Raw genomic sequence first — 61,598 nt, forward strand, 5'->3', positions numbered from 1 at the left:
TCGGTTACCGGTTAAACCAAACCAGATGGTTGGGCTGGATTTCCAACTTTTTAGTTTTTTCCTTCAACATCTTGTTTTCTTATTCATTGAATATACTTGGGACCCCTATATTTTATCTATTTAAGTCTTTACGGATTATTAGAATTGTAAATTCACACCAAAACATTATTTATGACGGTTTTTAAATCCGAACATACCAATGAGCGTATTTGGCCCAATTATGAGAATATTTGTTAGAACATGTGATGGAAATCAAACAAAAGTATATGGATAGTAACAATAGAATATAAGCTTTTATGTTTTCATTCCAACCAGATTATTTTTTATTTTTTATTTTTTATTTTATTTTATTATTACTATTAGTATTTTATTTTATTTTTTATTTTTTTGAAAGGCAAACCAGATTAGTTAAGTTACATTTTCCGAAGTCCAAGAAAAGTTATAAAATTCGCTTTCTGAAGGGCCAGGCTTTATTTGAGCGCAACTAAATACCCAATCTAGCCCAACCCAAATCCAATATAGTTAAATGGTTTATTTAGGTGCTTAATTCTCAATATAACTCGAATGATTTTTCAAAAAAAAAAAAAAAAAAAAAAAAAAACCCTATAATTATGCTACCATGTAACACCCCAACCTATGACGACGGAAATAGATTGCTCAATACCTCATAATTGACTAAAAATTTAAATATTTTATTAATCAATTTAAAAATCATCCATACAAGAAAAACAAATTGTTCAAACAAAATAATTAGATCAACTTAAAATTATTCTAAGACCATCCGTAGTCACTTTTTGGGCCTTTTTTAACAAAACACCCCACCACGCCCCTGTTGTCGCCCCCGTGGGCGTTTTTATGCCCAAATTCAGTTGGAGCGTGCTTCATTAGGTTTGGCCAATCATCCTTCAACTTCCTTTTGTTTGTCCAATAAGAGTTTTTGATGGTTTTTTTATTTAATTTTATTACACCTATTTTAACACAATGCCCCACATCCCCACTACACCTATTTTAGAAAACGCCTCATAATGCCCCATTGCTAACTGGGATGCCACATGGCGCAAAACGCCCAAGGGTAAGGGTATTACCACTACACATGGTCTAAGTCCCAAAGCATCCTAGATGTGATATCCTGGTAATCATCATGCATTGTTTCTTTAAACATGTGGAAAATAAAGGGATCAACTTAGAAAAATTGATGAGCATACATAGGTTTGCTAAAATAAGTAAGTAAATAGCATGTCAAGTTTTATTTAGAACTGTCTTGTGAAAACAAGACTCAGGAACAAATGGGGCGCACAATCAAACCTTGTGACTGAAGGAACTGCGAAAAGTTAACCTTTATGGATGTTGTTGTTTCAATCATCCCTAGATCCATACGGGGATGGGGGTTTGTCAGACCTATAGTGCTATAATCTACTGAAGTGGGCTTGGCTGAAGTTAATGATTGTACTAAGTTATAAGCTCCTAAAGTTATGTTTATGACAAGAAGTGTAGAGATAAAAGGTTAAAATAAAAAATTGATAAGTTTAAGTAATATTTTTCACCCAAAAGTTTAAATGGAAAAGTACTATGTAAACTCACCTTAGCAAGCAATGGAACACACAACTGGTTGTATTGAATAAGTTGGAAGAATCCCCAAGTGTTACCCTATCATGTGCAAGTGATATGGTTTATTTGATAAGGAACTTAGCAATCGAGGCATATACTAGTATTACAAGAAGTTAGGGTTCTCGAGACTAATTTGGGAAAATAGCTAGGGTTTTGATTTTCTTAATTAATGGAATTGTATGAAAAATAGCTAACAATTATTTAGTAGAGCCAGTTATGAATACACATTATTAATTATTAAAATAATTAATAATATATGGTATGGTTTTTCTTTAAAAAAAATACAACGAATAACTACCTATGTATAATTATAGATTAGTTAAGTTTGTTTAAAAAGAAAAAAAAAATAATAGTAACAATTAACTGATGTGAAAGTTTATTAAATTGAGTATAGGGATTAAATGATATAAAAAAAATAAAAGGTTTATAAGTTAAAATAAATTCAATAGTTGTTAATCAAAATTTTATTAAAGTGGATTATATAATAAAATGAATATCATAATAAATTAGATTGTAAATAATTTGAATTCTAATTAATTGACATATAATAACTAGATTAATTAAAATGTATGAATTGTAAAGTTATATTAGTTAGCTGCATAAGCCAAATAGTTTAATAAATTAAAAACATAAAGGCAACACAAAAAAAATATAAGGGTGGTAACAAGGATCAAATCCAGGTCTATAGGATGACATACACGCGTATAAATCAACCGAGCTACCAGTCATCGGTGTTAGTCCAAAGGTTTTATATTTTTTCTTACCCACAGTTTCGTTTAACTCTATTTCCCCAAATTATTAGTTACGAGCCCTAGTGTCTGGTAATCCGAATTTATCACTTAAAAACTGTTATTATGATTAATTGTCTTAGGGTTTTAGATCAAAAGAGCAAAACGAAGAGAAAGCATATTAAAACTCACTGAGCGGAGTTTGTTATTGTTCTGACGAAGTTGAAGAGAAACACAGAGAGAAAATTTCGAGAAGCATTGGTTTGGGACCCGTTGGAAAGGTGTTGTAGCTTCTATATTTATACGCGGGTTGTGCTGATTAAGCGATAAGGATGAAGATGGGATTTTTGGGTGTTTTGGTTTATCGGATGAACATCAAGTCCAACAAATTGCGGGGTAAGGCTTTGGTCATAAATTGGAATTAGGTGGAGATAAGGTTTACCACAAAAAAAATCGGATGAAAACGTGCAGGTTCGGTGTTTCCGGAATGGCCGGAATACGGCCGGACTACTGATAATGCGGGATATAGACAGGGCAATGGGTTTTGATATTTAGAAGTTTAATGGTTTAACAAAATCGGTCCCTTTATTTCTAATAGAGTTAACTGTCATTTACGTCCATACGGTTTGTTCACTTTTGCCATTTCAGGCCAAATTTCAAAATTGCACCGTTTTCCTCCCTGACATTTTGGAAACATGTCATTTCAGTCCAATAAATAACCACAGTTAAAAAATCCAGTTAGCTTAGGGGTAAAATTTGTTTGTTTCTAAGCAGTTGGTCACAAGTTCAATCCCGGCCAGCAGCAATTTTGACTGTGATTACCCCTAAGCTAACTGAATTTTTTAACTGTGGTTATTTTTTTGGGCTGAAATGGCACGTTTCCAAAATGTTAGAGAGGAAAATGGTATAATTTTAAAATTTCACCTAAAATGGCAAAAGTGAACAAATCTTAGGGACGTAAATGACAGTTAACTCTTTCTAATATGATTAACAATAGTTTTTAATGTAAGCATGCATCTAGGATTGGTTAAAGTTTGGCTAATGCTTGAAACTAGTACCCTAAAATCCATGGGTTTTTATTCTTTATAAACTTTTAAACTTTATTTAAATTTCTTTTATAACTTTATATAAAAAAGGCTTACGTTTCTAAACTTTAATCTTGTTAAAAGTTTTATAAAAATATTAATTTGTTATTTAAACACCTTTATAATGATTATTTATTTAATGCTAAATTTTTTTATATACACTTATAACAAAATATAAATGTAATGACAAAGTAAAATAAAAACAAAATCGAAGCGTTAACTGATGAATGACCGAATATACGTACAATGGAAATTGAAATTATCGAATGTTACAACATACCATCTGTCGATACTACCATCGGTTGAGATTTGATTTGGATTATTTTTCTTACAGTTACTTGACTTGAAATATAATATTTATCGACAATTTAGTGTAAACAATCCTAAAGAGACAATCCTAAAAGATAATATAATATGTTATAAGGAAATCTTAGTTTTTGTTTTTGTTTTTGCCGTTGGAAAAATACTAAATGCTTGTGGTCCACGACTTTTGACAATTTGTCATATTTGAATTGAATGTCATACTATTAGCTACACTTTTTAATTAAATCTATAAATTATTTATTAAAAAAAGAGTGAATTGCAAGTTTTGTCCTTTATCTATATACCAGATTGCAGGCGGTGTCCTTTGTCTTTAAAATTGACAAGCTTTGTACTTATTGTTTCAAAATCTTGCATGGTATGTCCTTTGATCCTAATCCAGTTAATTTTAACAGTTAAGTAAAGGGTAATTTGGTCTTTTTACTTATTTATCTAGAAAACTATTTTGATAATTTTAATAATTAAAGCAAAAATGAAATATATATATTATATATACACACATCTCTCTTTCTCTAAAACGTACACACTCTGTCTACTATCTCTCCCCCTCTCTAGGGCAAACCCCCACCACCACCTGCCGCCACCAGCACCATCACCTGCTGCCACCCACTCCCACCCCCAAACCACCACCTAACCATCCCCACACCACCACTGTCGCACCACCCCAAAATTCTTGAACAAGTAGCGCTACTACCACTGTCACCCCAAACTTCAACCCTTTCCGATAGCTGGTGGTGGTGTTCAATTCTGATTCACTCTATTGATAATTTTCAAACAACCCATTTAGTAAATATTGTTTTCAAATAAGCTCTTTTTGGAGAAAAATAACTGGATTGTTTGCAACTCCTAAATTTTTTGGGATATGCAATTAGCAGCTTAAAAACAGATGGTTTGCTACCATTAACTATCAATGTGAAAGTCTCAGGGATAACTTTTTAATATACATCCATCCTAGCCAAATTAAATAGACATTTGTTTTTTTTTATACCAATGAGGGAGGGGGCAATATGAACTCATTATATAAGCTTTCCAGGGGACCTACCTTAAACATGGATCTTATCTCCATCCTAGGATCTGCTATGGCAACAGAAGACGAGGTGCACGAATCCATGATACAAGGTGAACCATGGAATCCGACGCTATCCAATGCCACAATTTACCTACTACACTTCGAAATTTAAATCCAAGTGCTTATACACCTCGAGTTGCCTCAATTGATCCTCTTCACGAAGATCAATTTAAACTCCAAAATTCTTGAACAGGTAGCACACCACCATTGCTGCACCCAAAACTTCAACCCTTTCGATGGATGGCGGTGGTGTTTTTCTTAGTTGGGGTTGAAATTGATCATTGAAAATTGTTTGATCAACGGTTGGAATTGTTTTTCTCATTTGGAATCATTGGATTTTTGTTGGATAAGATGAATTCTGGTGGATTTGCAGAGGGTGATTGTAGGTGGTGTGAGGGTGGGAGTAGGTGGTTGCAGTGTGTAGATATAATATATATAGTTTATTTTGCTTTAATTTTAAAATGGTTATAAATAAGTAAAAGGACCAAATTACCCTTCACTTAACAGTTAAGATTAACTGGGTTAGGCTCAAAGGACATACCATGCAAGATTTTGAAACAATAAGTACAAAGCTTGTCAATTTTAAAGACAAAGGACACCGCCTGCAATCTGGTATATAGATAAAGGACAAAACTTGCAATTCACTCTAAAAAAAAAAATATGGTACTTCCAAGAGGTGGTCATAGTACAAGAGGCATCACGTCAAACTGTCAAAGATTGTTGGTTCAAACTTTATGAGGGACGGGCGTTGGTTACTTTTAAAATATTACATGATATTTAGGCTTGTAAAATGGTCTATTGATGTTTTCTATGGAACATTTTTTCTGGAAAACTTAATTACTTTTTTCTAAACGCCGAAATTTATTTTAAAAAAACACTAGCAAGAAGCTAGAGCCAAAAGATATAAGAGATTATAGAAAATTGAAGGCATACCAGTTCGGCTAATCTATATTATACATTTTTGCTCGATTTCTAATCCAAAGAAAGCTTGTTGCTTTGATGTCCGCCATTATCTTCGCTATGTCCACCCTTTTGCTGCAAAAAATGGTCTCATTTCGCTACTTCCAGGTTCTCCAACAGGCTATTGGAATGATTGCGTGAACCATCTTCATCTTTGCCTCAAACCTGTTTGTATGCTTGTGGATTTGAAGGAGATCGGTGATTGTATGGGCGTAAATGGGAGGTATCGCAAGCCAATCGGAGATCATCTGCCAAACCACTGAGCACACATAACACGAGACGGATAAATGTTTCACATTTTCATTATCATCGCTGCATAATGGAAAAATTAATTACTTAATCTTAATTTTTTATGATCCCTTGTTTGGTGCACCTTCACATAGGCAAGCACACCATGGTCATGTCCAAAATACATTTTCCAAATTTTAAAACTTCCAAATAATAAACATGTATTAGCATGTCTGATGCATCATAACATTTTCCATTCAACAATAACATTGCAAGTTAAGCATATTGCATTACATGTTCCATACTTTCAAATATTGTTTGCAACTTTGCATTACCAAAGGGTGGTGGTCCATTAACAAAGGCAAAACCGTTAAACACCTTGGGAGTGAAAGGTATTGAGTTAACTCTTACAGACACTAGGAAATAAACAAAATTTGTCGTTTAAAAAAAATATTGTTTGCATTGCTCATTAAATGTGCATTTCACATGGTGGATGCCACCACCAAGTCACCAACTTCCCTTCCCTTCGATTCTCATAAGTCATAATTTCATTTACAAAAAAAAAAAAAAAACAGAACTCCAATAATGCAACTTGATTTGAAATTCCATTTGACCAATATGACTTTTGTCATCTTTCTTTATTTTTATACGAATTTCACTTTTAATTGGTACAAGTGACAACTTACTTCTTTTGATTTGATTTTTGAACATTTACTTGGTACATTGTGAAAAAAAATTTGTTAAAGTCCAAGTAGCCCTTTACCCTTGTTTGAAATACTTAATCATGTTTAATAGTTTCGATTATATCGTATAAAACTACATCCGATAATCGTGATCCATTCATCAAGAAATCAATGGATATCGATAAAGAAAATACACTCATAAATTTATTAGGATCTATTAAATGTATATATAATCGATAAAGAAAATACATTCATAAATTTATTAGGATCTATTAAATGCATATAATACGCTGAAGTAATTAATAACGGTGTCATGCTTCAAATGGTTTCAAACAAGGAAGATTGTTTGTTTGCATTATTTAAAGAACAACAATATATTAAAATTTTGATAATCGTGGTTTGAATTTAAATAAATATCTATAATTAAAGGTTTGAAATTTTTTTGAACGACAAGAAACGACACGTGTCAACCACCGTGACATCGGGCGTTGTGGCCAAGGTCGACTACTCGACCGCCGCCAGCCCCTTGGCTCTCCCAAATGCGCGGAAACCCGACCTTCACCCGCCTGAAGGCACGACAGTAGAATAATCGGTAAAATCTCGCCTCCCATCCAAAGACAACAACATATTAAAATTTTGATAATCGTGGTTTGAATTTTAATAAATATCTATAATTAAAGGTTTGAATTTTTTTTTGAACGACAAGAAACGACGTGTCAACCACTGTGACACCGGGCGTTGTGGCCAAGGTCGACTACTCGACCGCCGCCAGCCCCTTGGCTCTCCCAGATGCGCTGAAACCCGACCTTCACCCGCCTGAAGGCACGACAGTGGAATAATCGGTAAAATCTCGCCTCCCATCCAAAGACAAAGCGACGCTACACGTATTCGCCTTTCACCTGGATGCCGCAGAAAATAATGAGAAGAGTGAGAGTCAAACCTAGATCACAAGAAACACCAAATATTTCCCCAACCACTCCACCACTATCTTAGTGGCTAAATGCTTGAAATTAGATTGTATATTTTTTTCCTTCTTTTGGTAAGACTTCATTTGCACCTTCTGTTATGGGCTAGTTTCACGTCCCACATAGTCACAGATTGCAACTGTAGTGAGTGGAAGTGTGGGCCAGGTTTAAGCCCAATATAACTATACAACCCACATGGTGTCACGTGCCCCCTTACCTAAAAGTCCAAGATAAGTACGGATATTACGGTTTCCATGTGCATATCTGCCTGGCTAGATTGATAAGCTATATGATGTTGTACTTTCTGCTAACCCATTTGTACAATGCATTATCTGGATTCACACAATGGGCTTTTTGCGGTTGTGGTTCAGTGGATGGGATCTCATCATAATAATTTGAAAATTTGTGGTTGAATTATTGAGTCTATATTTATTTCTGGACATTTGGTTAAATCATAAATGTAACATAATTAACTCATGTTTAAACTCACCCTGTTTGGGACTATGTTTAAGGTCGACTTCTCGACCGTCATGAGACCATGCCCCCTATGCGCAGGAACCGGATGGAATCCGTAAACCCTCGCCTCTCGTCAGATTCTAACACGGGATTAGAGCCCCGATTCATCCCCTCACCCAAATATCCCTCAAAAATGACCCACACAGCAATCGAACATACGTCTCCACTAAAGATGACAGATCTTTTAACACTGACCAACATCTCAGGACAAATAGTACCTCAGTTTAATGTTTGTTCATTAAACATGCAATCACATGAACATAAATAAATTTGCATGGTTTCTTCGGTTAATGAGATCATATAAGTTCATGTGTAGACTCCAAGACATATTTGTATATATGTTTGACTACCATCAAGTGTTAAGATTATAGAAACCCGAGATATAAATACTTATAACCATAAAATTATAGCAAGTACTAGACCAAATCCTATAACATAATAAACCCCATATTCTACATGTGTGTATGGTGTACTAGACATGTACACAAAAAAATAAAAAAATAATAAATAACGGTTTTAGAATCGAAACCAGAAAAAACCCGGTTAGGGCTCAACCCGACCCAACGATTATAGACCAGTTCTTCTTCGTGACATTTGTAACCGGTTAAAAACCGGTATTTTGGCCCAAACGGTTAGTGACAGTTTGGGTTCTTCTTATATCAAACGGGTTTATAAACCGAATTGGTTTCTTGAAAAACCGTTTTTTTTTTTTTTTTTTTTTTTTTTTTTTGCCATAATGGTTCATTAGCCTACAATTTTATTTCAAACATGATCTTCAATACTAGACAACCGGACTATCTCTTATAAGAAATCCATTCAGTTTATTATACATTTCTTTAACATTCTAGAATCAAATTATATCTGCATTTCATACTTGTAAATGTATAAATTTTAGTTATAAACATATATTTTATTGTGATTTAAAATAAGTGATACTTAATTTACAAAAAGTTGAAATGACTACCCCGGCCTCAACTACCTAGATGTTGACAATTTTACTTTAGAAACAAAAACAAAGGACTCTTAAAGGATTTAGTGTGAAATACAAAATGCCGACAGTGAAAGAGAAAAAAGAGTGTCGGTGCCACTAAATCTTGTGTACTATACACACCCTTTATTACTTGTCTCTTTTCCATCGTTATAAATGATTAGACTTGTGTCGTTTTGTCTTTGTGGTTTGTAGGGCAATTAATGTATTAATTTTCTTATGGAAAGTTAACCAAGATAATTACTTTTATACATGTTTATTTATAGTTAATTTTCCTGCCGTTCAACTGTTATTTATCTATAGAGTACCAAAATAAGTATAAGTATTTTGTAAATTTAATCTACCATATCTTTTATCATCTGAAATTTCTTGTAAGGGTATATGGGTACGGATTTGGTGATGATGCGAGGCACAAGTCCATGTAGGCTTTGGTTGATTAAATGTGGGGATGATCACGATAATGGTTCTCATCTCTTGAAGATATGTAAGGGGGGAGGGGGTGAGGAGGATGAAGGCGAACCATATCATACCGTGAGCCAAAGATAAAGATAAAGGGAATGGAAGGGGAACCATACCGAGTACCGACTATTGAGAACCCTAAAACATAAAACGTGTTTATTTTTTTGGAAACAACATATGCATTTACGTTTCGCTTGTGGTATGCGCATATAATGTATATAGGTGTGGGCGCTCGGGGGACAAAAGTGAAAGTGCACTAATTTTAATGTTATTTTACTAATTTCGTGAAAATAATGTTAAAAAAGAGAGGATGGTTAATCATGCATCATGTGGTGGCGTTGATAGGCGAAAGACAAGGGAGTACATGCACTAATTGGCCTTTGTCTTAATTGCCGAGTGTTAGGTGCCTTATGTCCAAGGTTTGATGCAAAACTACCATCGAGCCGGGGGTCTCACCGAAAGCAGCATCTCTATTCCTACGGGGTAGAGATAAGGTTGTCTACATCTTACCCTCTACCTTAGCTTTGCTATTGATGGATTTACTGAGTATGATGATGATGTACAAATTTTATTCATGTAATTCATGATTATATAGATACAATTTTAAAACAATATATGTATATATGTAAAAGAAAAGGTTTTATTCTTATAGTAGAAACACAATATTAACAAACTAATGAAGTTCACTTTCATAATAAACACAAGATCGTATATTAATTTCCGCACAACACAACATCATAGAGTTCGCTTTCATACTAAACACCATTTCATAGATAAATTTACATTATTTAGTGAGGTCTTTTCATAAAATCTACACGTAAACATCATTCATAATCATAAATTTATTTAGTGGTTTCAGTGGAGGGGTCTTCAACCGCGGAATTCCATATTTTTAAAGGTTTGAGACAAGTAGACCGGATGATGGCTTTGTTTTCATTTTGATGATGGAAGAAAACTAGGGGGAGTTGTGGTTGCGGCTATGGCAGTCCAAGTGGTTGTCGCACGAGGTGGTTGTCGGATGTTGTTGCAGGGTGGGTGATGGTGTTGTGGTTTTAGAGAGAGAATTATTTTTTTTTTCCACATTATTATCAACGTCATCAAAAATTAGCTGGGTTAGACATCAATTAGAAAAGGCTCCATTAAAGAAAATAGATAGAAAGTTAAGATTGTCCTCAAATATTTTTTAGCTGGAATTTCTATCCTTCAATATGTCAAATTTGAAATATTAAAATTTGATTTCTCTATTGTTAACAACCATAAAACGTCAATTAAGCATAAGAAGACCGGTTGAAAACTCCCATACAGTAGAACATATACATACACAATATATATAAATTTATAACAATCATAAATTTTTCAAACACCCATGAAAATATGAAAGTTACTGTATTTACACTTTCTAAAAGCAAGTCTATACATGCTATATCTTTTTTGGGAATCCTGAGATTATAATACGAGCTCATTGTTAAAGCTGAGATCAATTTAAAGGTCAAATAGCCAATGATCTCTAGATCAAGTGGTGGAGGGCTTGCATTTCTCTTGAGAGATGCAGGTTCGACTCTCACTTGGTGCAGAGTGAGGCACTGGTGGGCAATGATAGGAGACCCAGGGAAACCTGGGTTGGATCCTTGAGCCAAACGGGTTTTACCAGTAATTTCACCGTCGTGCCTACGGGCGGATGGGTTACCGGGTTTTCCCCGGAATTGGTGGTGGACTCGGGTTACTCTCGGAGTACTCCGTTTGTCCAGTGGGTGCCCCGAGAGTGCTCGGGATTGAGTTTGTTGGCCGTTCAAAAAAAAAATTTAAAGGTCAAATAAATTATTCTTTTAAAAAGATATCCACCTACATTGGTTACCCAATTACTATTATATGTTTGTTTTCATACTTTATATATTTATATTAATAGTGGTAATGTATAGGGTAAAGTTATACAAATTCTTCTAAATCTAAGAAAGATACAAAGACATAATGGATCAAGAAATATAATACAATGCCGATGGAAAAAAAAAACACAATTAATCGCAAAAAAGATACAATAACGGAAAAACACAATGCCAAATAAAGACACAACGATTTAAACAAAAATTCTTATATCTAAAGCAAAAAAACCTAAAATATAAGATTATAGAGTTCGATGAGACGTTCAGTACTGCCAGAAATAGTTTAATCAGAGTCTGTTTAATATTTTTCTAAGATTTTCTATTTTTAAGAGACTATGTAATTAAACTTTTCCTGTAACGTATAATATACTATATTGTTTTATAGAATATAGTACTATACTAAAATTTGACAGTATCGCTTGACTTACTTTTTAGGCTATACGGTATGGGGGTCGGCCCCGGCCCGTCGCGGGTCGGCGACGGTCCACACACCGTGCCGCCCCCTACCGTCTCCGTCTTCTCCGTCCGAAAAGGGACGTTGGCGACGACGCAAAGATGTGGGCCCCCCTATTAAAATATGACCGTTAATAATAAAAAAAAAATTAAATTTCTATTTTTTGAATAAAGCCAAACGGCTAGATTTTTAAAATATATAAATTAAACCCCCATTTTCACTATCAAACACCAAATTAACTTCCACAATTCACCATTTTCTCCTATAATTTTTACACTCTCTTCCACTACACTCTCAACCTTCTTCCACATAATTTTCATGGATCCGTTCAACAACCCCGATACTCCCAACACGCCTTCGAACAACCCGAATACTCCCACCAATCCGACCCAACCAAATGTTTTTTCGGTTCCGGGGTATTATCCAACGCTAGAACCGAACCAATTCTCCCAATTTTCATCGAACGCTTTTGCGTCATTCCAACAATCGCCCAACCAATTCACTCAAATCTCCCAAAATCAAGCTCTTCAACAAATGATGATGCGGGGTGCTTGGAACTTTCCACCCGTTCAACCTCAACCGATCCCCACACCCCCCGTTCAACCCCAACCGATCCCCACACCCCCCGTTCAATCCGAACCCGAAGATGATGTGGAGATTGTGCCCGAAACCCAACCGCCAAAAGGGAAAGGAAAACGAAACAAAGGGAAACAAGTAGCGGGTGATCAAGCGTCGAAACCGAAGGCGATTAAATGGACCCCAATCGAAGAAGAAGCATTAGCCAAGGCTTTCCTTGGCACTTCCGACAACCCGGTAAAAGGTTCGTATTTTTTTAAAGTTTACATCTTTTTAAATTTATAAAGTTTACATTTTAAGTTTTATAGTTTTTTTTTGGTTTAAATTTAATATTTTTTAAGTTTAGTTTTTAATTTTTTTTAATAACAGTAGGTTATTTTAAGTTTAGTTTTTAAGTTTTTAGTTTAGTTTTTAGTTTTTTAATTCTTCACAGTTAGTTTTTTAATTTTTAGTTTAGTTTTTAGTTTAGGTTTTTTAATTTTTTAATTCATAACAGTAAGTAATTTTTTTATTATTTTATATGTTTTGTTTATTTAATTTTATTTGTTCATTTTTATATAGGTAACAATCAACCGGGTGACGGGTTTTGGTCCAAAGTATTGACCAAGTTTCTCGCCATGATGGACCAAGGCCCGTATAGAGATATCGACTCGGTTTCCTCGAAGTGGCGAAAATTGAACTCGGCCATTAATCGGTTTTGCGAGGAGTATAACAAATTATATACAAGTGACCGTCGTAGCGGGTGGAACGACGAGGATGTGTTCAAAATGGCATTGCAAAAGTATAAGCAAAATCATGGTTCCAACTTTCCTCACGTTCGCGCGTGGATGGTTGTAAAAGACGACCCAAAATGGTCGCCCATTCCTAACGAGGTGGCGATGGCGAAACGCCAAAAAACATCGGAAACGGGTAGTTTAAGCGCCGGTGGGTCGGACGCGAGGTGTCACATTAACTTAAATGATGACGCCGACTATGACGAAGACGAGTATAACGTACGTGAACCCGACCGTCCACCGGGCCGAGACAAAACAAAAAAGGAGCGGGCCAAGGGAAAAGGAAAGGAAACGGTGGACCCGAACATGGTTGAGTTTATGGAACACCTAAAAGTGTACAACGACATATCGGCCCAAAAGTCGAAGACGAAGGAGCGGGCCGTCGAAGAAAAAAGCCGTGCATCGGACGAGAAGTTAAAAGAAAAGGTCCGATTGTCGAATGAGAAAATCCGAATCTCCGATGAAAAAATTCGGCTTAAGGAATGGGAAATAATGATGATTAATGTCGAGAACGAACCCGAGCCGAGACGTTCGATGTTGAAAAAACTACAAGACGACATCATGAAAAAGCATCAAATTATTTAACTTTATGTTTATTTTTATTAAGTCTTTTTTTTTAAGTTTATGTTTTTTTTTTAATATTTATGTAATGTGGGTTTAATATTAATGAAAATATTTTATTAGTATATTTGTCAAATGTTAAAAAAAAATAAAATAATAAAAAAAATAAAAAAAACATGGTGAGGACTATGACTAGGATCATCCTACCATGCCTTGTAGTTTTGGAGGATGGAGCATCTTAGTGAGGATTGTGACGTGTCGCCTACGTGACGGACCATCCTCCAAGGATGGTCCATCACCATACCATGTAGTCTTAGTATATCTTTTCAGTATATCTATGATTTCTTTTTCTTTTTGCTTTCCGTTGTTAATGCCAATAAACCTTACTTTTTGAGATATGTATTTTTTCTTTTCGCTTTCAATTGTTAATGCCAATAAACTCTTAAATAAATCAATAACTAAAGGGCCGATTTGCAATATTTTTCACTATTAAATTATATACTAACATTTATTTGTATATGGTCCAAAATTTTCATTTTCATAGAAACTGTTTTGTACACATTTCATTGTCAATAGATTATGATTCATCTAAAGAAAATCTTAATGTAGCCTAAAAATTACAAATTAAGGGTCCACCTAGATTAAAACGTAATCATTTTTTAAGTTGCATAAAGTGTAATTGTTCGCTAGTTAGTATCACATATCATTACCAGTGATTCACTAATAAAACACGATTCAGGACCGTAATTTCTTTTTTGGAACGACAACTTTCTTGTATTTTTTGCCACCGCACTCTCTAAATTGGACATATTGTCGATGTATATTGAATAACATATTGGTACGAAATTTATTGTAATCTACAAACCTATAATGCGTGAAGGACAAAGATACAACACATAAAGTGGGACGATGAATTTAATGTCTAAAGCTAAAACCTTATACCAAAATCTAAACATGAATTTTCAACTCTTATGTTCATGAAAAGATTGCTTTAAACTTTATTATCTTTAACACACAAATCAATAATTAAAGATGCAACATAAGTGTGCCACAACTAAAACAATTAGGAAAAATGCAATTTATTTAACCCCATTCAACCTATACTAGCATATATATACTAGTAATATAGTTTTCCATTTTTCTAGGGATTTATTTATTTATTTCTATAAATTGTATACGTTGAATGAGTTATGATTGCATGAGTGAAGTACCATGTGCCTTTGTATGTACTCTCAAAATTCAGTATTAATAATCCCATTCACCACTCATCTTTGACACACATTCTTTTCTTCTTTCTTTGTATATCTCAAGAGGGAAGAGAAGAAAAACATGAAGTTGCCAATCTTTCTTCTTCTCATTCTTGCTCTTCTTGCCCCTATCTCCACTACATCTTCACATGTACAAGATCCTGATCTTGTAGTAGAACATGTCCACAGGTACCCTAAGATAACCCACTTTCAACATTACACTTTTGTTATTGTTTTTATTTTTTTAAATGTATTTTATTAATTGTGAGAATCTGTTATCGGTAAACTCAAATGCTTATTATTGTCCCCCCCCCCCCCCCAAATCTTTTTAAAAAAAAGTAACATTCTTTTAAACAAAATGTAACTTATAAGTGTAACATATATATTCTATGTGGCAATGTAGGAGTATAAATGAATCTAGGAGGAATTTGGGATCTCTATCATGTGGGACCGGAAATCCAATCGACGATTGCTGGCGGTGTGACAAGAGTTGGGAAAAGAATCGCCAACGGCTAGCCGATTGTGCAATCGGGTTTGGAAAACACGCCATTGGTGGACGTGATGGTAAAATATACGTTGTCACCGACTCTAAAAATGATGATCCGGTTAACCCTAAACCGGGAACTTTAAGATACGGGGTGATCCAAAACGAACCGTTATGGATCATATTTGCACATGACATGACCATTCGACTCAAAGAAGAACTCTTGATGAACTCATTCAAGACCATCGATGGTCGTGGGGCCAATGTTCATATAGCCGGTGGACCATGCATCACCATACAATATGTGACAAACATCATCATACATGGTGTCAACATACATGATTGTAAGCAAGGGGGGAACACCGATGTTAGGGACTCACCGGACCATTATGGGTTCCGCACAATATCGGATGGTGATGGGATCTCCATCTTTGGTGGAAGTCATGTATGGGTGGATCATTGTTCATTGGCTAATTGTCATGATGGTTTAATTGATGCCATACATGGATCCACAGCCATAACCATATCCAATAACTACATGACACATCATGATAAGGTCATGTTATTGGGACATAGTGACACTTTACTTCAAGACAAGAATATGCAAGTCACAATTGCATTTAACCATTTTGGTGAAGGCCTTGTACAAAGGATGCCAAGGTATGTCTTACTAATTAATTATCTCCATATAATTGAAATTATTTTTATTAATATTTATATGATTAACTAAGTATATGATGTCCATTTATTGATATACATTTTTTTGGATAAATATAGATGTAGGCATGGGTATTTCCATGTGGTTAACAATGACTATACCCATTGGGAAATGTATGCAATTGGAGGAAGTGCTTCACCAACCATCAATAGTCAAGGGAATAGATTTCTAGCTCCCAATACATATGATAATAAAGAAGTGAGTATCAAAAAATTAAAAAAAAAACTTGTCATTTTAGTTGTTTATATTTATATATTTTTAGGTGACAAAACGAGAGGAGGCGTCAGAAAGCGAATGGAAAAACTGGAATTGGCGTTCAGAAGGCGACCTCATGTTAAACGGTGCCTATTTCACTCCATCAGGCGCAGGGGCGTCTAAAAGTTATGCACGAGCATCAAGCTTAAGTGCAAGACCATCTTCCATTGTGGGGTTTGTCACAGCTAACGCAGGTGTACTTCGCTGCACGAGGGGCTCTCGGTGCTAGTCTTAAGCCCCACGGGTCCTTTCGATTTGTTTCTAAGTTAACAAAAAAGCAATATTGTGTTGATAATATTATATAAAATTACTTACATAAGCAAACAAATTTTGCACCTCTTGTTAGCCTGTCTCTGTTTCCATGTAACAAATTGCCACTTAGGGAATTCAATTATGAACCCTAATTGAAACAGATGAATCAAGAGCTACAATTGTTATTGCTTGTTAAATTTCATCAATTATAACTGTGGTAATATTATCCTTGATTATTGTGGTAATATTATTCTTTATTTTTTTATGATACGTATTCTTACTTTACTTTACTAGTGTTTGAAAATGCATATGTTTGCTTATAAAAAAAAATAATAAATAAAAAAAAAAAAAACCAAATTTCTGCATAACATTCAACCCTAGATAATAGTAGTTAAAAAAGGAAAGAAATGGGAAAAAACAGAATGGGACCTTATAAAAATAATATAAACTACATAAAAACATCAAAATTATTCCCTATTGCTCACATGAAAATTGGATAATATGGTACAAACGGTAACCAATAATTGAAAAAAACAAACCACCGACTCATGACCGTACAACAAGAGAAGCAGAGAGTACAACCATTTTTAACCATATATATAAAGAGTAATACAAGTATACAACATTCAAAAGAAGCACACATTTACAACCATCCAATGCATGAAACAAAGATGCATTAAATTTCTTCATAAAAAACCCATCATTTTGGTAGACCTAAAAGTGTAACCAGTGACATTTGACAAGAGAAGAATTTACCTAGGGTAGTACAACACTAGAAGCACTAATGTACAACCATTTAATGCACTAACAAATGCATTTATTTCAGTCTTAAAGAACCCATGGTATTGGTAGACCTAATTCAACCGATGACAATTACATGAACAACAAATGATTTTAGTTTTACCAAGTTAGTACAACTTAGAAGCACAAAGGTACATTCATTTAATGCACATGAAATAGCATTAAATTCTTTCATAAAGAAACACCCATGAGTTTGGTAAGACCTAAGTTATATATCACCAAGAAGAGAAGTTACATCATTGACAAAACCAGGGGCGGACCTATGTGAAGTCTAGGATGGACGAACGTACCACTTGAAAAAAGAAATTAGTTTATTTTTCAGAAAAAAAAGTCGACCACATGCCCTAAAAATATGCTTAAACTACTTATCCATACCTCCAGCAAATAATTCTGAATGGTGTACAAAACTTACTTAAGCAATAATTCCATCAAAATCTTGTGTTATTTATAGGTAGTGTATTTTATATTTTTATTTTGTAACATCAATGTTTCATTTCCAATCAATCTCATGTATACCCCACATTATGAGACAGGTAACATGGCTTACTAAATAAAGAAGTCATGTATGACATTATACCAATATCAATAAATACTAAACTAGAAAAACTAACACCTATCCTACCCCATCTTAACTGTTACCTCCCACTTTTTTTTTTATTAAGGATTAAAGATATTTAGTTATGATACTATAAAATATTTTAGCGATTTTTTACAATAGATGTAACGGTTATAAAACTAGGCTATAAAATGTAGCTTATATTTTATTAAAGATTAAAGATATTTAGTTATGATATTGGTTTCAGATTGGAATATTTCAATTAGTTATCTGGTATTACATTTATAACTATGTATACATGTTTATTATATTTTTTTTGGTGTTAACGGTTAACCGGAATAACTACATTTATTTTTTAACGTGCAATGTTATTACGTGTAATGTATAAAAATTATATATGTACTCAAACCAATTGTAACAAACAAATGTATAACTTATAAAGATTGTTCCTTTGTTATTTATTTTCTTTGTTGTCTTGGGTTTTACAGTGTCGCTAACCCTGTTATATAAATCATAGAATCTTCTAGCATTCAAAAAATAACCTATAAAGTTTTGAGTTGGTGAGCGATTTTGTGTCTGCTCCCGTTTCCAAAGCCAAGAAGTTTCTCCGTGCTCTTTAATATAGCACATTTCGGTTCGTGTTGAAAGAGCCTAATGCATTGGTCTCCAACAAAGTTAAATCAAACGATATCATGTTTGCCTTCTTTTAGATGATCTAGGCTAAGTTTCTTTGTATATTATGGTTGTTCTAAAAAAATAAAAACCGGGAATTTAATTTATGGTATAGGGTTTGAATAAAGGGATAAGTTGCATCAAGTTTTGTAGTCCCAATGAGTGTCACCACATGCTCTCCATTCATACACACACATCAACACAACCGGCTATTTAATGAAATCCATTTCCATGTGACTTCTCTGCCGTGTCGGGAAGGCTTGCTTTTTTTTTTTCACAAGGTTTACAAAATACAATTTTTTTTTTAATTTCTACATTTCTACATACTTAAAAGAATAATAATGAATAAATTAGGACTCTAAAAAAGAGAAAAATTCAGAGGAGAAAGGGGCACCCAAGGGCTAGCTACTCTTGTCACGACCAATCAATTAACGTTATGTTAAATTTTTTAGACCATGTGTAGTGGTGAACTAACTTAATGCCCCCACCATGAGGCATTATCCGACACGTGGCATTCTAGTCAGCGTTGGGGCATTATAGCAAAAGTGGCGTAGTGGGGCATTATCCAATAATGCCCCTTCCAATCAATAAACAATTATTTTTTTTATAGAGAAAAGAAAAAAAAAAAAAGAAATGACACTACACTTGGAAGTCTCCCATTGGCCCATGCATTTGACCCATGCACATTATTCAAATAAAACGCCCGGCTTGCCTTTCCAATTTAGCGTGATTTTTAAAACGCCCGGCTTCAAACTTTTTGAATTATAACGCCCAAAACGCCCGGTGTAGTGGGGGGAGGGGCGTTTTTTTTCAATTTTTTTTTTTTAAAAATCACGCCCCACTACACATGGTCTTACAAAGTACCCTTATATTACAAAACACTGACTACGTCCTACCCTTGTAATACAAAGTACCTTTGAACCATGGATCCCACTATTTTATCACACCCACCAATCACATACACAACATTTAAAAGATGGACCCCAACTTCAAACCCCTTCTCTCCAAACCTGCACGGCTTGATGTGCCCGTTAAACCAACCCACACAATCTACACTAGGGATGGCAGCAGTGTTCTAACAAGGGTTGGAACCCTCAAGCCTTTGCCCGTGAGGTGCCCCATTCTCTAGACTAAGTTCAAATTTGTTTTCTTCAACTTGAAATCGAGTTCAAGCTCAACTTTTCGATTATTTTCTCGTTGTTTCACGTCTTCTTTCCGTTATTCTATCTCATCTTTCGTGTATTTTTGTTTCATCTCCTCTCTCATTGTCATCTTTGTATATTCTATTTCTTTCGTTTTACATTTAAATCTTCTTTCTTGCGGTTCTTTTTAAAGAACTTTTAGCATGATCGAAAGATCAAGAAGCAATATATCAAGACAAACATGTAATTTTAGTATTAGGGTTAAGTAAAATAAAACTACATTATTTCAATATAAAAACTTTAGTAATAATATTCTAATTTTTCTATCCAAAAAAACGATTGAGTGAATTTTTCCGGGTTAATAATTCAATCAATTTACAGTTCAAAAAAAAAAAATCAATCAATTTGCATATAGAGAAAGGTTAACATACATCACGGCTTATCATACTTCACGTAGGAGACAATGGTAACTGTTGGATCAGGGGTATAATCACGCATGGAACATATAATCACGCATGGGACCACATAATCACGCACGGGATCCAAAATCACGCACGTTATTTTGGTCAAAAAAATAATTACGCATGTTATATATTTCGTGAAGTACGTTAATGTACGTTAAGGAGTGAAGTACATTATACTTTCTCTTTGCATATATTTCCTTTTAGTTATCATTGTATTTTCAGCCCTTTAGATATCAAATCTCTTCTTGACGTTGATACTTATCATAATGATTTTAGTAATGTCGTCTTTGATGTTAATTGATTACTTCTTTAGTCAATGTTTACTTGTAATCCTTTTTATGTTGTTACAACATCATTTTAATTATTAGATTAAAGCATATTTAGTTACTAAATCATCCCTTTTCATCATATAATTTCAATGTTTAGTTAGAATAAAACATTAAAAGTATCATTACTTTCAAACCTAAAACGAAAAAAAACATTACAAATTTATCATATCACACTTGTATTCCATAACAATGTAACATTGTCTCGTTATAAACCATTTACAAAATATTTGTATATATTTTTTTACATCTTGACTCAATGACCCACAATAAGTTACATAAAATGATACACTTGATCATCATAACCGACAAAGTGAATCTTAAATTAAACTGTTGGAAATTTATTATTTAAAAATTATGAATAAACTTTAGTACGTAGAGAGTGTTGAGTGGATAATTGTATTATTGAAGGCACAAGACCCCACCGTCACAAACAAAGACATGTCAAAACACACACCATCGAACACACATGCTTTGTTTGCTACATGCTAAACTATAACAAAAGTTTCCTTTCAATCTTCATGGTTTTTTGGATCCGACCCAAAACAAGGACCCACCACACACATGCTTATCTTGTCCGGTTTGATTTGTCAATTCTAAACCGTAGTTAGCATTTAGGCACTAAACATTTATCAAAACCAACCAAATCAGAAGGAAAACACCTGTGTAGCTAGTTAATTAGCCTTTTTTGACAACGGTGAACTCAGTACAAGAAGTGCACAAAAAACCGGGTACAAAACCTGACCTGAATCCAGGTCTGGCGTACCCGGTTGCATACCCGACGACTGTAGATTGGTTCCATACCGTATTACTTGAAACTGGTTCCAGCATGATTATACCCAACTGGAACTAGTTAAAACCCGGAACCAGAACCGGAAAAACTGGATCACTTTCTCTCCAAAACCCGGTTTTTGACCTTGTTGACCATACCTAGATTTGGATATTACCCAATACCCGATTTGTGCACCTCTCTCACACACCCTTTAAACCATATCCTAAGTCTACACCACTAGGACCCTCAACCATTTGGAGATGTATACCTTTACTTAGAGGTGCACAAAATAAACGGTTAATTAAACGTAATCGGTTATTATCCAAAACCGTAACCGGTTGTTAACTGCTTGAGGAATAACCAATTAGTGGTTATTTTTAACCGTAGGTTAGTAACCGGTTAGGGATATTTAGTATAGTAACCGGTAGACCAGTTAATCGAAAAAAACCCGAAAAATTAAAGAAAAAAACGGTAATTAACCAAAAATAACTGGTTAAAGTAATTAACCGGGCCAGTTAAAAAATAACCGGTTAAAGTCAAAAAGTCAAATTAACAGGTATAACTGGTTAACCGAACCGATTATTGAAATTAACCGGTTCACCTCTTACCTTTACAACAAGTCTTGTCTGACCGGCCCAAAAGTCTGGTATAGGAAATGAATGATGGAAGTTAAAACTTAAAATCCAATGCAGGCCAGGCCCAAAATTGTACAACAAGTCTTGTCTGACCCAATATTGTACTACAACTCAACAAGTCTTATGGAACAAAATGTACTCTATAAATAAAAAGAAAACCATCAATTGCATCATACAAGTAAATCTGCCACAAGAATGGTCAATCGGTTAGTGGTAATTTCAACTTATTAACTTTTAAATTCGTTACATTTCATGTCTAACATGTAACAAAAAAATAAATTTTAAAATAAGAGGTCAAATGAGTAGAAAGTCATTGAAAGAGCAAAGTGTATATAAATGTTCTAACGTAAAAGCAACGGCGTAAAGCCTACAACGACTATCTAAAAGTTCGAGAGAGAGGTTCTTTCATGCATTTATTGGTAAACATGTGAGTTTGGTACGTGCAATGCGCAATACTCTTACATGACCAATAGGGAATTGTTTCCCTTACAAGGTGGATATCAATCTCAAAGTTGTCATATAAAAAACTGTAGATGAGGAGCAGATTCAACGGATGATATTTATCTGGAGATGTACAAACCTCAAAGATTAAGAGATTGAGAGGTATACGAAAGATGACCATATCCATGGACCATGGCTTATGGATAGTTTAGAGATAAAAGAGGTAAAACTGATATAGCGCTAACACCCCACCCTAACTAGGGGGGGTGTGGTAAAGGTGCACAAACCAGGTTGTTTTAATACTCGGATTCGGGTATATACCCAAGCAGGAGTATGACCGGGTTTTGACTTTTCGGGTATTGGCCAGAAAATCTATACCATGTTTACCCGGATTCGGGTTCGGGTTTTCAATACCCGGGTTACCCTATTTCCGGATCCGGGTAGGGTTCGGTTAGTGGTCGGATATTGGTCGGGTATGGTTCATGTTTAGATTAGGTTTTCGCAGTCATTTTTTTTTTGTATAAAACATAGAAATATAATGGGAACATTTATTTATACATAGTGTATGCCTTGAAAACTGGCTAAAAAAGCCTCATACAAGCTCTGGACATTCAAAAGAAGTTGTACATAACGGGTCCAGGTACTACGAAAACCCGGGTACGGGTTTTATGGAAACCTGGGTACACTAAAAAACCCGGGTTCAGATATTGAACAGAATATGCATACCCGGTCCCCAGCCCACGGGTAGGGTCAGGTTTGGTTTAAAAACCCCGATTTTTCGAACACTTGGGTCGGGTTTTTAGCAGACCTCTAGGGGTGTGGTCTATCATAGTGACAGAACCAAACCTTTGTCCGGATCTCAGTAGTCTTTCCTCTACATAACGTAGATGTATCACAAACACACAAAGATTGACTGCCGCTAACTGTAGCATAGACTGAATAATGATTTGACTTTTTAAGTTTTTTTATCAAGTACAAAAGTCCTAAACTCCTGTGTTTAACGGGATTCACATGTGCGTTGTCGAAGTACAGTAACATCATCAATGGTGAATCATTCAACCAAACCGACAGAACCAACATGCATAGGTGAAGTATAGTCGCATCAATGGTGAATGATTCAACCAAACCGACAGAACCAACATGCATAGGTGAAGTATGGTGAAGCACGCAAACCTGCCAGGCAACACAGACGGCTTCGTGCCTACGATATGTCTTAGGGAGAAGACATAGGGAGTAGGTTTTGGTTATGTATCAATGTTATCCTTAAAGACATCAAAATAAATTTGTAACATATGTTTTGTCCATTTGAAAGCACGATTAACAGTTCTCCCTTTTGGCAGCAAAAATACTCACCGTACAAATAAAAAAACAAATAAAACTCGAGCAAAATTGTAGATCATTTCCAGGCTTTACGGCCTCTGAACTGCTTGTCAGCGCCCCTTTGCTTCATCTTTTTCTCACGTTTGACTCTTGCAATCTTTGATCTCTTGGCAACCAAAGGCATAGCCTTCTTATGCTCCTTTTGCCGGTTGCTTAACCCACCAGTCTATCAATTATCATTCAATATAAATCAGTACAACACAACTACAAATAACCTTCAATAAATAACAAAAAAAAAAAAAAAAAAAAAAAACTTATAGACCGTACTTTAATACCAACAAAAAGGGGCATATAACGTTTGCATACGCACAAAAAATTTAAAGAGTAAACTGCCATTTTGGTCCCTGTAGTTTGGTCACTTTTGCCATTTTAGTCCAAAACTCAAACCTTTTGCATCTGGGTCCCTATGGTTTCAGTTTTATTGCCATTTTGGTCCAAAAATGAAATCAGGTCATATTATTTTATAAAACCCTGTAATTTTGTCCTTTTCCTCAGGGGTAAATCAGGTCATATTTGTCTTATAAAATCTGGTATTTATTTATAAAAATGAAATGACTATTTTGCCCCTGCGGAAAAGGACAAAATTACAGGGTTTTATAAGACAGATATGACCTGATTTCATTTTTGGACCAAAATGGCAATAAAACTGAAACCACATGGACCCAGATGCAAAAGGTTTGAGTTTTGGACTAAAGTGGCAAAAGTGACCAAACCACAGGGACCAAAATGGCAGTTTACTCAAATTTAAAACTATATTCTTTATTGTCATTTAAGTAAATAAAAAAATCTTGAATGCTCCGTCACTCATAAGGATGCAAATTGGATGGACATACAAATCAAGTGTATCAATTTAACAGAGTTCTTGAGACCTCTGCTTCACCATGGTTCTCATCAATTATAAGTTATATAAGTTGTAAATTAGTTATAACACACACCTACGAAAACCAATGAACCAGGGAAAAGAGATAAATAGCAAGATAGATATAAAACAAACCTTTTTCTGCTTGACAGCAGCTTTTGATTGATACTTCCCTGTCTCTTCTCTTCCCGCTTTCATTAAGGCCTTCCTTTCTTCTTTGGTCATCTTTTTTCTTATATTAGCCTACAAATATTTATAGGTATACATACACCAATCAAATGGATGAAAACAGAAGAAACCCGGTCAAACGGGAAGTCATCAGAGTTTATTTGTAATGCATAATATATTTTTTGTAATCATATTTAAAAATTATATATTTCATGTGATCGTATCCAACACTAAACAATTCAAAATTTCAGATAAACAGTATTAGGCTTTTCAAGTGAGATCCATACTGCCCAACTACCCAACACGTCAATATTTGCCACCACTAAACAAACAGAAGGATGCTGAGAAACAAGCAATTTATATACACTAGCTAGGCGTCTTTATATAGAGGCTATGCAGCTTATATCGTGATGATGATATATCACCGATATCGGCATCATGTAAAATATCGGTGTCAAATATCGGTAAGAATAACGGTACCGATATTAACGACGATATTGACCGATATATCACCGATTTTCCCGATCTTAGTACCTTTATTCTTAGCTCTACCATTCGTCTTTCTTCTTATTGCTGCTATTAGTGTTTTAAGTCTTAATTGTTAATTGTTATTATTTTAAGGCTTAATCAGTTCCTACTAGGGATGAGCACAATACCCGTTCGGCACCGAACCGGTACTACCGGTACCGAAAGTACCAGTACCGAAAAATGGGAAAAATTGGTACCGGTGTTTTACCCGTAAGTACCTGTACCGTATGGTACCAGTACCGATAAACGGGGAAAATGAGTACCGGTACCGAATATACCCGAGTGCTCATCCCTGGTTCCTACTTGCTACAATTGTTAAGTGTTTTAATGGTAGGAGAGTATCCTAAATTGCTATATATATAAATTCAGCATGATATTAAAATTCAAATGACCAACCCCTCACCGCGATTACCGATATCTCCAATATCGGACCTTGACCGATATCCGATTTTTTACCGCATTAACTGCTTAGTATAGAGGTGGCAATTTTGACCCATTTACGTAAGAAACGGGTCAATTTAGGTTATACTTTAATAACATATTATTATTAAAACCAAATATTTCTCGTAATCGTATTTAACACTAATTAATATAATGTTTAAAACTTTCAGTAAAAAGTAATTCAGCATTTTGACCCATACGAAAAATTACACATCTCGCCACTTGTAAACAAACATAAGGATACTAGCATAAATGCAAGTTTTAGCAAGTCATTCATATAAACATAGTTACAGGTTTTCATTTTATTGGAAGTATGTTCAATTACTCTCATGTGCAAATAGCATAGGAAGATACTCCTCAACATTTACCAAAACTTCTGTTAACTATTAGAAAAACGGAACTGCTGTAAGTAAGAAACTTACTTCAAGTGAATATCCATCTACTCTTTTCAAACTGAGTTGATCAGAACTAGGGATCTTAAAGTGCTCTGATTTTGGATCTGAACCTTTTTTCAACATTCCATGCTGAGCCAATGCAAGTTTCGCTTCCTTCTTTGCCTATTTTCACAAATTGCATATTGTACAATTATAACTTTAATTTCATACGTGCAAAATAACATTTTCTGGTGTGAAATGAAACTTACCTTTAGCTCTTTGATTCTTTGGAAATCCTCATTTGAAAGAATACCATCTACTGCATCGGAAGTGTCATTATTCTCCGATTTAGCTCCTGCTAGCCTTTTAAGAGCCCTAAGACTTTGACTAGCGGAATCAAGCTGTTCATCAAAATCAGCAAATTTCCTCTTTTGCCCTTTATTTTCACCTAAGCTTTTCACACCATCATTATCATCGTCACTGCATGAAACATCACTTTCATCTTCCCTCATTTCATCCTCTTCGCTTCCCATCAGCGTATCACCATCATCATCATCATCCTCGATTTCAGAGTTAAGTTCTGAACCACCTTCACGAGTGCTGACGTCATCATCACTATCGGCATCCTCTTCTCCAAGATCGTCATTTAAGTGATCATCCATATCAGAAGAACTGCTGACATCATCGCCAACATCATCCTGAAGTAAATCAACCCCAGGAACATCACTGGGAATAGTGACCTCACCGAAAGCTTTTGGCTTCGCCTTTGGATCAATGGGCCGTCCTCGGTCTTTCTTTACAAGTAGTGAGGGACAAACCTACAAAAAAATCAGTTTCATCAGCCACATGATTCTTGCACACACAATATGTATCTATGTGTGTGTGTATATATATAGAGGGAGAGAGAGAATGATTCTACGATACCTCTCTGAACAATGAGATAAGTGAACGAGCTGCAGATGAAACTGCTTTCTCATGTGATTTCTTATATAGCACAAGGTCTTGCAGCAAGTCTTCTGTCATTAACTGATCATAAAAATAAAACATAATAAACTTAGTTTTTTGTTTAACTAAAAAACTGTTATTTCTACCGAAGTTTACACGTTGACACCTATGCAGTCAATGCGGAAAAATATCGGATATCGGTCAAGGACCGATATTTGAGATATCGGTTATCGCGGTGGGATATCGGTAATTTATAATCATATATATATTAATATCTAGAACCTATATATACATATACTAGAACTTATATAATATTAATAGTAAGTATATAATGTTAATTTTATACTTTTTATGCATAAATTTTGAAGTTTAAGGACCAAATATAAACTAGGGAAGATAGAGGGGGTTAATGTTTAAACACACAAACTAATTTTACACTTTTCATTTAAAAAATTATAAGTTTCAAGGACTAAATATAAACTAGTGAATGATAAGAGGGGTTATATGTTAAAATACTTAAAGTTATTTAACCCTAAAAGTCTAAACTCGCCGCTATCTCTTCTTTCTTCCTGGTAAGCATCTTCTTCTCAGTGGTTTCAGGCCGAAAAGCAGCACCGGCGAGACAACTGATATCACAAATTGAGCTAGAAATAACGCAAATGAATGGGATCTGGACTTTGGATGGCAGGATTTTAAAGAAAAAGCATAAAAATTGGGCCAACCGATATTATCGGCGAGACAACCGATTTCACAAATACAAAATATCGATATTATCGGGACCGATATTATTACCGAGATTATATCACCGAGATTATAAACCGATATTATCGGCACCGATATTATTACCGAGATTGTGAACCGATATTTTGGCGAGGGTCCGATAACCGATATCTCGACGATATATCACCGATATATCGCCGAGATTAACTGCATAGGTAGACACATGGACATACAACAAAAGGCTTACCAGAGGAATTCTCAAACATATTTCACGTACAACATTCAATCCAACAGCAATTGACTGCAAAGGGAAAACATTGGAATTTTACCCAAACAATTACATCAAAAGGAAGGATAATATGATTGAAAATATCCATCAAATAAGACCTCTGTTCGAGAGCGATCATGCACGAATTGATTAACTATTTGCTTGAACAATGGTTCAACTGCATCAGGTGGCACCTGGTACACATAACTTGTCATTTCGGTATGTAGTAGAAACAAGGAAATGAGGAATAAACAAAAACTTCCAATTAAAACGATTTATAATGAACGATTATAATGGATACCATATCATGACAGGCTTGAACGGCTGCAGCTAGTAAGTTCGTCACATCCCTTTGATGGGGCTGCAAACACCAATAACAAGAAAGGTATTTGTGAATGCAAATCACAATAAAAAAGCATACTGCTTGTGAAGAAAGTAACAAGTAGAGTATAAGGCATTCAGAGGATACGATACCTGAACATACTTCTGAAGAAAAGGATAAAAGTTCAATAAAATCAATCTATGAAGACCAACAGTGCGAGCAACCACTTTTACAATCATCATTTTTATCTACATTAGATATGTGAGCCAGAATATTAAACATGTTAGACAATAATGTTATTTTTATCTTCAATTAACCGATCAAATACGAGACAAATGTGTAAACAATTACCTCAAAACGCTCTTTACAAGTTTGAAGTTTCGAGAACAGCTTCTCAGCAAACCCCTGCAGATAAATTATATTACTCAACATACGTGATTTACTTCTTTCAATATAAATAATATTTACTTATTTAGTGTCTATACATACTTGAGGGTCTTTCAGAGAGGTCAGAGGTGAATAGTAGTTCACGTTATTCTCACGCTCCGAAGACATACGTTGCTGTTTTTTCATGCTACGAATTACACGTTGCAACTTTGCTTTCTTCTTCTTTTTACTAGACGTTGTTCCTGTGTTATTCGCCTATTTTGATAAAACATGAAAACTGCTTCTTAAAAAACTGTTGAAAGAAATACCGGACCTTTAGAACCAATAAATGTCACAAATTACGCGACTAACCTTGTAAATAGCCTCTTTACTCACAACTACATGAGGTTGGTGGGTAGGTTCTTCTTCATCACTGGACTCATCGCTGTCGTTTTCTTGCTCAATTTTTTCATAATCAAGAAGAAATGATAGAGCAGCAATCATAACCCTGATGAAACAACAAATATCTGTTTAAGTACATTATACATGATACATTAAATAGGTTTCTTTAATATGAATACTGTAATAAACCTTGACGACATATGGAAACAGGCCCGGCATATAGCATTGGCCGCTCTATCATCAAACCAAACCTTCCTCCTATGAAGATCACATATCGTGACAAGTGACCTCATTGCTTTCTTTTCATCCTCTTCCTAAAACACCATAAAAGCCTATGATATCCAAATCATAAATAATCGTATAATATGAGGTTTAAAAGGCATAAGAAACACCTACATACCTGTAGCATTGAAAATAAAATACTTTGAAGTGCTCTGTTTTCTGTTTCATTCTTGTGCTTCTGATTCATACGCCTGATACTATGAATCACATGAGAGAATGCCAATACCTTTAAGGGCTTGTCACTCAAAACCTGAAGTTCCATGAACAATGGAAGAGTTTCCTTGATAGCAACAATCTATTAAGATAAACATTCCAAGTCAAACCCAAAATGCTTGGTAAATGACAGAATTCTACACCAAAAATTAGTAAGATTATATGCTTGTGTAACTCCACGTAACCAGAAAACTGCAAGAACTAAATAACCAATTCGTCCAGTAGACAATTTCAATTTCGCTTTGAAGTCAAATCATATTGCTTAATATACAAAACCTACCTCGGTCATTGTCCATAAAAGCAAGCCTAAGCGCAAAACAAGCTATGCCGCGTAGGCTTGTGCTTCACTATACAAAAAGCGAGGGCCGTACAAAAAGCGCACATAGAATCAAAAAGTTTTCGTGCATCAGAGCGATGCACACATATTATTTATATATTCAATCATATACAGTGCTTATACTTCGGGTAACTAATCAGTTTTAAACCTGTGCCTAGCACTTTCTAAAACCTAGACCTCAATAATGTAATAAAACATAGCACATAAGTTGAAAACTAATACACATGAGAATATCTTCAAACCGTCATAAATTCCAAAACTAATTGTACCTTCCGATTAAGAAGAAGAATCAAAGCTTGTGTAACAGTAACACGAAGTGAAGACGGAAGCACACGAGCAGATGAGCTCAAAAACTCCACAAGCTCCTTCGGATAATTCAACAACTGCACAGGATAAAACGGAGTAACATGAGCGAGAAACATAGCGCGATCACCGAGGTCTTTCGCAACGGTAGGATCACTTCCGACGCCGCCGCTCACGGCGGAGGTGAAATTCAACGCCGCTTGTTGTTGAAATAGTTGTACGGAGGACTTGAATTGGTTGTACACAAGAGTGAGCTCGGTTTCATAGCCTTCTGGATCGCATTTCATTTTGGATTGGAGAGTTGGAAGGCTCATTTTCTCCGATGTACGACCGGACGCCGATAACGCGTCGGCGGTTATCTCCGTTGCCGGCATGTTTTGTGCGGCGAGTTACAGGTTTAGGTTCTGTGTGTGTTTGCGGTTGTGGATTGAAACCCTAAACCCTAAAACAGGACTGAAGACGAAGATGTATAACCGCCTTTAACTACTAGGGTTGTTCAAGTTGCCATATTTAACTAGTTTTATAAATAATAAAAGAGTTAAATCTCTGGTCCTTGTGGTATGCCATTTTTACAGACTTGATCCTAAGGTGTTAATAATTACAAAGTTGGTCTCGGCGATTGCACTATTTAAACTCGAGTGGTCCTTATCAATAACCTTTGTTAGATTTTTCAGTTAAATATGTGTAAAATAACTATATTACCCTTGAACAATTAAAAGAAATAAAAAAAGTATAAAGATGAGTCCACTACTCATCTTATTCATCCCCCTCTCTCTCTAAAAAAAACTCTACCACCACCCTCATCTTTTTCTTTCTCCTCTTTTTAGTCCATTCTTCTCTCTCTTATCACTTTCTCTCTCTAAAAGTGTCATTGTTAATCTCTTAATCACCTAAAACAAAATCAATTCTTCAAAAAGCACAACCGTTAACCTCTTAATCACCTAAAACAAAATCAATTCTTCAAAAAGCACAACTAATCATGTTCATAAAAATCAACACAAGACACAAAATCACTCATCAAACTCTCACGCACCAACACTTGTTAGGACAAAACCGTACAGGTATGGATCGAGAACCGTTGAATCTAGTTAACGGATTTGTAATTGTTTGCTTTTTAGTACGGTGGCAGAGTGACAATGATATTATATCGGTTGCGGAGGCGAAGAAGCTGATGCGGTTGGTGAATGTGGACACGTTGAGACGAAGTTCGGAACAGAAGTGAGATAGGTGATAGGTCATTCGTAGTTGTTGCAGGCGTGTAAGAGTATTGGTGGTGTTACAAAATTGGTTGATGAAGCGAAGAAGTTTGCAAGTGTGTTTGATGAGGCTGGTTGTTCTTATTTTTAGAGATAAAGTTTACCTTTATTTGACATTATCTATATATTACATTTCAAAGCCAATAAATAGTAACAAGAATTTCATATTATCTTATTTATTTTATTATTATATTATTTTACACATATTTTTTTTTCTTTTATTACTTTTTAAGTTTCAAAGCCAACGAATAGTAATAAGAATTTCATATTATCTTATTTATTTTATTATTATATTATTTTACACATGTATTTTTTTTCTTTTATAACTTTTAAAATACGATTATCTATACTATTTATATATTAAGTTTCAATTATCTATATATTAAATTTCAAAACCAATGAATAGTAACAAGAATTTCATATTATCTTATTTAGTTTATTATTACATTATTTTACACATATTTTTTTCTTTTATTTAAGTTTTTTACAAATTGGTCATAACGAGGGGTGCAAATGAGCTACTTGAGATCGGCTCGAATTGCAGGTGTTTTTGAGAGAGGGGTGGGGGGGGGGGAGGAAGAACTAAAAAAAAAACAGAAAACTCCAAGAATCGAACTAGGTACCAAGACTTTAAAAGGTGATATGCATACCACTACATTATGACGATCGTAGTGGTTTATTTTGTTATACAATATATACACTGTACATAAAAAAATTAGGGCCCTCGAGAAAAGTGGGCCTCGGCCGAGGGTGCGACGCGCCCACCCCCAAGACCGACCCTGATTATTTCAATAATAATGCACCGTTAAGCTACACGTAGTTAAATTTTCAACATGTTTCTTATTAAGCTAATTATTTTGACTTTACATATTTAACCCTTTAGAGATAAATTTCTTGGAATGGGGTAATCATGATGTACTTGTACAAAATAGGAAGGATGCGTCTATATGCTCATCCCCAAACAATGGACCAGCCTCATGAATCCTCTTCTTTCTTGATCCATGGTGTCCTTCAAGACAACGTCATGAACCATGAATGCCCCCTCGGGTCGGATCGGGATCATGCTCAGGCTCGGGCTTAGGTTTCTCGTTCCTTTTTTGTTCTTAGGGATGATTTGGTGGACGGCAAAAACTAGATAGTGGGTTTAGAGTACAAGGTCTAGTTTTCTTTGATTTTGCATAGATGGTTCAGGTTCAAGAATGAATTGAAAAGATATAAGTTACATGGACATTAAAGCTAAAACACAATTATGGTGCTGGGCTACCCCTTAATTGTGTTTTAGCTTAAATGTTGGGTAGTCTTCATCAATGGGTCAGTCAAACATAATTAACACCTTTGCTTAATTAAACGGGTCGGGTCGTGTTCAAGTTAACTTTTTTAATTAATCAGGGTGACATGTTTAACCTTAACCATTTATACGTTTATTGTTTGATCGCTACACATCAACCCATCAGCCATGTTGGACACATTTAGATAAATTGGTTAAATGAATGATGTGTTACGTTTTTTTAGTGTAATTGGGTTAAGGTTGATTTTTTTGACACATGTAAATATATGGTTCATGTGTGGGTGACACCCTAATCCTAATTTGTTTATGTGTATATAAAAAGGATAGTAGTGCTTGTACAAATATTAAAATTGCCTATGTGACCTTTCTTTATAGGTTTTTAATTTAATAAGTTCCAGTTTGACCACTTACGCTATATTTAATATATATATGTATTTAAATGAACTAAAAAGTTCAACAAAGTTCTTTTTCAATTCAAATTCAGTCCAAACTAATCATAAGCATTAATCAAGAACAATATTTGTGTTAGTCTCTTAACAATTTTAGAAATAAACATCAATAAAAAGATAAAACATTTTTTTTATTATTTAAACTAGAAGATAAACATAGCGTGTCTAATGAAACCACACATCTTTTTCAAAGTAAACAATTTTGTTGTAACCATAAGGATCCTTACAATCATTACAAGGAAACATAGTTTTTAAACCGATAGAACATTCATTAGGAGCGGAAATCCTCAAATACGAATTACATAAAACATCAATTTTCAAGTCAAATCATCAAATTAACATTTGCTAGTTTTTAAATAATTTTTTTCTTATATTGGGTTGCTTCACTTCACCTTATATTCAATCATATTAAATTATATTCGTATTTATGAAATTTCTATTGAAAAGCGTTAAATGTGTAACTTGTTTGCCGAGCATGAAATTTGATACATATGAGGAAATTTATGTATACTTGCTTTAAAAATGACAACATGTTGCTTGACACAAGACAAAGGATCAAAATCTGGAATCAGTTGTTCAGTGGGTGAAAGCATATTATTGAAATCCAAAGAGGATATAACAAGAAGCTAAAAGATGAATATAATCTACATGCACTTAACATTCTAGAATTGATCTATGACATTGATGTTTGATACATACATATATATATTTCATGTAATACTCACATGAGACCGGCCAATTTTCTAATAGGTTCAACAATCAACTTCTACATATATAGCTTCATGCTTTTGGTTTTTGAAACAGTTTGAAATGGACAATAATCTCATAATAAAACATGAAGGTGACTTGAACATCTATTTAATATTTTTTTAAAGTACAATGTCATCTCTGGCCGGCCAAGAGAATACAATTAATACCTTTTAGCTTAAGTGGTTACAACATAAATAATTTATGTTGGCTTTAAATTCTATATATGGTTGATGTGTTAGAAAATGAATATGTATAATAGAAAACTTGGCCGGTAGACGGATAAAAGGATCCTTTTGGACCTTTGTAGTTCCATCTAGAGTGTAAATAAGTCGAGTCTGAGTTGACTCGTTTATCTTAAGATTCCCCTAGTTGGTTTGTATTGGGCTCTACTCAAACTCTCTAAAAACAACTTTTGAAATAAATACACATATTAACAAAGATAACTGGATCGGTTGTTTAATTTGGTTGGTTAAAAATAGTACTTCGGTTTAGTTAAAATGAAGGTTAAGTTACGATATCGGCTTGGTTATTCGATTATCACAAAAACCATAACCATATTTAAACCACACAAAGCTATTTCGATTCGATTTTTTTTGTTATAGTTTCTGACTTATTATAATTAAAATGTTTGTTTAGGGCCGAATCAAGCTTGGTGTATTAAATTTAGCTTGATTCCAGCTTATAGCGAATCGATCTCAATTTGTTTTGGCTTAAAACTAGGGGTGTGCAAAAAACCGAATTAACCGAATAAAACCGAACCAAATCGAAAGCCGGTGGGTCGGTTAATTGTTTTGCTAAAAACCGAAAGCATCGGGTCGGTTATGGTTATCAATCTTTCCATACCCACCTTAACCGAACCGACATATAGTAAAATCTTTTTCAGATTTGGACTTTCATTAGTCTTTCAATATTTGATGTTTTTTGTTGAACTATGGTTTAAGTTTATGTGTTATATCATTTCGTTTTTTATATAAACGTTTGTTTAAATTTATGAATCATATCGTTTTTTTTAATATTTGATAATCATCGGTGTGTGCATATATATATATTATGTATTTTTTTGCTACGTAATATAATAATATATAAAAATGTGTAATGACAGTTTATTCCATGGTCATAAGTTTCAAGCCCAAACTTAGACCCAAATAATGCACAACTGCCATTAAAAAAAAATAATGCACAACTATATTTTCTTGAGTTACTTTTAGCTAGACTCAAATTCACAGTTAACCAACCATAACCGACCCGCTATAACCATCAAAACCAAATAACCAAAACCGCCATAACCGATCGGTTATGGTTATGATTATTTATTAACTGATATCTCGGTTATGGTTATGGTTTTTAGCCCAAACCGACCCATGCACACCCCAACTTAAAACCCAATAGAACCAACTTAATTAACAAAGTTAACGGCCGGTCACTCTCAGTTAAACAAGAAGCATTGTTAAATATTCACATGCATAAAGCACATAGAGCATAGCATTTGGACTTGTAGTAAAACTAAAACAATACTGTAGGCACTAAAGTTAACAACAAACAAACAGCAGCCAGCCACCAAGTATTCTCATTTCCTTTTGAGTATCTCAATTGTTGGCAAATGGCATTTTCCAACATTGCCAAGATTTATTTTATAAAAAATATGTCATTATTCATTTTGTAATAAACAAGTCATAGTTTTTGTCATGAAAGTGACAAGTGACTCTAAGACAGACAAGTATAAGGAGAGATCAACTAAAGATACCGACATACAAATCCGGTTAGCGAAAATGATTATATATATATATAAACATTTGTCACATACCATCTAATCCTATATATACAACTATGTTGTGTGAAAATTAAGATTAGAGTGAATTAAGATGGGGGGAAAAGGTGGAATGTTTTATTATGCAGATGGCATAGATAAGGTGCTTATGTTATTTGGTACATTAGGTTGCCTTGGAGATGCTTTAATGTCTCCACTTACTATGTTAATCCTTAGTGGGATTCTTGATGATTATGGTGGTGGTGGTATTTCTTTCTCCATTGATGTGGTGAACAAGGTACATACATATGTATATCTATTTTTTATTTATTAAAGTTTCATAGTAACTATTTAGACAAATTAATGGAATAATAACTTGCTAGGATGTTGAATTGTTGATCACTCGTCGAGTTGATTTGGATAGGAGGAAATTTGTTCTAGGTTCGGTCTGGTCTGGTCCGGTCTAGAAGTAGCTAGATGATTATCGATTGCTCAACTCAACACAACTTTTACGAAGAAAAATAAATGGATACACTTGACCGTCGTAAACAAATGAGTTGATTTGGGCAACTTTTGATAGTAAATGAGTTTCGTTGGCCACTCAAATTATACGCGCTTCATAAACAACCGATGCATGTCACATCACAAACCCACTATTTTTTTTCTTTTTTGTACAACGACATGTTTCAACACGAACCCATTCTAAGCATAACCCGTTTTGACCCGATTAAGTTTGACCCATTAGAATACCAGCCCTAACCGTAGGGCCTACGGGCGACTCAAGAGGGAGCTTTGGGCTTTCACTTTCCTAGGCCCCAAATTCTAAAAGAAAATTATATGTAGGTAATTTGACAAACGGTGGGGTTTGTGGTCTATAATTATATATTAACACAGTTGATATGGGAATCATAGGATTGACGAAAATGGTCGCACTTTTATTATCCACTCTAGCCCCCACCCCCCCCCCCCCAAAAAAAAAAAAAAAAAAAAAAAAAAAAAACTTTGAGATGGCCTGTTGGCCAACCGTTAAGCCATACTTAAAAATGAACCTGAAAAACCGTCAATATGTTTATTGATATGTTGTTTACGATCTTATAGTATGCGCTCAAGCTGCTCATTCTTGCAATTGGTGTTGGAATATCAGCTTTTCTTGGTGAGTTTAGTTCCAAACTAAGGGAAGAAAACTAGTAATCCTTAATCTTGTGACCAACACATGTATTGATTCATATTATGCAGAAGGAATATGTTGGACAAGAACTGCCGAAAGACAAACATCACGTCTAAGGATGGAATACCTTAAATCTGTACTTAGGCAAGAAGTCGGTTTCTTTGACACACAAGTTGGTTCTTCCATCAATTTTGAAGTTATTTCGACCATTTCAGGTGATGCGCAACTCATTCAGGATGTCATGGCTGATAAGGTACTTTAAACACTCATATTCTCGGAGTCGAAAAATTGATAGTTTTGGTAAGAATCAGGTCGGGGAAGGTTCTATGCAGAACACTAAATATTGCGAGAACACGCAGAACAAAATGAATCACTCATTTTTTCAATTCTAAAAACCTTAAAAGTAAATGAAAATGTTATAAATGTCAGATTTATTGTTTCTCACACTAGAATTTAAAACAAAATATGAAAAATCTTCAGTTTTTTAATAACCTACACACATGTAGGTTATGTGTAGGCTAAATTGCCCACATGTATGTAGACTATGTGTAGGGAAAATATATGATTTTTTTTATGTATATATAATACACATATGAATGTAAGAAATATGTGCCTTAAATCCCAAAATTTAGTGATTTACAGTTGTTCTTTTTGTTCTCACAATAATTATTGTTTTGTAAAAAGTTCTTTTTTGTCTAAAAAGTTCAAATTGTCTTCATAAAAAATTGATGTATCACATATTAATAACAATAAATATATTGTTTTATTTTATAATATATAGAGTTTCTTAATTATTGTACACAAGGAGAAACACACAATTTAGGGAACAAGGGAGTATTTTTCAAATAAAAAGATTTTGTAGGTTTAATGTACTAAAAAAATATACTAGGGCATTCTTTTAAACCGTTTTTTATTTTAGCTATTTTTTAGTTTACTCTTTCTTTATAGATAAGGTAAATTATATGTTTCGTCCTTTACGTTTACACCATTTTTCAATGGATGTCTTTTAGCTTTAAAAAGTGACTTGCAAGTTTTTTTTAAACGTAAAGGAAGATTTCCGGCATTTTTAAAGCCAAAGGACATCCGTTGAAATTTAGTGTAATTTACCGTAATATATTTTAAAAGAAATTTAGTGTAAAATATTTTCCTGTTCATTAAAATAACTCACCATTAACCAAAATGTCATGCAGTTACCCAACTGTCTATGTCACCTATCGGCACTCGTATTCAGTATGGTAGTAGGCTTCATACTTTCATGGCGGCTAGCGCTGGCCTCCCTCCCTTTCGTATTCCTCTTTGTGGGTCCCGTGTTAGGCATGGGGGCGTTGCTAAAAGGTCTCGGGATGAAGATGAAGGGTGCCTATGATAAAGGTGGTGGCGTGGCAGATCAGGCTATCTCATCCATCAGAACTGTCTATTCGTACGTTGGTGAACAACAGACGATCGATAAGTTTAGTAATGCGCTTGAGACGAGTATGAGATTAGGTATAAAACAAGGATTTACAAAGGGTTTGATGATTGGGAGCATGGGTATGGTATTTGTGACTTGGGCGTTTGTTGCTTGGGTAGGAAGTTATCTTGTTACCCAAAAGGGAGAAACAGGTGGCCCGGTTTTTGTTTCGGCGATCTGTGTCATCATGGCAGGCCTGTAAGTCACTAATTAGTTAACTGATTTCACCTTTGTATTCATATCACTAAAAGATAGTTAGTTAAATAACCAGAATCGGACAATAATCTTTTTTCACACTTGTAAACATGCATATCGGAAAACAGGATGTTATACATAAAGTTTTATATGTAGTTTGCGCTATTCGCTAGAGGTGTCGAAAATGATGAGTGAGTTAGCCAGTTAGGTAACATGTCAAAACAGGCAATTCTTTTTTTAATAACATTTTTGTCTAATTTTTCCCAAATAAATAATGTGTCAACTATTAGTACGACAACAACAAACGTATGCAGTAAATCCCATAAATAGCAAAGCTATTGGTAGGGTCTGGAGAGAGTATCAACTATTATTATAAATAGTATATCCCCTCCATATATAGTTTACTTTTGAATAAAATGATTACGTCTTTATGCGTTAAAAATCACTTTAGTATTCTTTCAACACATTTGACATGTCACGCGTTAGACCTATTTTCTTTTAGAGTTAAATGCCATTTTAGTCCCTGTGGTTTGGATCATTTTGCCAGTTTAGTCCAAAGGTTTCATTTTTAACCTGTGGGTCCAAAAAGGTTTCGCAGTTGCCATTTTAGTCCACTTGGTAAACTTCATCCATTTTTTCTGTTAACGAGAAGGCCAATTTGGTCATTTTGTATGTAATTCTGTTAACTAAAAGGGCAATCCAGCCATATAAAATGACCGAATTGGCCTTCTCGTTACCAGAAAAAATGGATGAAGTTAACCCAGTGGACTAAAATGGCAAATGTGAAACCTTTTTGGACCCACAGGTTAAAAATGAAACCTTTGGACTAAACTGGCAAAATGGCCCAAACCACAGGGACTAAAATGGCATTTAACTCTTTCTTTTAAGTTACCTTGTAAGACTCTACTGGTTTGACTTGTCAACGAAATACGCAACCCAAAACAGTCCATTCATAAGTAAATAAGTCAAAGACAGATCTCTTTTAAAGATGTTTCAAGAAAAAAGTCAACAAGTTTTCAAATTCTAAAGTCTAATGGAGTTCTATCTTCGAATTTCAGGTCAACTATGAGTGCACTACCTAATGTCCCATTCATTTCAGAAGCAAAAGCCGCTACATCAAGAATGTTCGAAATGATCAACCGCGTTCCACGTATAGACATCAATAAAACCAAGGGCAAAACAATACCATCAGTGAGGGGTGACATCGAGTTTAGAAACGTTGACTTTTCATACCCATCAAGACCCGACACACCAATCCTACAAGGTCTCAACCTCCGGGTCAAAGCGGGTAGAACAGTTGGTCTTGTAGGTGGAAGCGGGTCAGGAAAGTCAACGGTTATATCTTTGATAGAAAGGTTTTATGACCCGGTCAACGGAGACATCCTTCTTGATGGACATAGAATAAAGGGTCTTAACCTTAAATGGTTAAGATCTCAAATGGGGTTAGTTAATCAAGAACCGGTATTATTCGCAACATCGATTAAAGAAAACATACTTTTCGGCAACGAAGGTGTTTCGAATGAACTTGTTGAGCTTGTAGCGAAAAGAGCAAATGCACATGATTTTATCGTTAAACTACCCGAATCGTATGAAACGCAAGTTGGTCAGTTTGGGATTCAGTTGTCGGGTGGTCAAAAGCAACGAATTGCTATAGCGAGAGCTTTGCTTAAAGAACCCAAGATTCTTTTGTTAGATGAAGCAACAAGTGCCTTAGATTCGGAATCCGAAAGGGTTGTTCAAGAAGCTTTAGATCATGCTTCGGTCGGTAGAACTACTATTATCGTCGCACATCGGCTTACCACAATCCGTAAAGCGGATAAGATTGTGGTTCTTCGATCAGGAAAAGTAATCGAATCCGGCTTGCATGAAGAGTTAATGCAGAACAACGGTATGGTTTAATTATGTTGGGTTAGGTTACGGTACAGATGAGTTTTAACATACAAATTGGCTTAACGTGAGAAGTGAACGAGGGAAAAGATTTTAATTTTTTTCCCATCTTATTAAGCACATATTTTAGTCCCAGAATCTAAAAAAAATGAGTTAATAGCCAAAATGGTCCCTGAGGTTTGCTCACTTTTGCCACTTTAGTCCAAAATCCAATTTTTTTAAATCTAGGTCCCTGAGGTTTGCATTTTGTTGCCATTTTAGTCCAAATTTCAAAAAAGTCTAATTTTGTCAGGATTTCTTACTGAATTTTGTCTTCTTCCTCATGAGAAATGACAATTTATAATGACAATTTTGCCCTTATGAGAAATGAGGAAGAAGACAAAATTCAGTAAGAAATCCTGACAAAATTAGACTTTTTTGAAATTTGGACTAAAATGGCAACAAAATGCAAACCTCAGGGACCCAGATTTAAAAAATTTGGATTTTAGACTAAAGTGGCAAAAGTGAGCAAATCTCAGGGACCATTTTGGCTATTAACTCAAAAAAAAATTGTGCATTTACACTAGTAGAGTAATTATGTAATTACTCTACCAGTGTAAAATCACAATTTTTTTACACATTTTGCAATTAAACATCATACTTAAGAAGATGAGAAAAAAAAAATAAAAAAAAAACCTTCCTTCACTTCTCATGTTAAGGTCATTTTGTATGTTATGACCCATTAGTATTTGATCCTTACACTAATTATGTTTCCTTTGTAATTATCTTAATTACTTCACTATATATAGTTGATTAATAATACATAATATCTTATTATATCTTACGAGGTTTTCATTATTCTACAGGTGGGGCTTACTACCAAATGGTGCAGCTGCAACAATCAGCTGCCCAGAGCCAAAACCTAGATAGTCCGCATACGCCGATCAGAAACACGAATCGTCGAAGAAATTATAGCCCGCAAACACCAAGAACACCGATTAGCATACAATCGAGCTTCCAAAATAGCCCGATGTCGCCTTTCAGCCCAGCGGTTTCCATTAACACGGTTCATTCGGTTCAAATGATTTCTTACGAAGAAAGTGATGACGAGTACGACATAATATCAAACCCTAATCCTTCGCAATGGCGTTTGTTGAAGATGAATGCACCCGAGTGGAAACGAGCCGTGTTAGGGTGCCTTGGAGCCAGCGGATTCGGTGCTATAACGCCTATACACGCTTATTGTTTAGGATCGGTCGTTTCAGTATATTTTTTAACCGACAAATCAAAGATCAAATCCGAAATAGCGATTTATTGTATCGTTTTCGTTGGTCTAGGAGTTCTTTGTTTCTTCACCAACTTACTCAACCATCATAACTTTGCGGTTATGGGCGAACGTTTAACAAAAAGAGTACGCGAAAAACTACTTGAAAACGTGCTAACCTTCGAAATCGGATGGTTCGATCGAGATGAAAACACAAGCGCAGCTGTGTGCGCACGCCTCGCAACAGAAGCCAGCCTGATTCGATCACTTGTAGGAGACCGAATCTCGTTACTCGTGCAAGTGTTCTTCAGCGCGTTTCTTTCGTTTCTGATTTCTTTAATCATCAACTGGAGAGTTGCAGCTGTCATGATCTCGGTCCAACCGTTGTTGATCGTAAGCATTTACTCCAAAACTGTGTTGATGAAGAGCTTATCTTCTAAAGCGAAAAAGGCGCAAAACGAAGGAACACAGTTAGCAAGCGAAGCGGTCGTGAATCACCGAACGATTACCGCATTCGTTTCGCAAGAAAGAATCATGAGATTGTATGCAGAAACTCTTAAAGGACCAAGAAAAGAATGCATCAAACAATCATGGTTTTCGGGTTTGGGTTTATCCGCTTCCCAGTTCATAACAACCGCTGCAATCTCATTGGCATTTTGGTATGTATTCAACATTAAACATATTATCTAAGCAGTTAAGTTAATGCGGTAAAATATCGGATATCACCAAGGACCGATATTTGGGATATAGGTTATCGCGGTGGGATATCGGTAATTTTAACATCATGCAGAATTTATATATATTTAACACTAACAATACAATATACTCGCCTACCATTAAAAAAATAACGGTTAAACATTTATTAATTAATTTATATTAGAGTTAAATGTCATTTTATCCCTGTGGTTTGGGCTATTTTGCAGGTTTAGTCCAAAGACCCAAAGGTTTCATTTTTCGCCTGTGGATCCAAAAATGTTTCAACGTTGCCATTTTAGTCCAGTGGGTTAACTTCATCCATTATTTCTATTAACAAGAAGGGCAATTCGGTCATTTTATATGGCTGAAATCTAGTTAACAAAATTATATATAAAATGACTGAATTGCCCTTCTCGTTAACGGAAAAAATGGATGAAGTTAACCCAGTGGACTAAAATGGAAACGGTGGAACCTTTTTGGACCCACAGGAGAAAAATGAAATCTTTGGACTAAACTAGCAAAATGGCCCAAACCACAGGTACTAAAATGGCATTTAACTTTTTATATTAATTATAATTTATATTTTATATATCATTTAGTTATATTTTATTATTTTATAGATATTAATTATTATTATTTAAATATATCAATAAAAAAAAGTTATAAAAACACTAGGCTCGTTTAGGCTCGCGAGCCGGCTTGAGCTCGATGAGCGGCTCGGGCTCGGGCTCGTTTACCAAAGGAGCTTTTTTTAGGCTCGGACTCGGGAGCAAGCTCGTTTAAGCTCAGCTCCTTTGAGCTCTTTTTCGAGCCGAGCTCGAGTAGCGCGTGAGTAGCTCATCTCGTTTGCACCCCTACAAACAATTAAGACTTAAAACACTAATAGTAGCAATAAGAAGAAAGACGAATGATATTGGGAAAATCGGTGATTGGTACCGATATTTAACATGGGGACCGATAACTGATAACTGATATATTGATATATCAACGAATTAACTGCGTGACATACTATTCACTAACATCCTTTTTTTTCGTTTCAATTCTTTCAGGTACGGTGGGAGAGAGATGAACAAAGGGAACGTAACCGCGAAACAAATGTTTCAAGTTTTCTTTATCTTAATGACCACCGGCAAGAATATTGCAGACGCCGGAAGCATGAGTTCCGATCTATCAAAAGGAGGGGGTGCAGTACGGTCCGTATTAGCAGTACTCGACAGAAAAACCGAAATCGACCCGAATGACTCAAACGGGTTGACCGCTAGAAGAATCAACGGTGACATAGAGCTGAGAAACGTTTACTTTTCATACCCGTCAAGACCCGAGCAAATGATTTTCCAGGGGCTTTCTTTGAAAATTGAAGCGGGAAAAACAGTTGCACTTGTGGGTCAAAGCGGGTCGGGTAAGTCAACTGTTATCGGGTTGATAGAAAGGTTTTATGACCCGATGAAAGGTTGTGTACTCGTTGACCAGCGGGATTTGAAAAATTACAATTTGAGAAGCTTGAGATCACATATTGCGTTGGTGAGTCAAGAACCGACGCTTTTCGCGGGAAGTGTTCGTTATAATATTGTTTATGGTAAAGAGGAAGCTAGTGAAGCTGAAATAAGGAAAGCAGCAAAGCTTGCAAATGCTCATGAGTTTATAAGGTAGTGTTTGGTGATTGGTTTTATCGAATTAAAGAAGCAAATTTTAGAAAGAGTAAAGTGCCATTTTGGTCCCTGAGGTTTGGTCATTTTTGCCACTTTAGTCCAAAACTCAAACCTTTTGCATTTGGGTCCCCGTGGTTTCAGTTTTATTGCCATTTTGGTCCAAAAGTGAAATCAGGTCATATTTGTCTTATAAAATCCTGCTATTTTGTCATTTTCCTGACCATTTTGCCCCTGAGGAAAATGACCATTTTTCCTAACCATCCTGCTGTCTTATCAAAATGACCATTTTGCCACTGAGAAAAATGACAAAATAGCAGGATTTTATAAGACAAATATGACCTGATTTCACTTTTGGACCAAAATGGCAATAAAACTGAAACCACAGGGACCTAGATGCAAAAGGTTTAAGTTTTGGACTACAGTGGCAAAAGTGACCAAACCTCAGGGACCAAAATGGCAGTTTACTCTTTTAGAAATTAAATAACTAGAAAAGCATAATTAAAAAAACTTATTCCATTCTTGTAAACCAAACATATATTTTTATCTCATTCCCTTGCCCACTATTCTCAGAGCCAGCTGGACCAGTACTTTTGGACCGTCTTTATTTGGACTGGTCGGTTATCATCAGACCAGTGAGCCACCTAACCAAATGATGGTTGGAACCAAGGATGAGCATCAGGGATGAAGCTTCATAGAGGCTAAGGGGTGCAAGTGTCGAAAATTTCTGAAATATTTTTTGTAGTGTAAAATATTTGTTTTTAAGAGTCTGCCCCCCCCCCCTAAATTTCCGTTCAAGCTCTGCCACTGAAGAGCGTTCGGTACCGGTACCCATTTTCGGGATCGGTACTGGTATTTTTGGTTGATTTACCTTCCAATACCGGTACCGTACCGATTATTTTTGGTACCGATACCCATTTTTCCCATTTTCGGTACCGAGCTCATCCCTAGTTGAAACCGGTCTTCAAATTTATTAATTTTCTTTCCAAAATCACATATACTACTTTTGGCCTCATATTTTGTATACTTCAGGTTTCATACTTTGTTAACATTGCAAATCCACATCAAACCGATAAACTACTTCCATATTTTATTGGAAAAATTACAAGTTTTGTCCTTTATCTTTATACCACTTTTCAGGCGGTGTCCTTTTTAACGAATGTTGACAGGCGGTGTCCTTTACTAGGTATTTTGTTGCAAGTTTAGTCCTTTACATCCAACCCAGTTAAAAAACCCTGTTAATTGTTGGGTGTAAAGGACTAAACTTGCAACAAAATACCTAGGTAAAGGACTAAACTTGCAACAAAATACCTAGTAAAGGACACCGCCTGTCAACAATTAACAGGGTTTTTTTTTAACTGGGTTGGGTGTAAAGGACTAAATTTGCAACAAAATACCTAGTAAAGGACAACGCCTGTCAACATTCGTTAAAAAGGACACCGCCTGAAAAGTGGTATAAAGATAAAGGACAAAACTTGTAATTTTTCATATTTTATTTTAAACTTTATTCTTCTAATGAATATGTATATCAATGCAGTTCTATGAAAGACGGATACGAAACTTACTGTGGAGAAAGAGGTGTCCAACTATCAGGAGGCCAAAAGCAAAGAATTGCACTTGCAAGAGCGATACTCAAGAATCCAGCTATTCTTCTTTTAGACGAAGCCACCAGTGCACTTGATAGTGTATCGGAAAAGCTTGTGCAGGAAGCATTGGAGAAGATGATGGTCGGTAGAACTTGCGTAGTAGTTGCTCATCGATTATCAACTATACAAAAATCCGATTCAATATCGGTTATTAAAAATGGGAAAGTTGTAGAACAAGGGTCTCACACTGAACTACTTGCATTGGGGAATAACGGAGCCTACCGCGCTCTCATAAAGTTGCAACATTTGTGAGTCTTCGAAAAAGTTTGTAAAGTTTTGGACAATGATATAGATTCGCTCTGTAGTTTAGTAATGTTGTTATAATGTTATAGATGATTTGCAGGCTCAAATTTTCATATTTAATATTATTTGTTTTGGGTAAATATGATATCATTAAAAGTTACACTACGTATATAGTTAGGGCTGTTTGTTTACCTCTTAATGAGGCTCTTAATGGTTCAGACCTCTTACTGGTTCAGCACTTAATGGTTCAGACTGTTTTTTTCACGAGCAGATGTCTGAATGGTTCAGACATTTGCCTCTGAACGGTTAAGATTTATACAGAGTCTGAATGGTTAAGACCTCTAAACTGAATTGGTCAGACATTTGCCTCTGAACGGTTAAGCATTATACAGGCTCTTAATGATTCAGACCTCTTACTGGTTCAGCACTTAATGGTTCAGACCTCTTAATGGTTCAGCACTTAACCATTCAGATGTTGCCAAACAACCCCTTAGTCTTTTATGGAGGTATATGTCAAATATACACAATGACTTAACCATTTTTTTCTATAAAGTTAGATTCAATCATATCCACCTTTGTATAAATATATCTTTGTTATTTAGCAACTATTGAAATTTATGAACAAGTCATCATCAAAATGATATTAACTTACGACAAATTAAATTTTTTAAATATCTTTCATGTATAAGGTACAAGTCACTCACCTTCGCCCGTAGGGTTTACTGCATCTTGAATCTTCCCATCCACCGTTGACTTCCTGAAGTCAAACACATAACATAATTATTATCAACTTCATGAATCATGATAATGCTTCTAGCTTCCACACACATGAATTACTTCCACATTTTGAATCCTCCCGTTAACTTGTTACAATTACAACTCAATTAACCACATTTACCATCAATAAGTACCTTGGTTTTAAAATGCGCGCATAATGCGTGATGCGCCCGATGCGCTGATGAGAGCACATCATCACAACTGATGCGTTGCGTTTACGTGATGCGAGTATATTGCGCGCATTTCGCATGATGTGCTCATCGCATAATGCGCTCTGATACATGCAACATTGTTTCTTGTGTTTTTTTACCAGATTTTATGAACTGGGTTCGGTTTTTTCAATATTTAATATCTTAGTATGCTTGATTTGAACCAAAAAGCACAACTCTTATCTTCTTATTGCGTCATTTGTTTTACTTCAAGTATATTTTCACAAGTTTTTATGTATAAATAATTTTTTAATATTTTTTTATAAAGCGCTCGCATCGCACTTCACGCATCAGATTTTTAGACCAAACGCATCGGAGCGCATCACGCAATTTAAAACCAAGATAAGTACAAAATTTCAATACTAGCCCATGTTAGTGATAGGGCTGTAACCGAGTCGAGCCAGGGTGGGCTCACTCAAGCTTCAATGAATTCAGGCGGCTCGACTCGGCTCAAGCTCTAGCTCAGAGTTACACGAGCTAACAAGCCGAGCCATGAGCCGAGCTTCACGTCATCTCAAATTGAGCTTTTTTAGCTAGTTTTTCTCGAGCTTCTTTCAAGTCGAGCTGCAAGCCGCGAGCTTTATGAGCCAGCCCTAACAATGGGCTACATTATATTTAATTCATAGCAAAGGTTGAATCCAAATTTATAGAATTCTCCAAAAGAAAACTATTCAACAAATTAAAATTCTCTTTCCTGATCAAATGTGGACAATTTAAAGCCAATACAATATACATATGATATCAGAAAGCTTACAAAATTTAAAAAATAATATGTTTTAAATACTGGAAATCCTTCGAGCCACAAATGAATAACAAAATTAAATATGGTGAACAAAAATAACCGAAGCTTCTTTACTTGAATTTTAGTTGATTTGAATAACCGAAAGCTAGTGAGCTACTCAATTGAAATATATAAACATAGATTTTCACTCTTAATCAAATTTTGTGTACAATATTCTCAATTTCATCACATTAAACCAAACCCCCCAATTTAGAGTATGAACCCTAATTATTCAAATTTATTGTGACATAGAATAGATGATGAGAGCTTAATGACTTACAACAGAAGCTTCTTTACTGGTAATAATATCCATAATTCAGAATTTGATTTCATCACACTCCTTGTTTCCCACTCTGCGTTCATTAATTTCCCCCAAAACACACAATACCACTTTTTTATTTTTATTTTTTTTATATTTAAAAAAAAAAAAAAATTTGTTGTGTGTGTGTGTGTGTAAACTTGTTTTCCGATTATTTAAGTCACCCTTTGTATTTTATGGTTTAGACAAAACTACCCATCCACTCATATTTATTTATTTTTACCACCAAATTTAAACTTAACTAGCTTTTATTGTTCGCGCGTTGCGGCGAAATAAAGAAAATAATAATGTTAAATAAACGTTGTTTGAAAATATAGCATGTTGTTTCAAAAGCCAAACCAGCAGAATCGGTTTAGTTTATCATCGTATAGTAAAAAAGAAAGAAAATAAGTACGCTATTCTGAATACAACTTCATTTTTAACAATACTTATATCGGAATATCCACGGCAAAATAAGCATACTTAAGTTTTTTTTTCTTTAAATTAGCGTACAAAAGTTATTAAAGAAATATTAAATTAATTCATTAAGGCAATGTTTTTTTTAAACAGAAAAAATAATTATGAAAAATAAAAAATAAATGATAAAAGAAAATATAGTTCAAAAAAAAAGAAAATATGTTAAAAGTAATATAATAATAAAGTAGTATAATATTAAAATAATAAAATATTGAAAAACTATATATTATAATAAATGTAAAGTTACTATTCATCGTTGCTCAACAACAAAATATATATATAATACAGCTCACCAAAACTCTTTCTTTCTTGTTTTTGGTATTTTCATAAAGGTGAAAGCTCATAATGACAATTTGGATTGAAATTTTTTATGTGGTTTTACTAGTCGGTACAAATATTGTTTGGTCGGTGTTGATTCGGTTTGTTACAATACCATTGCGATATCATTGTCGTCAGAACGTTGTTTGATGTATTAAGATGATATTTCAAATAGAACTTTTCTTGAATCGTGTTATAAAAATGTATTATATAGCTAAAATAACAAAAAAAATGTAAATTAAAATTGTTTTTTTCAAGTTGAATTACATTCTTATTTTAAAGTAGTTGCATATACAATAAACCTTTACTTAAAAATGTCACATATACAATAAACCTTTATCTTAAAATTGTTCCATGTACAATAGCCCTTTATCTTAAAATTGTTACATATATAATCACCCTTGTTCAACCACCAAGAAACCCCGATAGTAATAGCACAGACCAAAACAAGACATTTGACACTCAAAATCGAAAAGTCGTTGTGGATGCAAACGAATTACCAGTAATATTATGCCAACTAAAAATTCCGCCAAGTCCTAGAGAAAATCATGGCTTACACCCATCAGCGTCCGATGACTGATTCAATTACCTCTCAGCTGAAGCAAAGTGATAATCGAGTCAACAACAGAAACATGATAAGCACCTTAAAGAAATAAGCTCTACACCCGTCATCATGATATTACATATTTTCAAGTAACTATAAGATGAGTCATGGCTCACCATCATGGAGGTGACATTAAAAACTCTTATTAACAAACTTAAAAGAAAATTAGGGTTTACAGCCATCAACGTGACTGCACGAAATCATTCATGAATAAACGTATATACACGTTAATCAAAACCCTAATCGGACACAAATAAAGATAGTCATGACAGTGAGAAATACACAACACCGTCAACATCACCTCAAATAGCTGGAGTTATTAATCAATAAATGAATGTAAGTTAACTGTAACCTTAACTAACACAAATAGAGGTAGTTAAATGGTGACGATTAGAAACACATAACACCACCCTCGCCGCCGTGGGAGACCGTTGAAAGCGAAACCTCCCAGCAATACCTATCGACCTCCGATGTGCGATTGAACCAAGCAAAGAAGAAACGAAATTAGGATCAGCGTTCTGCTATTATGTATGCAAAGAGAGCACAAAATTGTGTGTCTTAAATCATGAGAAAACGGATACTAACGGAAGGGAAACCACATTAAACGCATGGATGGCAAATGCAAATACACGTCATCCATGGGGTATATCAATGGTGTAGCTTTGCAGGGGCGAGAAGGGGGCCGACCCCCCGAACTTTTCGCTTGTTAGTGGAGTGTATGTAGTTTTCCTATAGAAATTTTTGGGTATATACGTTTTTGACCCCCCTGTTTTATAGAAATTTTTGGTATATACGTTTTCGACATCCCGGTCAGAAATCTCAAGTTTCGCCACTAAGGTATATATATGGTCTAAATCAATAGCTAACACGTGGCTAGTGCCCCAGTCAAATAAAAGAACTACATATCACGCTTTACAAATCATATAGAGAGTTAATTGTGTTGCCCCCATGTCATCAAGTATTGCCTAAGAGCCAAAGACTATTATGTCCCCAACATAATCAAGTTTTGCAACAAGTCAAAAACTAATTTGCCCACAACTAAACGTATATGAGCTAAAAAGTTAATTTATTTATGAAAGACGTATAGGCCTACAAGAAGCCTCTAGTTTTATGTTGGTATTTACACCCCAAAACAAGTTTTTAAAAAGTTATTAGAAACAACAAGTCAACAATAAAACAGGGTACAAATAGGAAAAAAAAACTAAAATGGTCATTTGGAATCACAACTAAAAACATAAAAGAAATGTTCAAGAAAAGAGCCGTTACAAGTTGCCACGTCATCCCAACCATGAGAAAGGGCATTTCAGTAATTAACCATCAACAAATTAGGGTTTACCAACGCCTACAAATACACACCTCAATTCATACCTTCATCATCAATCTTTCACCTTCACCTCCGCCGTCAACCGTCCGCCGTAGCAGGCGGTGGTAAGTATCTCCGACCCTTTTTCCCATCCAACCCTTTATTTCCACACTTCTTCTGTTGCTTTTGATAGGCGTTACGTTCACCGGCTCCCGGCGGACGTGTCAACGAAAGCATAAATCAAAACATTCAAAATCCACCGGAAATTTTCCGGTCTATCTATTCAAACAATTCACTTGTGGTGTGGATTGTTTTTTTCAGGTTTTGAAACATAAACATCTTTAATTTTGTACCATCAATTTTGTTGCTTCATAATGGTGAAATCTCTCAAATTGAGTGAGGGAATTTCAAGTTTCCGGAGCATAGATTAAATATTTTATATATCGCCAGTATTAAACAGCTCGATGTGTATACAATCGCATCGATGTTACCTGTCTCCTGGCACATTTTTTAAATTTAATTATAGTTTTTTTTTTGCATCGAAATAACTGATTACCAGCGCTTTTTTGTTTTAATAGGCGTTGTGTATGAGCCGATGCGATATTAAATATCCGGTTTTGAAATTTTCAGTTTTTGAAGGTGCAGATATTATTTATTGAGCTGCATTTGTTTCAGATTCGGAGATATTTTCATTTATTTATTTTTGTTACTAAAAGTTTTTATTTGATATTTGATGGATGTGATGATTATTTCCCCAGATGATCGAATATGAAATAACTGAGCGCATTATTTATGTTTCTCCTTTTGGAGAAACTCAAGCCAGAAATCTGATCCATCGTTTTTTTTTGTTTTTTTTTCAAAGGTTTATTTGATTTAAATTTTGTAATTTGAATTTTTTTATTGGAGAATTGAGATGATGATTATTTCCCCAGATGATCGAAGTTGATTATACTGAGCGCATTTATTATAGTTCTCTTTAATAGGGAACTCCAAGCCAGAAATCTGATCCGATTTTTTGTATAATTGTTTTATGATTTTTTTATTGTTTTTCTGTGAATGTGAATGTCTCTGATGATGATCCAAATAAAACTTTCGTTCTTCTGAATATCTTTGTGGAAACGATTATTGGAGACCTGAACTGAAGAGGCGAACTCTACTTGTATTATATTTTTGATTAGTGATCCAGGTTTTAGTATGCACTGATCCTGCTTTGTTGTTGGTTTTAATAAGAGTTTGTTTCAAACCAGTAGAGAGGTGTTTGGTGTTGCGTTTTCAAAATAGATTATGCGTTTTAAAACTGTGTTTTGGAGTGAGATAATCACAATTTTTTATCCAACACTATTATTTATGTTTTATCAACGCAATAATCAAATAATCACTTGAAACGTAATCCAGACACTCAAAATATGTTTTACATCCACTAAAAATCATATAAATAAATTTAGCTTGAACATATGTAGGGAGTGATTTTAAATTAATTGTAAATGGAAATCTAAATGTTATCCAAGTAAAAATAAAACAATAAAAATACTGTTTTTGTAAGTTAAAAAATGATACGGTATGTTTTAGTCGTTTTGAAATGTAAGAAGATTTGAATTTTTATTGTCCAAGACAATTTACATTAAAACATAAATTAATTGAATGCGGACATACAAAATAAAATGTGATTAAAAAAATCACCTTAAAAAGGTGAAATCGACTCAATTGGTTACACGGCGCCACCAACGGTTGATTGTTAGGCTGGTTGGTTTGTTAGGGTATACGGAGTGGGACTCGGCAACGTGCGGCAAACCAGTTTGCCGATCGGCAAACACTGGCGCCGAACTTTTGGCGACGCGGCAAACAAAACGAATCGGTGACATGTTGCCGACTCGGGAAGAAGAGAGAGAGTGAGGGAGCAGGAGAGAGAGAGGGAGTGTATGGGAGAGAGGGTGTTGTGGGGTGGGGTCTATGCCATCTCTCAACCAATCACACCTTTTTCCTTTTTTTTTTAAAAAAAAGTTTACCACTTCACTAAGTGTTTAAATCATTGCCAACATTTTTCACCAAAGTTTAAACACTTTTCACTGATTATTGACGTGGCACACTCTCATTGGTTAATTTTTTAGTTTGCCACTCCAAAGTGTTTAACCACTCCTTACACCCTTAGGCTGTATGTTGACTTCACGGAGCTGTGGTAGGTTTGCGGTGCGTATGGAACACCACCCCTTGGTAAAGCATAAGCTCACAAGTAGCATTTTAAATTGTTGGTCTTTGTGTCGGTTTTAAAGCTAAAAATGAAGGTGGACTTTGATGGTAAGAATCTTTAGTCAATCGTAGGGTGATATTCTTGTGGACGGGTGTTTCTATTACCAACTATGTAGCTTCTACATCGAGAAATTAAGCATTGTATATGTCATCATTGGCGAAGCATAGTGGAGAGTATGTAGTTTTCGTATAAAAGTTTTTGGTATATACGTTTTCAACCCCACGTTTTATAGTATATACTCAAAAAATTCTATATTTTGGGTATATACGTTTTCGACCCCGCGGTCTGAAATCTCGAGCTTCGCCACTGTATGTCATTAGTCTCATCTTTTGTAACCACCTGTAATAACGAACTTGCAAAACGAATTCTCTTATCATAAAGAATGTTGAATAATGTTATCAAAGGTGGGCATTTCCTACCAAATATTCAAAACACTACTCGGATGTTGTCTACTAAAATCAAACCAAAACATGGATGTTGTTCTTGTTCATACAAGTGGTATGTGATCGGCTAGGCTACCCTATAAAAGACTATTTTTTTTCAACACATTAACACCATTTATTTTAGAAGATTTCACTACTTGAACTATGTCATTTAAGAACATTCACATCTCATTCCTATCAACCCCATCCTTATAACTTCACAAAAAAATAAGGTTTTTTTTTTTTTTTTAATTTGACAGTCCATTCCCTAAATCGAAGACTAAATTTAGGGACTCGCGTCTCATTTTTGTCACAATTTCACAGAATAGTAACCAAGTTTTAAGTGTTCTAGTTAGGTCACTGGTGTCGTTTTTGTCACAATTAGATAACTTAACATTCAAATCGAGTCATGTCTTTTTTTCCACGTGTCAAGAAAAAAATGAAGCATAAGATGCTGAGGTCGAATTATTTTAATATATGAAATTATATATTTAATAAAAATAAATATTATTTAATTACATTAAAAATTAAAAAAACAAGTTACAATTCACGTCATCACTCGACATTAGCATCAAATAAAAGAAACAAAAAAGAAACAAAAAACCACATCACCACTTACCTATGAAATGAATGAAAAAACCACTAATTTTAATGAAGAATGAATATTGAGGACCTGATTGGAACATTTTTGAAACTTGAGTGACCTAATTGGAACACTTTTGAAAGTTGGTTACTATTCTACAAAGTTATCTATCAAAGTATCGTATTATTCAGTTATAATTCCTGATTACAATATAGTTTAATAATAATAGATGAGTAAATTACATTTTTAATACCCTCTATTCAAAATTAATTATATCTAGACCATTAGTCTAATAATAATAGATGAACATGTGATGAGGTATCGTATTAGACCCAACCTGAACGTTCGGACATATCCGTTACTTATCGCCTTTTAATATAATATTTATTATTATTGCGTACTAACTCGCGAAGCCTAGCGCATTGTAGTTTACACTACACCAGGTTGTGGGCTTGTAGAGATAACCCCTAACTGGGCCTGGCCCATTGAGGTTAGGGGAGGCCCATATCTCCTATATAAAGAGGTGTTCACCTCATTATTAGGGCACAAGATATGGAGCCGCCACACTTTTGTTACTGGAAACAGGGGATTCTTTCCCCTACCGGTCATCTCTACAAGCTCCACTTTCTTGTCTTCTCCATGGCAGATCTAGGTTCAAGAGGAAGAACAAGATGTGATTCTTCACCCTCATGGAGAAAGCGGTCCAATCATCCCGGTGGTGATTCCGTGTTTCAACAACATGTTTCTAAGATAATTGTGTATTTAGATAAATTATAGGGATATGGATGAAGCATTCCATGACCAATATTTTTTCATCTTGACATAGATTATAGGGATATGGATGACGAATCCCATGTGAATGCCATATACATTTGGGTAAAAGACTAAAATCATCACTCTAGGATCATTTCTTGTAATTGCTGATTCAATTTATAAAATAACAATCCACTTGTTTAACTTTTAAAGGCTAAACAAGAAAAAAAGTAGCAATTTTATTATGTACAAATCTAGACAATCTTGATAACACCTCTCATATTATCAAGGTTGATCATTTTCCACTAGAATCACTCACATGCATGGGCTTCTACGGGGTGTATGATCGAAATCAAACACTCAAACCATAAACACATCAAATTAAATCTATAACTGAATTTCATGAGTCGGTTTGCATGTTCACTAAATACTCAGGTGAAAAAGTTAGATTTCGCTCACTAAATAGGTTCAATCCATCTTAACCAACACTTAAAACACGTTAGTTTTAAATAAAGCTTTAACCATCCGCCTTTAACTTTTTATACGAGTGAGTTAACATCAATTTGCCAACGCAAAAGTTTGGTTAAAACACACAAATGCCCTCTTAACTACAATTCTCACAAGTAATTTGGTTAGAACACACAAATATCCTCTTAACCATAAACATATCGTTGATTAAAAAGACAAACAAAAAGTTGCATATCATTATGCATCCTATATTGATCACACGAAGTAAGATTCGAGTACACAAATTAAGTGGATGTGTTATATACAAGAGTTTTTTGTAAGTAAGCGTAAAATGGTAAATGTATCAGCTCGATGAAATCGAGCCATCCAAAATAGGACGTTGTGAGATACTAATGGGGGATGGCGCAATATTAAAACTCGTGCTATTGATGACTTTGAACCACTGGGAAGATGGATCACACGAGTAGTCTTTACTTAAACATTTACAATCATTAGTAACAATGTTGTTTTTGGAATCTATGTCAAGGCAAACAATATTGCCATTCTTGTCCGTTGATGAAAGGTGCATTTTAGATGCTGAAATGGCTTCCCATCTAGTTGATGAATCATCGCCACACATGACACCTACTCGTACTGGAGTATGCATCTCACTAGCTTCTATACAATAGTTTGTACCCTTCACTATTAGAATCTTTTCTTGTGTGTAGTCGAGTTCCAATGCGTTGGAACATGGACCCAAACTCGAGGAATGGGATTGCATGCAAAGCCCTGTAGACGGATGAAATATGATTTTATGTGCCAGTGCGTTGGAATCTGGTGCTGCAATTCATGTAAGACATAAGTTTGAGTGAACCTCGTTGACGGTATAAAACTAGTCGTGTTTACAGATTAGTGTGTTGAACGCTACATAAGGAGACACGACTTGCTTTTCATTGAAAAAAGAATATAAAACCATAAAGATGGTGTATAGTTTCTATTTACCTTGAAAAGGAGATTGAAGAGGTGAAATCTTTTCCAAAAAACTTGAATTCCTAAGCTCACGCCAATTCCAATTCAAAAGCCCATAAGTCTCCTCCATCCCAATCACACCTTCTCTATAATAATAACTTCCAACAAGGGTCCACAAAGTCCAATCAAGATCATTTTCAGCGGCCCAACCCAATAAGCAATTTAGATATCTATTGTCATTGTCATTTGTACCACTTTGATCCACCCCCCACTCACTCACAAACAAAGGATAACCTTGGTCCAATAAAAACAATGCATTATTTGCTATTTTGTCGATAACCCGACCACATACTTCGTTTGCGTTACCCGTGATCCAATCGTCTCCATCTGAGAAGCCATACCAATGGATCTCGAAAACTAGTTTTTTGCTAAAAGATAAACTTACAGGATTCGTCTGAAGAAAAGACAAATCTAGGTCGTAGTTCAAACCGGATATGATAATCAAAACATTAGGGTTCATTGCATGAACCCTCTCCGCACCTATTTGCATGTACCTGATTAATACGACAAAAGAAGCACCCGACCACTTGAATCTTCATTTTTGAAACCATAAAAACATTCGAAAAGAATATCATAAACATGTTTTTACTAGATATACATACTTGTACCAAGTTTTGAGATTCTGTCTACGCCCACGAAGTTCGTTTCTCAAGCTCATACCTATGACATTGTTATAACCTTTGAACATGGATGCAACTCGACTGATACCCTCGATCCAAACTTTAGGGTCGAAGTAGAGGTCACCAAAAAAACCATTACCGTCATTGTCACTACAACACCATCCGGGCTTGCTTAGATGATTGTCTAGTATTATCATCACGTTGTTCTCATTAAGGTTCGAAACTACTTCCTGGTTTAATATATTGATGGACATTTTGTTTGTCAGTTATCTAAATAATACATTGAATAAGAAGTTATTTAAATTTAGAATACAATAATGAATAATACATACCCACCTTCGTATTTATTAGTTATAGCACTTTGAACAACATCATTTCTTATAACATTTTATTTTTTCTTTCTTCCAAAAAATATGGACCATACGAAAATAAAAGCTTTTATAATTCCTAGCAAGCCATGTATCTTTTTAACTTGATTTTGATATTTTAATTATAAAAAGAATAATAAAAAAACCAATCAGGTTGATATACTCTCATCTTCCACACCTTTAATTTGATAAAATAGATAAATATTGAGTCGTTTTCAAAAATTTATTACTTTTGACAAGTTCTGCTCTAGTGCACAAAGTTTTTTTTTTTAATTATTAATTATCAAATTTTCTTTTGTGATAAATTTGATTTTGATCAGAAAAATTATTTCCATTGAAAATAATGTATACACACGTATAGATCAAAATTATTTTTAAAACTCTAAAAAATATAAGAGACTTGATTTCTAACAAAAAAATATTTATTTATTTATTTTATATATTTAACCTTATTTAATGGTAGTTTTATCATTTATTATATGTAATTTTATGATTACATATATGCATATCGGTTATTACAGATTTATAAATAAGTTATTACACATATATGTAACTTGGTTGTTACACATATGTAAACTTGTGATTACATGTGTGTAATCACAAAATTACATATAGTAAAAAATAAAAACTACCCGCAAATATTATTAAATATATGAATGATTGGTTCTTAAATTTTTTCGAGATTCTTATACTTTTTAGCGTTCTGAAGAGATCCAAACCATACACACGCACAACAAAGGACTTGTAGGCTAGTGATACGAATGTGTGATGAAAATTCAATATATAAATTTAAAAGCTTGATTAATGAGTGTGAGTTAAACAGCCTAACACACACGTGTATATTCATTATAAAACACTAAGTTATTGCGAGAATAATATACCAAATCTTAAACGTTTATTCATTTTCACCAAGGCTTATATTTCAAAAATTTTGCACTTATTAATACAAATACAAATACAAATACGTATATTTATTTACAAATACGTATATTTATTTATATAAATACAAAATTTCAAACTAAGACATTTGAACTCATACGTTGTCTAATATAATAACATGTAATGTAATGTAATAACTTTTAAATATTCATATGATATAAGCTTGCTTACCTGGAAAACATTAACAAGAGGAAGGTCAACGAGCAACGGATTGTTGACTTGAACTCCAGCAATAGATCCCGACAACCCCAACTTCATCATCGACTGTCTCATTGTCATCGAACCCAACTTATCATCCGTAAACAAAAACAACGGATACGTGAATCTCACGCAATTGAAACCCATCTCCACAATCTTCTTCGATATCACATCCACCGGTTGTTTACTCAATCCCTCGGCCACCGCGGCATCGAGGTGGCTTACCCAATTCACACATGATAACTTCACCCTCTCTCCCCCTTTTCTATCGTCAACTATCCACCGTGAGCTGGTGGATAGTGCGAGGGCGAGATCGTCATCATCAGCCGCCGCGTTGTTGTTGGTATGGTGGCGGCGGTTGTGGATGACGGTCTCGTGGAGGACGAGGAGAAGGGGGAGGAGGAGGAAGAGGAGATAGGATCGGAATGATCCTCTCATGGTTGTGACTTGTGATAGTGTTTTTATGATATTGTCAAAGGTTAATAGTAATCTTGTTTATATGATAATTCATATATATATTTTATTTATTTATTTAATTATTAGTGGACGTTTCTTTTGTCATATGTTACACAAGCAAATGACCATACGAATGATTGGATAATGGAATGTGATAGAAACAAATTTGTTGTCGTGTTTGATTTCTTGTGTGATGGAATTGTTTTGATAATAAATAGAACAAGAACCAATATACTAATAATTAATATTAAAAAATTCTAAATATATAATTGTTTTGATAATAAAATAGAACAAGAACCAATATACTAACGAGTAATGATTAATATAAAAATTAAAAAATTCTTAATATTGAAAAATTCTGATTATATTATATAAACAAGGTTACAACTAACTTGTTTTAAATTACCGACCATACTTTCATATTCAAAAAAGGTAACATGTCTTAAATCACATTTTGGAAAGCTAGTGACTTAATTAATGAAAGTTTTCAGGAAAGTTAGTTAATTGTATTTTTTTTTTTTAATATAAATGGTTTTAGTTACAAGGTCAATTATCACTGTATCTAAAATTATAAACAAATTTTGTTTTAAAATTTTGATCCGATTCATTGTTTGTTTACTTGAAACGGAGTAACAGGTAAAAAGAAAACTTATAATAACTTACTGGTTTTTGAAGAGAGAAGTTACGGATTCGGTTTCTAATTTCGAGGTTTTTCCGAGTTTTAACTGGTTCAGGTGATGTATTATCAGAGTTGGAACCCGTTTTAAAGCTTGGGGTTACAACCTGATGTATACTCGACTGGTGGGTCGGTTCCATAACCGGTTCCTCCATGTCTGGTTCTGCGGTATTTTTCAGTTTCAGTTCAAGAGCCGGTTTTTCTTAAGCTAATGGTGTGAGGTGAATTGGACTAAGTGGATCAGACTCCACGTCTCCACCTATGTCAGATACCAAAATATCATACAATTTGATTTCATTATTAGGCTTCAAGCTTTATGTTTTTATCTTTTCTAATAATGACAAATGTTATTCATACTTTACATTTCTCCAATATTCCTTAAATAATCTATTTGCCTAGATTTGAAACTAGGACCTCCCCTTTAAGTGGTAAATGTCTCTACCAAATGAGCTACGTGTGACACTCTAGGATTTCCCGAGTATTATCTTGTAATATCATTATGTGTATATACGTTATTAAATGAAAGTTGCGTGTTACTTTGATGCACCATGTGTGATCCTTGTATATGGGTAGTATATATGTAAATATATATATATATATATGTATATATGTGGCAATGTGTGTATAAATACTGTGAACCGAGATCCCAAGGACCCGACTCGAGACCGCCCAGTCTCGAGTGAACAGTGAGCGAATGGGCCGGTTGGGGCCGCAACCCACTCGAAAACCCATTAGGGTGCATGGCCTTGAATGAGCTATAAAACCTTTGCTTTAAGCCAACTTACCCCCTCTTGATCAACAATCATTCTCTCACTCTCACACCCTCTCACTCCTCCTAGCTTCCTCTCTCTCTAGAAAACCCTAAAAACTTCACTAACCAACTCCCTCCATCCTCTCGGATCCGATAAGCGGCAGCTTGGAGCTCGGGATCTAGCTTGTATTCATCACTCGAGAGCCCCCTCTCAACTGTTTCCCCCACACCCTTGCATCCGAACATCAATCGGTTAGTATGTTCTATTTGATTAACGATAATGTGTGTTAAAGATGCTTGTTTGCTTGTTTGCGAGTGGTTTGGATGATTTACAAGGTGATCTTTGAATAATAGGATGTAGAGAGAATGATATGCATGACTATTGAAAGATTTATGAATATGCACATGAATGTTCTTGATAAAAAGAATGAGACATTACATGTTATTACTCATGAAATGCATGGTGTGCTTGTTGTAGTAGTGAAAGCTTATTTCGATATGCTTTAGGTTACTGATGAAGATCATAAGAAATGTTTGAATGCATGATGAACTACTTGAAGATCATGAAAAATATTTGAATATGCCATGTTTGATCTGTTTTGTGTGAGAATTAGACAATAAAACATGTTTGTGCAATTTAATTGGTTAGTACACATTATCACAAATATGAAATTCTATTGGATAGTACGTTTGGAGCAGGTTCTAGAAGGATTCTTGTGCACGTATTCGGGGTTGCGAGTCGGGACCCTCGGTTGCGACTCGAGATCACCTCATGGCAACTCGAGACGGACTTCAGGGACTCGAGACCGGCAAGGTCTCGACTTGAGACTTCATGATCTCGACTCGAGACTGGACTCGAGACCTCTGAGGTTGCGACTCCTGACCGGCACCACTCGAGACCAAAATGTGATCACTCGAAATCTCTTGGTTGCGACTCGAGACCGCGTGTTCTCGAGTCGAGACCACCTTGTCTCGACTGGGCTGCCTACCTGGGTTATTGGGCCACAATGCGTTATGATCGGACTATGTGTTTTGCTGGATAATGTGTTAACTGTTACTGTGTAACCGTGTAGTTATTAGAGCAGGCCCAATAACTTATATGGCAACTGCATGCATCTTATGTGTTAGATACATGTAGGATATACGTGAT

At 34.9% G+C, this 61,598-nt stretch overlaps 5 protein-coding genes, 2 long non-coding RNA genes and 4 other non-coding genes across 13 annotated transcripts; 8 read left to right on the forward strand and 3 right to left on the reverse strand.

Moving 5' to 3' along the window:
• Nucleotides 1–11,928: 11,928 nt before the first annotated feature.
• On the forward strand, nucleotides 11,929–13,906 carry LOC110871670 (glutathione S-transferase T3-like). The gene is made up of 2 exons (XM_022120389.2): nucleotides 11,929–12,764; nucleotides 13,082–13,906. Exons 1-2 carry the CDS (start codon nucleotides 12,263–12,265, stop codon nucleotides 13,876–13,878), a joined length of 1,299 nt encoding a protein of 432 aa, XP_021976081.1. The 5' UTR covers nucleotides 11,929–12,262; the 3' UTR covers nucleotides 13,879–13,906.
• An 851-nt stretch (nucleotides 13,907–14,757) lies between these two features.
• Nucleotides 14,758–17,075, forward strand: LOC110871669 (probable pectate lyase 5). Its single transcript, XM_022120388.2, has 4 exons — nucleotides 14,758–15,290; nucleotides 15,505–16,245; nucleotides 16,363–16,501; nucleotides 16,566–17,075. Exons 1-4 carry the CDS (start codon nucleotides 15,184–15,186, stop codon nucleotides 16,785–16,787), a joined length of 1,209 nt encoding a protein of 402 aa, XP_021976080.1. The 5' UTR covers nucleotides 14,758–15,183; the 3' UTR covers nucleotides 16,788–17,075.
• Nucleotides 17,076–23,846: 6,771 nt separating this feature from the next.
• LOC110871668 (protein SDA1 homolog) lies at nucleotides 23,847–31,027 on the reverse strand. The gene is made up of 15 exons (XM_022120387.2): nucleotides 30,494–31,027; nucleotides 29,793–29,969; nucleotides 29,582–29,706; nucleotides 29,363–29,498; nucleotides 29,114–29,266; nucleotides 28,976–29,029; nucleotides 28,777–28,872; nucleotides 28,604–28,663; nucleotides 28,422–28,496; nucleotides 28,282–28,335; nucleotides 27,294–27,395; nucleotides 26,639–27,187; nucleotides 26,418–26,552; nucleotides 24,994–25,101; nucleotides 23,847–24,165 (listed from the first exon to the last, which is right to left on the reverse strand). Exons 1-15 carry the CDS (start codon nucleotides 30,899–30,901, stop codon nucleotides 24,016–24,018), a joined length of 2,382 nt encoding a protein of 793 aa, XP_021976079.1. The 5' UTR covers nucleotides 30,902–31,027; the 3' UTR covers nucleotides 23,847–24,015.
• A 5,105-nt stretch (nucleotides 31,028–36,132) lies between these two features.
• On the forward strand, nucleotides 36,133–46,331 carry LOC110871666 (putative multidrug resistance protein). 2 transcript variants are annotated; one of them, XM_022120386.2, is made up of 8 exons: nucleotides 36,133–36,315; nucleotides 37,116–37,170; nucleotides 37,254–37,438; nucleotides 38,376–38,833; nucleotides 39,889–40,718; nucleotides 41,563–42,619; nucleotides 43,706–44,302; nucleotides 45,840–46,331. In XM_022120386.2, the coding sequence occupies exons 1-8, from the start codon at nucleotides 36,133–36,135 to the stop codon at nucleotides 46,198–46,200; spliced, it is 3,726 nt and encodes a 1,241-aa protein (XP_021976078.1). In that variant the 3' UTR covers nucleotides 46,201–46,331. The 2 variants fall into 2 exon arrangements, with proteins under 2 accessions (XP_021976078.1, XP_035832193.1); XM_035976300.1 differs by lacking the exon at nucleotides 45,840–46,331 and adding an exon at nucleotides 44,876–45,469 and having other exon boundaries at nucleotides 36,166–36,315.
• Nucleotides 38,249–48,355, reverse strand: LOC110871667. The gene is made up of 4 exons (XR_002553870.2): nucleotides 48,239–48,355; nucleotides 46,896–46,948; nucleotides 45,868–46,069; nucleotides 38,249–38,831 (listed from the first exon to the last, which is right to left on the reverse strand). It is a non-coding gene; the product is annotated as an uncharacterized LOC110871667 (long non-coding RNA).
• A 2,687-nt stretch (nucleotides 48,356–51,042) lies between these two features.
• On the forward strand, nucleotides 51,043–52,294 carry LOC118481139. Its single transcript, XR_004864545.1, has 2 exons — nucleotides 51,043–51,083; nucleotides 51,891–52,294. It is a non-coding gene; the product is annotated as an uncharacterized LOC118481139 (long non-coding RNA).
• Nucleotides 51,322–51,467, forward strand: LOC118481619. The gene has a single exon (XR_004865828.1). It is a non-coding gene; the product is annotated as a small nucleolar RNA snoR137 (small nucleolar RNA).
• On the forward strand, nucleotides 51,692–51,794 carry LOC118481602. Its single transcript, XR_004865811.1, has one exon. It is a non-coding gene; the product is annotated as a small nucleolar RNA Z103 (small nucleolar RNA).
• On the forward strand, nucleotides 51,866–51,969 carry LOC118481603. The gene has a single exon (XR_004865812.1). It is a non-coding gene; the product is annotated as a small nucleolar RNA Z103 (small nucleolar RNA).
• Nucleotides 52,023–52,106, forward strand: LOC118481604. Its single transcript, XR_004865813.1, has one exon. It is a non-coding gene; the product is annotated as a small nucleolar RNA Z159/U59 (small nucleolar RNA).
• A 3,341-nt stretch (nucleotides 52,295–55,635) lies between the features above and the next one.
• LOC110871665 (glycosyl hydrolase 5 family protein) lies at nucleotides 55,636–59,045 on the reverse strand. Of its 2 annotated transcripts, none has more exons than XM_035976301.1 (4): nucleotides 58,539–59,045; nucleotides 57,043–57,290; nucleotides 56,414–56,934; nucleotides 55,636–56,200 (listed from the first exon to the last, which is right to left on the reverse strand). In XM_035976301.1, the coding sequence occupies exons 1-4, from the start codon at nucleotides 59,001–59,003 to the stop codon at nucleotides 55,776–55,778; spliced, it is 1,659 nt and encodes a 552-aa protein (XP_035832194.1). In that variant the 5' UTR covers nucleotides 59,004–59,045; the 3' UTR covers nucleotides 55,636–55,775. The 2 variants fall into 2 exon arrangements, with proteins under 2 accessions (XP_035832194.1, XP_021976076.1); XM_022120384.2 differs by having other exon boundaries at nucleotides 55,636–56,251; nucleotides 58,539–59,043.
• Between the last annotated feature and the right edge of the window lie 2,553 nt (nucleotides 59,046–61,598).

Source organism: Helianthus annuus, chromosome 8, assembly GCF_002127325.2.
Source record: "Helianthus annuus cultivar XRQ/B chromosome 8, HanXRQr2.0-SUNRISE, whole genome shotgun sequence".
Lineage (NCBI taxonomy): Eukaryota > Viridiplantae > Streptophyta > Magnoliopsida > Asterales > Asteraceae > Helianthus > Helianthus annuus.

Excerpts from the sequence above, each read along its gene's own strand:
- LOC110871670 (XM_022120389.2), top strand. The coding sequence starts at position 12,263 with ATGGATCCGTTCAACAACCCCGATACTCCCAACACGCCTTCGAACAAC. Across the intron at positions 12,765-13,081 it reads TTCCGACAACCCGGTAAAAG|GTAACAATCAACCGGGTGAC; the intron begins GTTCGTATTTTT and ends ATTTTTATATAG.
- LOC110871669 (XM_022120388.2), top strand. The coding sequence starts at position 15,184 with ATGAAGTTGCCAATCTTTCTTCTTCTCATTCTTGCTCTTCTTGCCCCT. Across the intron at positions 15,291-15,504 it reads GTAGTAGAACATGTCCACAG|GAGTATAAATGAATCTAGGA; the intron begins GTACCCTAAGAT and ends GTGGCAATGTAG. Across the intron at positions 16,246-16,362 it reads CTTGTACAAAGGATGCCAAG|ATGTAGGCATGGGTATTTCC; the intron begins GTATGTCTTACT and ends GGATAAATATAG.
- LOC110871668 (XM_022120387.2), bottom strand. The coding sequence starts at position 30,901 with ATGCCGGCAACGGAGATAACCGCCGACGCGTTATCGGCGTCCGGTCGT. Across the intron at positions 29,499-29,581 it reads TGTTTCCATATGTCGTCAAG|GGTTATGATTGCTGCTCTAT; the intron begins GTTTATTACAGT and ends TTGTTTCATCAG. Across the intron at positions 28,873-28,975 it reads CTTGTAAAGAGCGTTTTGAG|ATAAAAATGATGATTGTAAA; the intron begins GTAATTGTTTAC and ends TATCTAATGTAG.
- LOC110871666 (XM_022120386.2), top strand. The coding sequence starts at position 36,133 with ATGGGGGGAAAAGGTGGAATGTTTTATTATGCAGATGGCATAGATAAG. Across the intron at positions 36,316-37,115 it reads CCATTGATGTGGTGAACAAG|TATGCGCTCAAGCTGCTCAT; the intron begins GTACATACATAT and ends ACGATCTTATAG. Across the intron at positions 40,719-41,562 it reads AGAGTTAATGCAGAACAACG|GTGGGGCTTACTACCAAATG; the intron begins GTATGGTTTAAT and ends ATTATTCTACAG.
- LOC110871665 (XM_022120384.2), bottom strand. The coding sequence starts at position 59,003 with ATGAGAGGATCATTCCGATCCTATCTCCTCTTCCTCCTCCTCCCCCTT. Across the intron at positions 57,291-58,538 it reads CTCTTGTTAATGTTTTCCAG|GAAGTAGTTTCGAACCTTAA; the intron begins GTAAGCAAGCTT and ends ATATTAAACCAG. Across the intron at positions 56,252-56,413 it reads TCTTCAATCTCCTTTTCAAG|CACCAGATTCCAACGCACTG; the intron begins GTAAATAGAAAC and ends CATGAATTGCAG.